Raw genomic sequence first — 50,585 nt, 5'->3', positions numbered from 1 at the left:
CCTTACTAATCAGTACTACTTACTTATCTCTCTCTAAGTGAAGGCTTCCGAGACCCATGAATGAGTTTTTTTTCCTAAGATCCCTCAGAACATAAACTATTTTCAATTATTCTGTTTGACTTTATATGTAATATCTGTAGCTGAACTATCGGCAAATGTTACACATTCTTCACATTATTTAAAATAATATAACTCTTCATGTAAACATGTAATTGATATCTGAATGAATGAATGATTGAACAAATGATTGGTTGGCCAGAAACATATATTTATTTAACAAGCCTCTTTGATGTCTGTTTCCTTGATGTCTGTTTGATAGAGACAAATGACTCCATTTCTTCTAAACAGTATGGGACCAGGAATCCAGCAAAATATGTAGACTAAATATGGGTCCTCAAACATTGCCATGTTCTGCATCTATGGAGAAAAGAGAAACATAGGAAGGTGGGGGCGGGGAGATTCCTCAGGAACACTCCCTCAGTCGAGCCTGGGCCAGACCAGGGGTTGGCACACTTTTGCTGTGAAAGGCCACATGGTAAATATTTTGGGTGTTGCAGGCCTTGTGCTTATGTCCTAACTATTCAACAGATGAAAACAGCTGTAGAAAATAATGTAATGAGCATGGCTCTGTTCCAATAAGAACTTCATTTACTAAAATAGATGTTGGGCTAGATTTGGCAGGAGAATTAAGTAGCTGTCCCATGGGCTGAAGGAAACAAATTAGCTGTGATGTAAAATGTTGCTATCAGTGATAGCTATCCTACAAACGAACAAGCAAACAAAACTTTTTGACTTTACTGATAATGGTGTGAATATCTGAACTTGGAGAGCCCACTGTTTTTTCTTTGTGTGAGAATGCCACAGGCACTGTCTTGCGTCTAGGAAAAGACTTGTAGAGAATTTTAAATTTAGAAGAACGTTTAGGGAGCCTAGTTCATGCGGGATAAGGGTGGCCTTGGCATGCGACCTCTTACCTGTGCTGCAGGGGGCGAGGTACTCGGCAATGGCAGACTCATCTGAAAGAATCGTTGGATGAAAAGAGACAAAAAAAAATCCATAAGTGGGAGCCCATATTAAGTCTGTTCACTTTACTTCTGGAGAAAAGCACATATCAGGATTGTCAAAACTCTATGTAAATATACAGGTGTTGAACAGGATAGTTAAAATATTTATATTTGAACACCCATTTGTCATAAACTGCCTTTCCTTGTTACATTATCTTTTTATGTGGATTATGTTCTCTATGTCTCTAAAATATTTGAGAGCAGTGTCCAGATATTATCTTTCTTTTTAGATTTCTAAGTTTCTGACTCAGTAGACAGTGATAAATTTGTTCCATTAATAGTTGTTACAATATGTATCTTAGAGCAAAGAGACAAATAGATGTAGTACTGACTGAATGGACTCAAAAGTAGGATCTGTTGTAACAATGGATTCTATTTCTTGGTGCTGGGTTGAGATTATCTAGTTGTTTCAGTTTCTTCTCACTTACCTGTCTCATAGTAATCATAGACTTTGACAATCGCTGGCTTGAGTTCCCTTACTGGGATATCCTGCAGAACCGTGAAGGAAAAGCTGAGTGTCTGATTTGTTACCTAAAAGGACAAGTGGGAGTAATGAAGAGTCTGGAAGCGAGCGTCCTTCCCTCTTCTTTGAGCAAATTATATTCTTTCTTGCTCTCTGGCTTTCAGGCACTTGTGTCTTTTAGGCAAACATTTATGGATGACAAGATGGATTTTAATGCAACTTTGGAAACACTTTACCATGAACAAAATTGCCCAGAGTTTCTTCTAAACAGTTGAGACAATCCATATTCTTTTGTAGGCTTCCCTATAAGATTAACTCTCTGGGCCTATGTGAATGTTTTCTAAGATGCAGAAACTTGGCTTTGTAACATTTGTAATTATCAAGCTATTTTTTTTGGTGTGACTGGATAAGGCATTCCGTTTGCTTTATAGTCAGATTTGAAGATATTCATAAAGTCTACATTTTATTTTATCTTATAGAGTGATGTATTAGAATGTTTACACTATCATTAATCAACTACCATCATATATTTATTCTTTTGGGAGAGCTCTTCAGAATAACAGACACAATAGACTTTTTGTTCTATTGATTTTCTACTTGAAATTTCATAGAAATACTCATATTCCAGTTTTAACATAATTAAAGGGACCAGAACACTCCATGGGCCTAAAAGGAGATTTTTATTCTTTTAGAATAAAGGGACTTTCTAGAAGGGTGCTACTAATTACTGCTTTCCTCATATTACTTATTTTCTAATGAAGAGATTCAATTAAAAGACCACCATTATGTATAGTCTCAGCCAAAATGTCAGAGCTCTTACCTGTTCCACATAAATGAGGACATGGTTATTGCTGACTTCTGTCCTGCTCACATGACTAGATCTTTCGAGCTGAAGAAAATTAGAAAAATCAGAAAGTTAGAAAGACAGCAGATCATGGTAAGGGACAAATGTCCAAATGATGTCAGGGCTAGGATTCCTATAAATCATTTTCATGATTCAATAGCCAGGGTACATTAAAGATATAAAAGATGGGTGAGGAGAAGGAATCACACTTGAACACAGCCTTCAGTGTTCTCATGTCTTGACCATGAAAAAACCATCTGGCTTTCTATGAATAGAAAGAAGCCAGTATTTTCAGATCAGGATTTCCACCATGTTTCAATATCCAAGTAACATATTAGACTCTCTGGCATCATTGATGATTCTAGTTCACATCGATTCTATCATTGCCAAATGTTTGAGAGCATATCAGCCAATTTGATACTTAATCATTGTCTTTCTTGCATTGATAAAATAAAGTTTTGTGCCCATATGCTTTAATTCCCTAACTAGACTGTGAATAGCTTAAGGACTGGGACTCCTCTTGGGTTTCTCTGGTATCACACAAGTCCCTCGGCTTAGAGACAAATAAACAGTTATTGGATTTAATTTCCTGGGTTTGAGAAAAATATCTTGGGGGAGGGGCAGGATGATAATGATAAGGCTTTGCTATCGGTATGCTCCAAGTTTGAAGACACACAGCGTCCTTTGTATGAAATTCACTATGCTTAAAATTCACCTACCATTTTTATTGTTGGTTTCAAGGGGATAAAACCAGATACCATCTTCACATCCACGATCACCATATTGGAGACAGGACGGCTTCCAGTGTAACTATAGTGTCAAAGGGGAAAGGAGTAAGGGCTTTGTATGTGAAAGAAAGTCAGAGTCCCTCCTTCAAGACCTACCATAAACCTGCCTGTCTTCATGAAGTTTTCTGTGACTTCTCCTAGAAATCTGTGTTCCTCGGACATGTATGACACTGATGTTTGGAACCCTGAATACACATGGGATCTACAGCTTACTAAAATCATAGATGTTCAAGCCCCAGTCCCAAACTATCAAGTCAGAATCTTTGGGAATGGAGTTTGGCAATCTGCACTTGTTAACACATGATAGTTTTTGAACACTTTCATCTATGCGTTTGTTATTTTGTAGGTATTACTTTTATATTTTTAGTTAACTTGAATGTAGAATGTCTCCCAGAGAGGTTTCAAAGTGTTACAAGACCAGATAGACTTATATTTTATATTTTGAATAAATTGGTGTTTTAATCAGGTTGGTTGTCTGAAATAAGATTTGTTTTACAATACCAGTACCATTAGTATTAGTTACATAGTATTATATTGCTGCGTTTTCTTAGGATTCTTATAAGTTTTTGATGGGTTATTATAGAGCAATTTCCATATCTTATATTTAATTTATACTTCTATTTAATATTAGCATTTGCTATTTATCTGATTAGAAAATAATAAAATAGAATGCAACTATTCATAAGAGGTAAAGAAGACTTACTTCAATCTAAAGTACAAATGTTTGTGGAAAATAATTTACTCTTCAGTGAAGAGTTGAACAAAAATTAGTGTAAATGTAAGAAATTTTTAGAACATTTGAATAGTCATTTTTTCTTTGACATTTTAAGGCCAGACTTTGCTTTTAAATGCTTTTGAAGTATTACTAAAGTTTTAAGACAAAAAATATTACTAAATAAAAGAATCACTTCATGATGATACAAGGTTAACTTCATTAGTAGATATAACAATTTTCAATTATACTCACCNATTTATTTATTATTTTTTAAATAGTTTAGTTTTCCAGGTAGCTTTTAGACTCGGAATTGGGTGATTCAGTCAGAAGAAGTCTTACCTGACATTCAGTGAGATCTGGAAGCTGGTGTGAGCTTTGGGCCCCTCACAAGTATGGGGTACAGTCTGCACCTTCAGAGCAAATGGGAAGTCCTCCTTCTCTGGAAGAATATTGTACTTCATGGATGTCTGTGGAACAGCAATGCACCATCAGTTTCTCTCTTTGCCTAGGACTCCTCACTTTTTCATCGTTTAACTTCTCCAGATTTGCTCTTTACTTGTTCAGGAACAAAAGACCAGAGCCCCCCTTTCTTTTTTTTTTTTTTTTTTTTTTAAAAAGACACTCCCTCCTNGACACTTCCCCCTTTCATTCTCTAAGGTTAAAATTTCCAACATAACTTGAGTCTCACCTGAAGATACACACATCTTTCTCCAGTCACTGTTATGGCATATTCCCCAGGTAGCTCTGGCAATGAGACCCGATGCAGTAAAAGGAAGTTGTTTTCATCCACTTGGAAATTCATGGAAAATGTCTGTGAATTCTGAATGGCCACCTGTGCAGCTTTCTCAGTCCTGGTGAAAGTGGTGGCTTCATATCTGGACAAGGCTTGGAGAGCCACCACCGTGTCCTGGAAGAGACGAATGGAGAACCCACCCCCAATGAGTAAGTTTTTGGTAGCAGGGACTTGCCCCAAAGTCTGTGCTGGTTACCACAAGGGGATAATGGCTTTTTCCCTATGAAGTTCACATCTGCTAATTGTTTTTCCTTTTTCTCTGCCTTTCAGGCCCCATCAAAGTGATGCTACAATTTCTGCAAGTGAAATAAAAGTTTCTGATGCCAATTACCCTTGCAATTTATTTTCACTTATATTGGCTTTGTCCTAAGGAATTATTCCCTATATCCAGAAACTATGGCCTACTCTTTCTCATCAATGGTGCTCTTGGCTATAGCTTTCAAAGATTGGGTCTAAAATTAATGAGTTAGGAAAAAGAGTGAATGGTGTTAATTTAGATAGAAGAGTGACCAAAATTGGCTGCGAGTAGTATTACGGGACCATTGCACTTTCCCAAGTTTCTTTCCCACTTTTATATAGCTTATTTTCATTTCCCACACCTAATTCCTCTTAATAGCAAAAGTCCCACTATGTACATCCTAAATATTGAAAGAGTTTTGTAGAAGGGAAAACCCAGATTCTCTGGATATTTAACACAGTCACTCATATCCTCAGTAAAGTATTTCCAGAATTGTGGTAGGAAAAAAAATTCCAAGAACCTCAGCTTTGAAAACAAAAATCAGTTTAAAGGAGAAGTAAGAAGAAATTTTGCAGGGTAGGCAGGAAAGAGTGGAGAGGCTGAACAGAACTTCTCAATCATTTCATGAAGATCGAAGTGAATTCTGCTTGGTCACTTTCCTTTTATTATTTTTTTTAATTTTTAATGTTTATTTATTTTTGAGAGAGAGAGGGAGAAAGAGAGAGACAGACAGAGAACAAGCAGGGGAGAGGCAGAGAGAAAAGGGGACAGAGGATTCAATGCAGGCTCTGTGCTAACTGACAGCAGAGAGCCCAATGTGGGGCTTGAACTCACAAACTGCGAGATCATGATCTGACCTAAAGTCAGACACTCAATCTACTGAGACACCCAGGTGCTCCGGTCACTTTCCTTTTAATCCTACAATTCTCTGGTTCACCTTAGAGGATTTCTTGGAAGAATCCTACAGATGTAGTCTGGAGCCAAGAACACTGTTTCTTACCCAGTGACGATTTTACCTTATCTCAACTGGAAGTAGGTAGGATGCTACTGGCCATCTAGGGGGGAGAGGACAGGGGTGCCACTAAGCATCTTCGGTGTCCAGGATAGCCCCTCACAACAGTAATTATCTGGCCCGAGATGTCAAGAGCACTGATTTTCAAATACCCTAGTCTAGAGTGTGGCCAATGACCACTATGTGTAAGCTCTTGAGAAGGCTGATGTTTATGGTAAGTAGCCACATTTGTAGGGTGTTTACATAGCACCCGAGGAAAGCATTTTCAGGGAATGTCTTAAGTCTGTTTACTTCAAATTCCCACTGTCCTCAAATATCCCTGAATAACGCTCCCCAAGATTTAATGGTCACTTTTCTTTTCCTTGTAACTCTTCTATTTTCAAGCTTCCCATCTGCCAAGTGAATCTGGAGGAGAGACTGTTTGGGAGCCACAGACCTGGGTGGAGGAGAAGCCCCCGTGGGCATTCTGTTGCTTTATGAGCCACCTCACGATGTGTGTGGCAGAAGTCAGCTCCTCGGAGGTCGGGGCAGACTGCGCTGTGAGGTAAGCAAGGAGCACATAGGACGTCATCTCCACCTCAGCTGAGGGAGCCTGGGGTTGGTAAAAATGCTCCACCGGTGCCCTGGGTTTCTGAGGTCGCTCCCAGTGGACTGAGTTGTCTTCAGGGTAAGAAAAAGGAGAGAATCCTAATTATCAGTGGATGATACATGAAAACACATTTGTATCACATAAAGCTGAAACTACTATAGAGATGGAGTAAGGTCCTCTCTGTCATGAGCCCCACAAATTCCCTAAGTCACATTTCCATATTGAACTTGGTTTAGTCCTGTGGGATTAAGTTGAAGAATGTTGTTGGAGGAAGAAGAACGGAACATCCTTATCAGTGTCTTAAATGTTATTTTCTTAATTAATTTTTTAATGTTTATTTTTGAGAGAGAGAGTGAGTGTGTGTGTGTGAGAAGGGGAGGGGCAGAGACTGAGGGAGACACAGAATCTGAAACAGACTCCAGGCTCTGAGCTGTCAGCATGGAGTCTGATGTGGGGCTTGAATTCACAAACTGTGAGATCATTTCTGAGCTGAAGTCGGATGCTTAACCGACTGACCCTCCCAGGCACCCAAGAGTATTCTTTTATTGCTTGGGATATTTCATGGAAACTGGAGGATAAATTGGAATATAAAACCTACCTATTTGCTCCCAGAGGACTTTTGTGATCATCCCTTTTGCCAATAGAGATAAAAACACTTTGAAAATGTCATTGCACTTCTTTGAGTATTGTTTTTTGTTGTGCCTCTTTTCATTCAAGTATAATTTCATTCAAGCAGGTAATTGTGTAAAATATATAAAAATTAAAAATATAAATATATGTAGCAGTTAGTAATAAACTTCCCTAATTTACCTGCAGCATTGTCTACTATGTGACACACTGTATAACATAAAAAATGACAGAGAAGTCATTTTCATAAGAGGTGCTCTGGTATCATAATACATTATTTGGATAAGGAATTCCAGATGAAGCCTTTATTGCTTTCAGCAGGAACATAGTTCCTATCTTTTTGTAGTATTAGTGGAAGCAGAAGGGGAAATTTTTTTTACCATTCCCTCTCACCTTCATTCACAGCGTCCTCATTAAGAGAGTTCAGTATTTCTCTCTTCTTTTCTTGGTTCCCCACTAGGGCAAAAGCGTAGGCCAACAGCGCCTTGGTATAGCTATGGCTCCTAGGGGTTCCCTCCCGTGCTGTGCTCCAGGCAGACTCCAGGCAGAACAGGGCATTGCGAATAACAGGGTGCTGCAAAGACAGAAATGTAATGATGTCAGCCTGGGGAAAGCAGTGGATGGAGCAAGCCCTGGGCATGGTTGGTAGCCAGCCAGATAGCCATGACAGTGAAATTGAAAAAAATATTTAAAATCTCTTAATAGTTAAGTCTTTAAAGAAGACTTATTTCAGCTCTGTAGTTTTCACAGTAGGAAATGGGATTGGGGTGAACCTTACAGTGGCAGGGAGAGGAATTTCCAGAAGAGCGATAGTAACATAGGCAGAGAGGGTCACTTCATCTTCTACTCCTCCCTGTGAAAAGAGGGAGAGAGAGCGAGAATTTTTATCAATCCTAATTTAAAATTTTAGTATATTCTTCTCTTCTGTTTCATGAAGACTCTCCTCAGTATGTCTCTATCCAGCAAAATTACATCCTCATGCAAAGTATCATTTCTTTCTTCTCAGGTCTAATGTTTTCAGGTTTAATATTCCTTCCCTGATGCCCTCTCACAAAACACGACTTCATCTTTGCAACTTCTCTGTGCGTGTCTTCTCCCATCAGCTTTGGAGGAATATTAGCATTTGTGTATCATGAAGTTCAGGATAAATACTCAGAACACTTCACCTTAATGGCATTGTTGAACAGTGACCCAGAGCTCCTGAAACAGCCATCATCCTTCTGTCTTTCGGAGAGCCAGGTGAGGGCTTGGGTGATGTGTGCTTCATCAATAAAGATGTAAGTTCGGGCCTGGGAAAAAGTCTTCAGTACAAAGGCTGTGAGCCTGAAGAGTCAATGAACCGTTACTGAGAGTTTGGAGACTTTTTCTCTTAACCTGGCAGCTTCCATATTCTTTTTTGTTTAGTTGCAGCCTGTTGTTAAATGCATTACCAACTGGTCCTTGTTTCCTAAAGCATTTCTGTGTTGCTTTAGAGATTCAGGTGTCTCCAAGACACCTTGGGTAGTTACGATATTTGTTCTCACATTCTGGACTTTCTGTATTTATTTCTTTTCACAGATTTCCATTTTTAAAGTTATTTATTTATTTTGAGAGTCAGGGAGAGTGTGAGCAGGGGAGGGGCAGAGAGAGAGGGAGAGAGAGAATTCTAAGCAGACTCTGCGCTGTCAGCACAGAGCCTGATGTGGGGCTTGAACGCACAAACCATGAGATCTTGATCTGAGCTGAAATCAAGAGTCGGATGGTTAACTGACTGAGCTACCCAGGAGCCCCTTTTTTCACAGACATCTTACCTCCTCATCTGCAGCTAATAGTCTAATGAACTATTTTTAATGTCCTGCTTCAGTAAATATTTCTGTCCACCTCACCCACCACTCTTCCACCACTTTCTGGGTCATTGATTTCCTCTCATTTTCTTGTGTGGTCAGACTTATTCAAGATAGATAGATAGATAGATAGATAGATAGATAGATAGATAGACAGACAGGTAGATAGATGGATGAACACACAGAAGATAGATGGATAGACTGACCATGATGGATGGAGAAACACAGAGAGACAGACAGACAGACAGACAGACAGACAGAGTCATCTAGTAGAAGGTAGTAAAGTACACTCAGTGAGTAATGGCTGCTGTTTTCTTGCCTGTCACCAGCATCTCTCAGTGCTGAGCAACAACTTATGAGGGAAAACCACAAACTTAACAATTGTCTCTTAGCAACATGAAAAAGAAAAGATACTTGGTGTATTAGATATAAAAAGAATCAATCTCCAAGTGTTCTCAATTCTGCCACTTATTGGTTGTTTATACCAGAGCCATTTATTTATCCATGTTGTATGCCATTTCCTCCTCTGTAAAATGAAGTGGCTCTCACTTCACAGGATAGTTGTAAGACATAAATGGGCTAATATATATGTACATGCTGTGAATTCATTGTTGAAAGTCAGAATAGATTTTCTTTTCTTACCAAGTGTTGCCCTGACTCCTGCCATATTGCTGTCCAAAGGGGCTATAAGAGCCATCTTGGTGTTTGTAGTTCAGCTGTCTCTGGTAGCCTGGAATGAAAGGTTCAATTAGTTCAAGAAGTATTACAGAAGGCCAGACACCCATAGGTGCAGGTTGATGCATCCAGAAGTCACAGACATTGTATGATCTCTTGTGATAGGACCTGTCATAATTTTATGGATATGTCACAACACAACATCCTATTAAATGGTGGGGAAATTGTCATTTCCACAAAAATCACTGTCTTTAGCTTAATATCTGGTAATATAATTCAAGCTTAATTGGGAAAAATCTCATTAGAGCAACAAAATAAACATTTCTTTGTCTCACCACTGATAAGATAGCCAAGGGCCTTGGACTTGAGCTCTGCAGTCAACTGTTGGGTTTCATTCAGATAGTTCAAGACATAGATGTTTGGAGCAAAGAGGGCCATGTTTTGTTCTCCACAGCCATAGGGCATCTGGAGGAGATTGTGTATATTTTGCATAGCAGAACTTAATATGTCACCTGGGGAATGTGAAAGATTAGATGTCAGAGTAATTTCGGCTCATAAGTAGCTAACACTATTAAAGACAAATGATTTTCATATTTAGAATTATAGATACTGTCATTTAGGCAAGGGAAAAGTTCTATTTAGAAAGTGAGACTTCCAGAATCCCAATAGAAATAGATGCTATCAATAAGTTGAGATTTCAGACTCAAACATAGATAGATAGATAGATAGATAGATAGATAGATGATAGATAGATAGATAGATAGATAGATAGATAGATAGATAGATAAATACAAATGTATTATGGCTGCTCTTTTGTCCCAAGTTTCCTGGGTGCAAGATGACTCACCCAAAACTGAAAAAGAGGCTCTGGCAGATTCTTTGACCACATTAGGTGGGAGCTTCAGGGATAACAGCTCAGATATTTCCGTGCCTTTGGAAACAGAAAACCCATATCAAAGATGGCATATCTTATAGCAACACAATGTGGTGGTTAGGGAGGGGGGCTTCAGAGCCACCCTGCTCATATACAGTACTGGCCCTGCCACTTACTAGTGATAAACCTGGACAAATTACTTAACCTTTTCATCGTCTAACTTGGTCATATGATGATTCCATGAAGAATGCATGTAAAACATGTGCATTAGAGCAGCCTCTGCAACATGTTAAATCTCAAGACATGTGAGCAGTTGTTATTGTTGTTATTATTATATTCAGCAGTAATGTTATTAGGTCTCCTTCACGGACCCAGGGTCCCAGGAATAAGGACTATTATCTTTAATAATCCAGCTCTTCTTGGCACTAGATAGTTACCAGACTCCTTTCCCCTCTCACTTTACTATGTTTTGTGTTGTTGTGCATAGCGGTTCTTGAAAAAGAGCCTGGGAACTGGTGAGGGTGTATAGTTTTTGATTTAATTGTGTAATTCTCTGATTTCATTGTTCTCTGATTTTATGTTTTCAACTGGTCCTTCTCAAGTGACAAGAAAAGTGTCATATACACTATGAACGTAGCACTAATACTAATGTGGCAACATAATTTACGAGGTACAGGTGTATCTTAATGATATGATAAATTCTCAATGTAAAGTGTTGTGGGTTTTTTTTTTTGCCATGAAACTCATTTTTTTTTTAGTAAGATGAGTACAAAGTACTCATTTCATCATCAACTATTTTAGAGAATATAATTGTTGTTCAAACTTACCACAGCTTAGCTCTCCTTCTGCCTAGACTATGACACTTAGCTACTATATCTTGACTGGTTCATGATCAGCCACTGGGCTATGGAGGTAAAGGCTAAATGTAAACTGAGCAAGCCCCAGCCATAGTCTTGTCTATTCCCTAACCCATGTTGATGCTCTCTCTTGGGCTGAGTGTCATCTTCTACAAAATGTTATAAAGAAATATTTATTGCTATGTCAATTTAAGGAAACATTCTATAAAATTTTTTTTATTTCTCAAAATATGAGAGACAAAGACAGAGATCGAGCAGGGGAGGGGCGGAGAGAGAGGGGGACACAGGATCTGAAGCAGGCTCCAAGCTCTGAGTTGTCAGCACAGAGCTCAACACGGGGCTCAAACCCACAGACTGTGAGGTCATGACCTGAGCCGAAGTTGGACACTTAACCGACTGAGCCACCCAGGCACCCCAAGGGAACCTTCTAATAATAATAGGAGATAATATGTATGGACATGCATTGTAACTTGACATACATATCCCTGTGAAGCATTATTCTCACTATGATTATGAAGATGGACTCTTACCTGAAACACAGATCATAGAGTTGAAAGTCTTCTCTTGCTCAATACCTTCAGGCTGGAGTGGGAAACAAAAGGAGAAAAGGGATAAAGATCCAGTCTTTTGGGGAATAACCATAGATTCATTGCACTGAAGGGTGGAGTTTATAATAAACAATCTTAATATCCTACTTATTATCAAATTACTATAGATCCATACAATTTGAAAGACCAGGGAGAACAGCAGAGGAGAAAAGGAGGGATAATAAGGAAAGAGAATCAAAGGTAAAAGGTGTGAGAAATAAATGAATCTTAGAAGAGAGGTAGAGATCAAGAAAAGAAAGTAGCTCTAAAATAATCTAAGAAAAAGTATTTACAATAAGCTAACAAGGTTAGTTAGAAAAGTTTACTATAATACTTTTATTTTTTTATATTCTATTTTATTTTAGAGAATGAGCAGGGATGAGGGGCAGAGGGAGAGAGAGAGAGTCTTAAGCAGTCTCCATGTTAGGTGTGGAGACTGACAGAGGGCTTGATCCCACGTCCATAAGACCACGACCTGAACCAAAATCAAGAGTTGGATGCTTAGGGGCGCCTGAGTGAGTNTAAAAAAAAAAAGAGTTGGATGCTTAACCGACTCCTACAATACTTTTAGGACGGGAAATTCCATTGGTTTTACCAGGTGGATTGTGTAAGTATGGTGTTAATTACCTTTTATTATTTCAAGAATATTGCCATATTTTTCATTGTTATTATTGTTACTTAGAAAAATATGTCAAAGTGGGGCCAGACCGACTTACCTCCACCAACAGGGTTTTGATGACCATGTCTTTTCTCCCAATCTCAGGGACCTCAGCAACCTCATTTCCACACAGCTCTAGGGAATGCACTGCCTCTGCACTCACCGAGAAGTTCACATTTCCTGAAACAATGAATGTAGAAAAAAAGAGCATTCCTCTTGACATCAGTCCAAGCCATTCCTAAGACCTGAAAATGACTCTGCTCCGTACTTTAACCTTACTATTGGCTGGAATAGGAAATAAAGCTGAAAAAAAAAAACCCCAAGGCTAATGTCCACTGTGCCCAGGTACAATGATCGTGGGGCCCAGGTGCAACGGGAGTAGTAGGAGGCCATTGTGGGTAGAAATCAAAAGAAGTACAAAACTAACCTTATGGAATTATATTTGTGGGAAAGAAAAAGGAGAAGATGATGTAAATAGGGTTCAGATATCTACCATACTTGTTAATTGGGGGAATATCACTCACCCAGAGTTTTAGGAGTTATTGTCCAAGACAGGGTTTGCCTCTCATTTACACAGATGCAGTAGGATTCCTTTCCCTTTTCATTCTGGGATTGTAAGAAGGCCGGAGAAGCTTTCAGCTGCACACTGACCTATCATTTGCAAGTGAGGCATAGAAACAAAAGATCGGAATATGGAGAGACAATAAATGCACAGAACTGGGACTGTGTATGAGATGCTGCACTAAATTGAGATTTGGAAAAACCAATTATGTCATGTAAATTCATGCATGCTTTGAGGAGTATAAGGATGGCAGTGATACAAAGCAAGAATGATTACTTACTGGGAGGATCTGGCCTTTGCATTAGGGTAGATTTGAGAAATCCGCAGGTATAGCAATGGTGAAGGGAAAAACAGCAATGGAATATTGCCTATGGGAGCACTACCTACTGGTTCTACTTGTTGGTTCCTACCGCTCATGTAGATTTTCTTCCTGACTTCTTTCTTCCCTCCTTCCCTCAAGAAATATCACCTGTCTACTATACACAAGGCAGAGCAAATTAAGAGGTTCATGACCTTGAGGATATTATGTTACAAAGGGGATAAGCTATATACAAAACTGTGACACAATTTACAAAGAAATACATGCTGTAGAAGTTGCAAGCATATTGTTGGCGTTTAGAGATAAGAACTTGAAGAATGACACTTACGGAATTAAGAAAGAGGAGTTTTCTGTCAGCATCAAGGCTTTTCCTGACAAAAAGCCTATCTCGTGGTAAAGGATACTGCCAGATTCAGGAAATTTTCTTTTTAAAAGTATATGGTTTGGAGATCTTGTACCTGTAGCTCAAATGTCATTGTGTTATCTTCCTGATCATGCCCCGCCTTGCTTAGCACTACTTTATTTGCAGTTCTAGTGCAGAATCCCCAGGAGTCTCCACAGTCTTGGGAACAGAATCAGGAGCTGACTGACCGAGGACGTCTTTGATTCTCTCCACCCTTTCGGTTCACCCTCATTTTTCTTACCTGGATGCACTTGGGAAGGTAGTTTAGGACAGTGGCCTTGAGTGTGAAAGTCTCTCCGCGGATCACAGAGTAGGGCATGGTGAGCTCCACAAAGAAGGGCTGAAAGGTGTGGAGGGAGGCGGGAAGAGAGAGACCAAGTCCAGTGTCATTGGACAGACAGAGGGCGCCTGCCTTCCACTCAGTGATGGTGTCAGGGACTGTCACACCCACTTCAGCCACACCTGATGAGCTGAGGAGGATAGAAATGTGAAGAAGAGAAAGAAAGCAGGTGAAACATCTTTTCTCAAGTGAGAATCAGTATGTGCACATGAGTACACCAGATTACATACTGGGAAATCAAGTCAGGAAAATAGTAGGTACTAGCTGGTGCTTCTTTCCCTTATCAACATAACTGTACCTCAAAGAAAAATAGTTGAATGTGATTCAGTTTGGTCCATAGATGTTCCTCACTGTTGTACAATCCCATAAACAAGCATATTTAAGAATCATGATGTAACAAGCAGACCATTACATTTACGTAGCCCGGTTGTTTATATGTGTGTTCCAATCTGGTTTATGGAAGGTTCCCTCCATAGCTAGGCAGTCCTGCATTTGGATATTTGTAGCACCCATGTCTATTTTCTGGAAGGCTCAGGAATACTTATTTTCAAATCGCTTATCTCTGAGACAATTTTACCTACATAATGAAATATAATATACCTTTATATTATATTTAAAACCTATATAATAAAAGCATTTTCTTAGACCTATCTGGAAAGGATGAGAGGTTAAGATGATTATTTAGAATTTCTCAGAAAGTCTATCTTAGAGTTGAAAATGCTGGAGGATCCACATACACTCACCCACAGCAAATGGAGGAGAGTGAAATTACTTACTCCACCACCACCAACTCCCAGATCCAGGTCTCAGGGAAATAAGTCCTTACTATTTCAGTGACTGGCTCTGGATTTTGCATATTATTTATAGATATTATATTAGACGAGTCAAATTGAGGACTATACGGACTTGCCGCCATTCCTGCTAATAAAATAAAGGAAAATTACAATCTAGTTAAACAAAAAACATCCATTCATGGCATATGCGTGAGACTTAGAGAGGAGATTTTCAGTTAACCTGCTCAGACGGTCTCCTAAGAGTTGTAGAACTTTGGAAGTAACTTGTTGAGCCCTCATTCTTTGAAGACAGGAGTCTTTGTTAAAGGTAGAAATTCCATGTATCCTAGAGATACCATAATTTTATGTGAGTGGAGGCTCATAGAGCAAGGTAACTTGGAGATGCATTTACAGTTTGCGGCAGACGTAATGGGTTTTCAAGGTCACAGAGTATTGTTTCCTTGATAAGAAGGACTGAACAGAGAATTCAAAACTCTCTTCAGGCTACAAGTGTTCAATTGTTTGAATTACCAATGGGTGAACAGAATTTAATAATAGCAATTCTTTGTGCGCTATAACGAAGCTCATAAACTCATTGTTCTCTTGATACCAAGGTTAGAGCATTCGATTTTCTTCTCTTTATTTCTTGGAGAGGAGAAATGAAAAATTCAAGATGCCATAGAAAGCTGTTTCCATTTTGCTAGGATGAAGACAGAGAAATTATTTATAAAAGTGACGGGATAGAGAACTAAACATGAAAGCTTTCTGGTCTTTGTGCCTCGGGTTGTGCTTGTAACTGAGTTTGGATTGGGCTCTCCATCACGTACCCCATGTGATATTTCAGAATTGCCTTGTGAAAGAATATTTATTAAAAATTTTTCCAGACATTTTTTTCTTTGATATCTCTCTCAATTGTAAAAAGCATCAACAGGAATTTCTTTAATTAATGTCACACAACTTCTTTCCCTTATGTCCTTCCTTATTGGTAGCCATCGCTTTTTTTTTTAAGGTTTTTTTTTATTTATTTATTTCTAGAGAGAGAGAGAGCGTGAGCAGGGGAGGGTCAGAGAGAGAGGGAGTCACAGACTGAAACAGGCTCCAGGCTCTGAGCTGGCAGTCAGCACAGAGCCCGACGCGGGTCTCGAACCCACGAACCGTGAGATCATGACCTAAGCGAAAGTCGGACGCTTAACCGACTAAGCCACCCAGGCGCCCCGGTAGCCATCGCTTTTTATAACTTTAATTTCTCCCTGATGTTGCTCTATTGTCTCTGTTTTCTTTTTTACTCCTTATGTTGAATATGTTATTGGTACTTAAATTTTAGTATCTAAATGGATGATGCATCTAAATAAGCTGTTTTCTCTTTCCTGCTACAGATGCCAAAGGTCCTTTAACCTCTCCAGCTATTACAGTTAACAAATAATGTGTTATTTTAGCTCCATTTATTGGATGGTGATTGTATCCTCTTTATTGTCTCATTCTCAAGGTCAACTTCAGATCCTTTCACAGTGTTTCTGTTAAAATTCCATTCTCCTTGTGTCACGACTCATAAACTCTACTGTAAATGCCTTTACACTCATTTCCTAAGACAAGCTGTTGTTGTTATCGTTATTTTGCTTCTTTTCTCCATCTGACTTCATCAAACTGTGTTGATCCCTGGACACATTCACTCACATTCCATTTCACTGCTGATCACAAAATACTTTCAACTGGATATTCTGTTCATGGCTGCAAAAGGGCCACTCAATTTAGATTTGTATTCATTTTTGACCTTTACTACTTTCAAGCAAAAAAGCATAAAAATTCAAAACTGAATTTTCTTCTAAATTCAGTATCTAGTGTGATCCTTATAAGAAACATATTAGATCACATCACTCCCTCCTTCTGAAAATCTTTCCATCTCATGCAGAGTAAAAAGTCAAATTCTTACAATGATCTACAAGGCCCTACACAATTCGGCCTCAATTATTCTGCTGATCTCTCTCTCCAGCTGCTCTTACTTTATTCATTCTGATCCAACCGTGCTGGTTTCCTTACTCTTAGAACATTCCAGGCAAGCTCTCGCCTTACAGCCCTTGAGAGACAGAATCGTGTTGAGGTTAAGAAACATGGATCTGGAGTCAAACAGCCAGATATGAAGCCCCATCTCATATCTTACTCGCTGTGGCATCCTAATGGTTTGAGTTACTTAGTCTTTCTGGGTTCCATTTTTCCATTTGAAAAGTGGTGAGAAACATACAAAAGAAATGGACTGACTTATCTTGCTTAGCATCATACTCTCTAGCTCCACCCATGTTATTGCAAATGGCAAGATTTTTTTTTTGATGGATAAATAGTATTCCTAACACAGTCAGAAACAGACAAATATCATATGATTTCTCTAATGTGTGGAACTTAAGAAACAAAACAAACAAACAAAGGGAAAAAATAAGGGAGAGAGAGAGGAAAACAAACAGACTCTTAATTATAGAGAACAAACTGATGGTCACCAGATGGGAGGTGGGGGAGGGGATGGGTTAAATAGGCAATGGGAAATGAGGGGTGCACTTGTCATGATGAGCACAAGGTAACATACGGAAGTGTTGAATCACTAAATTCTATACCTGAAACTAGTATAACACTGTATGTTAGCTAGCTGGAATGAAAATAAAAATTTTAAATAAAAAAAGAAGAAATGGAGATTATGAGGTGAAAGAGATTTTAGTTAATGCTATAGTGATAATCATTTTGCAATATGTAAGTGCATCAGATAAAAACACTGTATTCCTTAAAATTATTTAATGTTCTGTATCAGTTATATCTCAATAAAGCCATCTATCCTGCTTACTTGGTACATAAAACCTCCGATACATAAACACAAAACTCAAAAGATGTTAATCTTCATTATATCAAGAATATTTTGGAAGAAAAGACGGGATCATGAGAGAGAGAGGAAAAAGGATTTGTTAATGGGCTGCAAGTATAAATAGATCTGGGGAGTGGAACATGTATTTTAATGGGAAATTGAAGGCTGTAGAAAGAGGCTACTTCTTTTGATGTTTTATTTTGTCTTTTGGCCTTGGATTAGGAGATATTTCTGCCATCTTCATATTGTTTCTTTTCACCAATGAGACCCTTTCTCTTCTTTTCCATTCTTTAAGATATAGCATCTCTAAAAGTGTCTCCTGATTCCATAATTAGAATTATTCTCTCCTTACATTGGAAACATTTTATTTTCTTATAGTATAGTAGAATCATGTGTTTCATCTGATTTTGTGCCCTGAAATATCGATTCATGTAGGGCGCCTTGATGGCTCAGTTGGTTAAGTGTCTGACTCTTGATTTCAGCTCAGATCGTGATCTCATAGTCATGACTTTGAGCCCTGCACCAGGATCCATGATAAGCATGGAGCTTCCTTTTTTTTTTTTTTTCAAGCATGGAGCTTCCTTAAGATTCTCTCTCTCTCCCTGTGCCCCTCCGCTGCTTGTGTGCTCTCGCTCTCTCTCTCTGTCTTAATAAAATAATAAAATAAAATAAGATAAAATAAAATAATCTGACTGACCTTTAAGAAACTCTAGTCAGTTCTGGCTATGCCATTTACCAGCTAAATTATCTCAGCAAGAAATATCTTATCTGAATCTTGGTTTCTCTATGGATAAAATGGAGATAGGGCTACACTATCTATCTCATTTTACATTGTTTTGGCAAAGAAATATTGTTGGATGTTATACAAAATTGAAAGTAACTTTTTATTTTACCTCCATATATTGTTTGCCTTTTTGCTTCTGCAGGTGGGCGGATCATTGGACATGACGGTGGTTTTCGGATTTTAGAATTGGTGAACACTTTTAATCCCATACCCTGTAAAAACGGTGACTCAATAGGCTTGTAAACTTGATTAGAAAGATATTTTGGTTAGAAATTTCCCTGTGTAACCCCAACAGCCTTAAATTTATATTAATTCCATGGGGATACACAGACTCAATAAAAGAGTGGCAAAATGATAACACTTTATGGCTTATTAAGATTTTATAATTTATGGCCTTTTGCAAAAAACGAAATATAACTAAAATATTTCAATGAAATGGCAGAGGTTGGGTCTAGCCCTGTCTCTGACTTATCAACTTAGGCTAAACATGTTCTAATAAAACTATATATTTCTATATAGCAAAATGTCCATAAGCCAGTAAATTAATAGGTAATAAGGATTTTACCTTTAGGAAGTCATACATATCTTCTTCATCATAACTGGCTAAGGGAATGTATATGGCTCCTTTATGGATGATATAAGCATGGCTACAACTTGCATGTTCTTCCTCCTTCTGGTCCAAATTTTCAGGAAAACCAGTAAGATCCTTCATCCTTAGCAGATTATATACCTGTTACACAGGGGAGATCAAAGACAGAGCTCTTACCTGTTTTTCTTTTGAAATACCCAGTGAACTAAGAGAAGTGTGATAATAATCATCATTAATTCTTTCTTGAGTACCTTCAAGTAGTTGGTACCTTAGAGAGAAGTTAAAATTTTGTTTGTTTATTTTTAGTAGTGCTTTTGTTGTAGTGGTTCTATTGACATAAAACCTACCTGGGAAAATGTTTCTAAGGAATAATAAAACTTAAATTACCAAGGATTAATAAAAAATTAATGAAAAAATGTTTAGCGGTAAAACATGATCAAATAGAGAAAGATCTAAATTGTCTCTGTGTTTGATGAATAGTTAATAATCTGACAAACTTAGGTGTATCTGGATGACTCAGTCAGTTAAGTGGCTGATTCTTTTTTTAATGTTTATTTTTGAAGGAAAGAGAGACAGCAAGAGCTGGGAAGGGGCAGAGAGAGAGGGAGACACAGAATCCAAAATGGGCTCCAGGCTCTGAGCTGTCAGAGCAGAGCCCGACGGTGGGTTCAAACTCATGAACCACGAGATCATGACCTGAGCTGAAGTTGGTTGCTTAACTGACTAAGCCACCCAGGAGCCCCCCAATTCTTGATTTCAGTTCAGATCATGGTCTTCTGGTTCATGAGTTTGAATCCTGCACTGGTGGGTGCTGTGCTGACAACATGGAGCCTGCTTCGGATTTTCTCTCTCTCTCTCTCTCCCCCTATGCCCCTCCCTCTCTCTTTCTCAAAACTAAATAAACTTTAAAAAAAAAGAAAAGAAAAAATATTCTAATTTAGGTAGGAATTATTGCAATCTGTTAAACTTCTATTTCTATATAACTTTATTCTTGGATAGAAAAACCACATAGGTACATAAATGAATATATATCATTGATATTCAATAGAACAATGTCTACACAGTTGCAAACACAGGACACCTTTTTTTTTTTTTTTAACAAGAAGGATGACAAAATGAAAGAACAAAGAATCCATAGAGAGGAGCCAAGGGGCTTGGATATTTATATTCTAGGCTGGAGTAAGAGCGAGTCCTAATCAAAGGACTTCCAGCCTTTGGCTGGATCTCAGAATTGCCATGCACCAATACCTCCTATGGGCCTTTGTTTCCCATTTTGAACAGGAACATCAGTATGTCAGTTCCACCATTGTATGCTGGATGTATGGAGGTAAATACTTTATGTACATTCTAAGTTAAGGTCTTTATAGCTAAAGGAATTGTACTTGAGGAACTACACCCAAGGAACATCAACTATACCTGGGCCTAAATTGAATGATGAAGTTCATTCAACCTTTGGGCTGCTGCTATTTGGGAAGGAGACTTCTAAGGTTTGGGTTTGGGAGGAAAGTGAATGTATTTTACATCTGGGAAGGTTATAAGTCATTGGGAGTCAGAGGGAAAACTGTGAACACAGCTTCCAAAGTCGCCCCCAGTAACCTCTACTTCCGGGTATTAGTGCTCTCCTATAGCTCCTCCCATAATGAATGGAAGTGATAGTGTGTAAATTCCAAGGCCAGGTTATAAAACACATCACAGCTTTAACTTCTCTCTCTTGGATCACTTGCTTTGGAGGTAATCACCTGCCATGTATTGAGGACACTCGGGCAGCCCCATGGACACTCAGTCAGTGTGTTGAGGAACTGAGGCCTCCTGACAACTGTATGAGCAGTATATCTTGGAAGTAGACTTCCAACCTCAGTCAAGCCTTCAGATGATTGAAGCCCTAGTAACATGTGGCCATGTTGACGAACAGGTGAGATCACAAGCCAGTCACTTAGCGCAGATAAGTTACTTCTGGATTCTTAATCCACAAAAAGTGCCTATAACAATAAATGTTTATTGTTTTCAACCAATACGTTTGGGGAGCATTGTTATGAAGCAGTTGATAACTAACCTCATACACTCTTTAAACTTCTTTATCTATTTACTTTGTTCTTGAGTAGGAGAACCAAATGGTCGCACAAATGAGCATTCTCCATCTCTACTGGATGAACGAATATTTTCCAGGTTATTGTCAAAGTAAGTGAGGTGAAGAGTTTTACAACTTTAAAAGCCCAAGTCTCCAAGTATGTTCATAATCTTTTTTTATCTCTATAATGTTCAAAGCTGTTTATGCACCTGAATCAACTGTTAAATTTATATAACTAAACAAAATAGGATAAACATAAAAAGTATTGGAAAGTAGACTACAGTTCTTCAATATAAGCTGAAAAATAGCTCAGAATAGACTACATAAATACAGAGTGTAAAAAAAAAAAAAAAGGCATTCTTCCAAGGAAAGTGTCCAGACAGAATAAGTCCCCTTTTTTCAGGTAACTTCACCATGCCACCTTCTAATTCAAATAGAAAACTATGGTAAGAAGAATCTGTCTTTTCTATAATAATTATTATGCTATGAGGAGATATTTTGACCTGTTAATAAAATGCTTAGGTTGAAAACAATTTTTATTATACCCTTCCTTCCGAAGAATGTTAATTTTGATGATTAGAAACAAGATAGTGATTCTTAATATGGTTATCTCACAGCTTAAAAATGTAGTACCCATTAATGAATTTTGGGAAGTAGAAACTAGAACAAAACCAAAAGAAACTTAAATATTACTGATTTATCCTCCAGTATTGCCAAATAATAATAAATCCCAGATAGGCAAGTTAATGAACTGATCTGTTTAAATATTCATCCATAAGGCAATTAAAGCTATAAAATTCACCAGTGACAGCTTTTTGACAATGATTAAATTCCAGTAACATATCATTTTTCTCACATCATACTGAGCACTTTTGAAAGATGACTAGTTTTTTAAAAAAATTTTTAAAATGTTCATTTATTTTGAGAGAGAGACAGAGTGTGAGCTGGGGAAGAGCAGAGAGAGAGGGAGACACAGAATCTGAAGCAGGGCCCGACATGGGACTCGAATTCAGGAATCATGAGATCATGACCTGAGCTGAAGTCATGCTCAACTTCCTGAGCCACCCAGGTGCCCCCAGTTATCTAGTTTTAAATAGGTTAGAAAAGTAGTTTCTGAAGTTTCTTCTCCTTCTGATAGTTTTCAAAAACTGCATGTTTGGAAGTATTTTCTCCTAATGCTAATTATTAACCAATTTTTTATTTTCGGAGCCACAAGCAATTTCTTATTATAGTCCCTCTAAAAGGACAGCTCTATAAGGGACAAAGACTCTGATTGTTTGCTGCTATTTCCCCAGCTCCTAAAATAGACCTAGCACATAGTGGGCCTGCAAGGTGGTGATGATGATGATGATGATAAAAATAACCAATGATGAAAAAAATCAATGTGACACACCTAATATTACCACTATGAATTAATACAATTCTAAAAAAAAAAGAAGGGACTTAAAATTTTAGTCTGTGACTCATCATTGCTGACAAAAGTGTAGTCGATCATTTTTTTAATTGAAAATAACTTGTAAATCACTTATGACCATTTTCACAGATCTCAAGAACTCTAGAGATATAAATAGATCTGCTGGAAGGTACATGACTTAGGCTTGTAATACCAGTTTTTCTAAAAAGCCTACTTACTACAATGATCAAAAATGATTTTCTTAGGTAGGATCCATATTATCAAATATTTTGTCAACTTATTAATTCTCTTTTGTAAACATAACCATCACATAAGTGGTGAATCTTAACAAAATTTAGCTTTCATTAACATCATTGTAAAGCATGAGACTTAGATTTGATTCCCTAGAGGAAAAGAAGTTATGTCGTGGAAGAGATCAAAGCTAGTGGGCAGTTTCAGAATCTCAGCTATGTCATTTACTTCTGGGTAATCTTGCACAAATCTCTCAAACATTCTGAATCTTGGTTTTCACATCTTCAAATGTGTCCATTATTCCCTGATGTGTTGGGAGGCTCACATGAAGGCTTTATGTGAGAAAGTTTGAGAAATTATAAAATTTTGACAAGTGGTGACTATTTTTATTACATTTCACTCTTAATAAGGGCTTCTCTTCTCCCCTCTCCACCCTCCCCTGGTCCCTCATGTGGCCCTTCCTGACCCACGAGGCTGCTGGGAACTCACCGAGGCTGGGGACAGCTCATCCTCGGGCCTCATGAGCAGCACACTTTGGTCCACAGCACGTAGGGCGCAGAGGGACTGAGGAGAAGCTGAGACTCGCAGGCGGGCGTGTGAGGCCGGGAGACTTTGTGCTGGACAGAAGCTCAAGTTCACCTATGAGAATAGAAGGAAAAGTCAGTCAGCACTTCCTCGACTTTTGGGATCCTGCCGTCACCCACATTTCCCGAGCCAACTTTACATTAAGTCAGGAACCTATTTTCCTGTCTTCCCTTTGCTGTTGAAAAGGTTTATTCAATAGCTCAGTCTTGTCCTAAAGGAACAACGGATAGCTCATAAGGGGTAAATAGCTTGTTTGATATAGAAAGGCCCGTCTTTACCTCTGACCCATTATAAGGTGATTCTAGGTATTTGTCCTTAAGGTTTGGGGAACGTTTGAGTCTTAGCACCTTACATACCTCATGTAATTGAGTTAGTGGATAGGGCATCATGGACACAAGGTTGAACTATGTTTTAGTTATGTGGTAGCAATTTGGCAGCAAATTTGGTAGCAATGTGGCATAACCGGAAAAGTATTGTGCTAGGTGCCTGGAGATTTGGTGGTGCCATTAACTTGCAGGGAATCTGTGTGCAACTTACTTAATTTTCTGGACTCAGTTTTCCCTGAGGTAAATGGATGATACCTATATCATCCTATAGTTCCAACACCTATAGTTCCATGTGTTGTAATTTTATGCTGAAGACACTCACTTTGTTGGCTAGACAATTTTCAATCTTAAAACTCTGTGAATCTCCGATGGCCTCTCCATCCGGTAAAATAGTAAAGATGAACAATCGAGCAATGGGTGCAATGTCCAACTCCACAAGGAAGGATAAGGAAAAACTGCCTTTCCCTGGAACATGGAGAAATTGAGACAAGATGGTCATGAGCCAGAGCACTACTGCTAGATCTTACCCAGTTTAGAACTGTGCCTACTCATTCAATGGCATAGTCTCCTTAATGCCCTTCTAATTATTTGGTGAAATTAAGAGGTCAATTTTCCCCTTTTTAGCTTCAATTGTAGGATTAGTAAAACTTCCTTACACTCATGTCTGTGTCTGATTTTCCACTTAACTAAGGCTGAGAGCAACTTAATTCAGAATAGCTCTAAGGTTTTCTACATATATATGTATACACAAAATAACTTATAAAGTCTGCTGGGCTCTGTTAAAAATTATAGAATAAAGGAGGCACCTGGGTGGCTCAGTCAGTTAAGTGTCTGACTCTTCATTTCAGCTCAGGTCATGATCTCACAGTTGGTGAGATCGAGCCCCATGTCTGTAGGCTCTGTGGTGATAGCATGGAGCTTGCTTGGGATTCTGTCTCCCTCTATCTCTGCTCCCCCCCCCCCCACCGCTTGCACTCTCTCTCTCTCTCTCCCTAAATAAGTAAATAAACATTAAAAGAATTTTTTAAAATTATATAGTAAGGAATTTATTATAATGTCATATATATAATGAGTATATATATCACCTATCTATATGATGAGTGGAAACCATTTCATTTAAAGACCATTTCAGGCCAGAGGTGATTCTCAGTTTAAATACAGAGCTATATGGGGCGCCTGGGTGGCTTAGTCGGTTAAGCGTCTGACTTTTGCTTAGGTCATGATCTCGCGGTTCGTGGGTTCGAGCCCCGCGTCGGGCTCTGTGCTGACTGCCAGCTTAGAACCTGGACCCTGTTTCATTCTGAGACTCCCTCTCTCTCTGACCCACCCCTGCTCATGCTGTCTCTCTCTCTCTCTCCTAGAAATAAATAAAACATTAAAAAAAATAAATAAGTAAATACAGAGCTATAATTTGTAAGCTATAATCATAGAGCTTACTTTTTTTTCAAATATATGTCTTTGTTGTGGTAAAAACACACATAACATAAAATTCACCATGTTAACCTTTTTACAGCGTACAGTTCAGTAGCATTAAGTATATTCACATTGTTGTGAAACAAATCTCCAGAACTTTCTCATGTTGGAAATCTGAAATGCTATGCCCATTGAACAACTCACTCCTCCCACCTCCCACCCCACCTCAGTCCTTTGGAATAACCAAGGCAGTGTCGTGACATTTGTATTGTTGTTTCATTGTAGGGATCAAGTTTTAACTTAGACCCTAAAAAGGAAATAAGTTTTTCTGCATAAGGAGGGTAATTTAAACCCTTGTACTGCTGTGTCTTGAGTGAACCATAATAGGTAAGAGTAGGTTGAGGTATCACAAAAAAGAAAAAGAACTTATGGTAATTTTTTTCCCAGAGAGTATTGGAAGGAAAGTAACCTTTAGGTAATAAACTTCATGAAGGCTTTGTCACTTAACATCTGAATTCTGCACTTAAAAGAGACTCAGAAATTGTTCTGAAATTAATAATTTGCATCCTGATATTAAAACTGCAGAAAAGGATAAGAAAAGAATGACATGAGTAAGCCAAACATAAGCAATGTAAAAGGTTGAATTTAGACAAATTATGAACAGAGTTGGTTCTTTTATCTAATAGAGTCAAGGATCTTCAGTATGTCTTTATGAAGAACAAACTGATAATTAATAATGTAAAAATGTATGATTAAAATAGTGTTATTATAAATACTTGTGAGTTTACTTGATTCTATAAAGAAATTCCTTTCAATTATTGACTGAATTACTTTCATTACATTTTGTGATGTCTTCATGGAGTAAATAATTAATAAACTTTTCCTTGTATTACTATGTAGATATTCTTCCTTTTCTGAATGATGCACAAATTAAAATGTCAAGAAAGAAAGAATCATATGAGCACATAATGTTTTAAGACACTCAGCTATTTCTATAAATGGTTATACATTGCAGTATTATGGGAAAATAGAAAAACAGGCAACAAGATGCATAGAAGGGAAATAATGCACACAGTGGGAGCTGTTCTATATATCAAAGTATCTCTAAATATTGGGATAAATGATATTCAAAGCTGGCAGCACTCTTTAATGTTTAATTCAAACATTTTTTAAAAAATGTTTATTTATTGACAGATCAGATAAAGGGTTAATATCCAGAATCTATAAGGAACTCATCAAACTACACGCCCGAAAAACAAACAACCCAGTGAAGAAATGGGCAGAAGATATGAACAGACACTTCTCCAAAGAGGACATCCAGATGGCCAACAGACACATGAAACGATGCTCAGTATCCCTTCTCATCAGGGAAATACAAATCAAAATCACACTGAGATACAACCTCACACCAGTCAGAGTGGCNACTTAACGGAGGACCATGGGGGAGAAGAAGGGAGGAAATGGTGGGGGAAAGGGAGAGAGGCAAACCATGAGAGACTCTTGAATACTGAGAAACAAACTGAGGACTGATGGATGTGGGGGGGAAGGGGGAGATAGGCATGTAGGGGGACACTTGTGGGGATGAGCACTGGGTGTCATATGGAAACCAACTTGACAATAAACTATTTGTAAAAAAAAAAAGTGTTTATTTATTTATTTTGAGAGGGAGTGTGATCAAGGGAGGAGCAGAGAGAGAGGGAGAGAGAGAATCCCAAGTAGCCTCTGTTAATTCAGAGCCCGATAAGGGTTGGGGGGTTGATCTCACAAACCGTGAGATAACTACCTGAGCTGAAATCAAGAGTGGGATGCTTAAATGACTGAGTCACCTGGGTCCCCTCCCAAATAATTTTTAATTAGTGAGAGTACTAATAACTAACTTCTTTTAAGTTGAACCTTCTCCAATGTTTCAATATGGAAACAGAAATATAATTGGCATCTTATTTTTCCAGCCTGATAGGGAAGGAAACTATTTAAAACCTCATAATTTCAAGCCTTGTTAAGTTTTGCTGTGGGGTGAAGTGGAGTTTGGTGAAATATTTGCCTTACTTTCAGTTCATTACAAGCATGTTCATGGACTCTTTTTTCAGTGACTTAAATCTTGACATGATTTAATTAGAATGGAAAATAATCCTGGCTTCCTTTCCCACACTTAATGAAGTGCACTCAAATTCATGGATGAGGTTCCCAGTTTCATGCTGGTAGCACTGTATGCATCCTGATTAAGTGCTGAAGGGAGTGACCTTCCCAGAGAGAAGAGAGCCTAGCCCAGAGTCCCGCCCAGGAGAAAAAAAAATCTATCACCATTTTCCTCCCCATTCTCCAGGATGCTTAACTCTCTCCTCTGCAATACTAAGATTAAAGACAGCCAATATACGTTTATTGTTGGGGTAAAAAAAAAAAAACAGAAGAAAACTTAGGTTTTGAGAAGTTTGTAATTTAAATGTCAGATGGAAGAGACAAACTGGAGGGGAAAAAATTGTAACTCAGCAGAGTGCCTGACGCATAGTAGGTAATCAGATTTATCTGTTGACTGAGGAAAACATTGCTAGAATCATAAGGAGAATCTTTAGTTTCTTTTGTATCCTATTACAAAGGGATAATGGGAATAATATTCCCATTTGTGAACTATTGCTGAAGTGTAAAGCTGGCTGTGTTGGGAAGGAGATGGGGAGGGAGGAGGAATTGGAGGATACTCACTCTCTCCTGGCTCTATAGGCACAGCATATGTTCCTGATCTGACGATGTTTCCCTTAGCCATGAACTGAAATGAAAAACCAACACAAAAACAACCTTTTGAGCCTAACACACTTCTCGACATCTTACTCCCCACATGACTTGCTTTTGATTCTTGAATCTGCTTGAGAGCATCAACTGCCTGAAAATCAAAGAATCAGGGGGAACTTCGACAAGAAAGCACGATGGTAGTGCACAAACAATTTTTGCGTTCGTGGCTTTTCCACCACTGTTTTCTTTGGATGAACTCCGAATATATTTTGTAGGCTTATTCTTACCAGGTAATAGAAAATGAACTCTTTTGGTTCCCCAGTGGCCTGCCCATTGAGTATATAGTATGTCTTGATAATCTGAGTTTGGCCACAGGGCAGGGTACCGGCCACGGGCTCCAGGTGAACGTAATTCCCACTTAAGGAGAAAGCGTGTCTCGCAATGTGCTGAGTACCCTCGTGTTCTTCTCTTACCCACACGTAGTTAAAACAAAAGTTATTTTGTTCGTGGAAGGCCTGATAAAACAGAAAAACAAAGAAAACTGTTTTGATATTCTTCGCTTTAGCTTCCCACCAAAATGAATAGTTAAAAGTTTGTGTCATCTCATCCCACATATACTATGCATTGTCCTCAACCCTGTCGACCACCAAATACACAAATTATAAGCGTCTCAAATTGCAGAGATGAAAGGAAACTATTTACAAACGAATCCCCTTTGTCCTGATTTTGCCAAATCATCACTGATTTATCCTTTCTTCTGCAGCTTATAGAATCTTAAGGAGCAAAAAAGGGAATCTTTGGATTATAGAAGTCCTTTGTAAGTTGGTTTAATTGAAATTATGTTGTATATATTCACGTAATATTTTATAACTGTAAGGGCTTCAAAAGTGTTTGTAAATAACCCCAGCAAATTATCATCTATACGTCTTATCATTATTATGACTGGAATTTTAAGGCCTTGTGGTTTTTGGACCTTTAAACCTTGCAAATGTTGTTTAGCAGATAATTCCATTTCTTTCCCTTGCTCCTTAGCTATTTTATGTGTACACATACTTTTTTTTTTTTTTTTACTGAATTTACTATGTGTATTTTGTGGACCTTTCTATTTGCTATCATAATAAAGTTCCTTTTTAAAAAAAATATTTTTATTTATTTCTAGNTTTTTTTTTTTTTAAATGATTGCTCTGAAATATATCATGCCAATAATTTGTAGCTCTGTTAACTCTATGATTATAGAATTTCTTTTTTAAGATAGTTGCAAATGACATATCAGATAAAGGGTTAATATCCAAAATCTATAAGGAACTCACCAAACTACACGCCCGAAAAACAAACAACCCAGTGAAGAAATGGGCAGAAGACATGAACAGACACTTCTCCAAAGAGGACATCCAGATGGCCAACAGACACATGAAACGATGCTCAGCATCCCTCCTCATCAGGGAAATACAAATCAAAACCACACTGAGATACCACCTCACGCCAGTCAGAGTGGCTAAAATGAGCAAATCAGAGAACTCTAGATGCTGGCGAGGATGTGGAGAAACGGGCACCCTCCTACACTGTTGGTGGGAATGTAAACTGGTGCAGCCCCTCTGGAAAACAGTGTGGAGGTTCCTCAGGAAACTAACAATAGAACTCCCCTATGACCCAGCAATAGCACTGCTAGGAATTTACCCAAGGGATACAGAAATGCTGATGCATAGGAGCACATGTACCCCAATGTTCATAGCAGCACTCTCCACAATAGCTAAAACATGGAAAGAGCCTAAGTGTCCATCAACAGATGAATGGATCAAGAAGATGTGGTTTATCTATACCATGGAATACTACATGGCAATGAGAAACAATGAAATCTGGCCATGTGTAGCAACATGGATGGACCTTGAGGGTGTTATGCTGAGCGAAATAAGTCAGGCAGAGAAGGACAAATATCATATGTTTGCACGTATAGGAGGATTAGGAGGAACTTGACGGAGGAACAAGGGGGAGAAGAAGGGCGGAAATGGTGGGGGAAAGGGAGAGAGGCAAACCATGAGAGACTCTTGAATGCTGACAAAAACTGAGGACTGATGGATGTGGGGGGGAGGGGGGATGGGCATGGAGGAGGACACTTGTGGGGATGAGCACTGAGTGTTATGTGGAAACTAATTTGACAAAAAACTATTTGTAAAAAAAAAATTCTTTTTTAAATTTGTTAATGTTTTATTTATTTTTTGAGAGAGAGAGAGAGAGAGAGAGAGAGAGAGACAGCGTGAGCAGGGGAGGGTCAGAGAGAGAGGGAGACACAGAATCTGAAGCAGGCTCCAGGCTCTGAGCTGTCAATGCAGAGCCTGACACGGGACTCAAACCCATGAACCGTGAGCTGAAGTTGGACGCTTAACTGACTGAGACACCCAGGAGCCCTATAGAATTTCAAATATAGGGACACTGTTCATCTTTTCAATCCTAAGGAAGAGCAGGTCTCTATCACATAGAAAACCTTAAGTATCATTCCATATTTTAAATTGAATTAATATGTGAACATTGGGAAATGGAAATAATTTAAGTGCTATTTATCTAAGCTGGAATCCATGAATCATTATCTTTTTACCATTTCTTTGCTTGAGATTACAAGAGTCAATCTTTTAGTTATAGAAATCTTTTGATCATCATCATTAGACAATATATACTAAGAATGTGGGGGGGGGGTTCCAATCACTTTCAAAGTTATTTGAGTAGACATAGAAAAAAAACCAACATAAAACAAATTACATAAATTACTTACCTATTGAAGAACTGATATTGTTCAGGGCCAAATCTTACATGAATTTTTTTACATAGTACATAATATTTTAAAGATAATGCTAATGAAATGATCGAACATTTCTACAGTATCTCTGCTAATGTCTTTGTTATTTTGAATGAAATTTTAAATTCCCAAGTTTATCCCTAAGTCGGACAGCTTCTTATTTCTATCTCTTGAATACAATATGTATGCTTCTTCATTTCTGAAAAAAATAATGGTTACTGAGGTTTCTTTTTGTCCTCCGGGTTTTTTTTCCCTTCATACTTACCACAACAGAAATTTTGGTGGCCAAGATATTAGTAGTATTGATTGAAAACTGTACAAGACCCTGTTCATTGGTAGTTGCATTGTAACGATAATTGGCTTCACTTGCAGAGATAAAGATAAGTTTGTTGGGGATGGGTACATCTTTCCCATCCACCAGAAGCACCTAAAGAAGAAAAGTACTTGATAAATTACGTGGATTAATACTCAGAGAAGACAGAACTCAAGGGGACAAATTCATTGGCTTCCATAACTGAAAGAAAAAGCAAAAGCAAACCTCGAAAACGATCCTTCCATATTTACTATAAAATCAATTTTTTTCCATTTGTATCCTCATTTCTTTCACCTTTTTACTCTTTTTTTTTTTTTGGATCTTCATGTCTTTTTCATTTCCTGAGACAAACCACATAAACAGCCCCACAAAAAGTGTTGCTTTTTTGAGAAGAAATATAAGTAGTTTTAAACAAATTATTATAAAATGGGTAAAAAATTGTAATTATAAAAAGGGTAAAATTATTTCTTAAAATTAAAATCTATACCTTAAGCGTGAGAATAATTTAATAATAATGGCCATTAAATGTACACTATTATAGGTCTTATGTCTAACAATAAAACTGCTTATCCACTTGTTTCTAAATAGAACCACATATATAAAGGAGGATATCGGAAGGCATAAATTGAGAATGATTTGTGAGAAATTCTCTTAAAATTCTGAAGCTGGCTGGATAATTGCAGAAATATATTTATTGTAAGACAGTTGGTAGAGAAGGTTTGACATAATAACTAATTCATTTCACATTCTTCATTATCTACATGTTCTAAAAAGAAATAATATCTCTGATTCTGAAAATGCTATCGTATGAGATTGTACATTTTATCAGTGATGTTTACAAAGGAAGGTCTTTTTTCTTGGTTTCATGTTTTGGGTCTAGCTGATATCGCTAGGTAGATGTAGGCTACATCATCATGCCCTGAAGGTAGATGCAACTAGATACGTCATTATTTGTGAATTGCGATATACTCTACCTGTCCAAAGAAGGGGATTCCTCGTCTAAAGTGTGATTTGATTTTCACGAACTTGAGTCTGGTTACAGTATTTGTGATTTCGCTGGTCCCATTTCCAGTAAATACTACACCTAAAAATATATAGAGAAGAGTAAGTATTCTTGGAAGTTACTTTAGTCCTAAAATTCATGTCCCTCCACCTTCTTTATGACCCTTATTTGGTTATGGAAAACAAACGCATGTTTATGCGTTTCACTCCTTATATTAATTTAGAGTTCAAACCTGTTCCCTCTTCTCTAATCTTGGCTTCCACTCTAAGTTTCATTTCAAAACCCATGTTTTTAATCTGGAGCGCGTTTGTGTTTACTTGTTGGGTGATGCAGCCATTTTTGTTGAGCTGAGAGAAATTAAAAAAAAAACCAACAAATCGATCAATACCATATTGATTAAGACCACACTGATTAAAACTAAATCTATTATTTTCTTTCTGATACTGAGACAACTTCTTTGGGTTAAACCTATTCAATGACATTTCATGTTCACATCTGCTCTCTAAAGGTTAGTCATCAAAATGAGAATTTTATTGACAAAGAATAGAAATTCTTTCGGTTTTTTGGTGGGGAATATATGAGGATAAGCTTCCTCCGATGTCCTCTTTCTAGTTAGTAAAATAGGGTAGCTCCATGGTTGTCAACAATGATAGTGCCTAGAGAGAACATTGTAGACTAACCTGTTGACTGAGTTTCTCACAGAACTCTTTCTTTTGACAACTAGAATGATGAAGTAATTTTCTGCACATGCTCACAGTTGCAAGTCCTGGGACAGGTTTCCCGTAGGTGTATCTGTCATGTAAGAAATAAATCAGGAACGGAGGAAGGGTATCTACAATTTCCACTACATCAACCCACCGCAGATTAAATATACACTTTTGCAGGTCCTTGTACTTCTTTATCATTTGGGGCTCATATCAAGTTGAAATATGTCTGGAAAATATCTTTATCAAGAGATACTACACATTAAGTCATTTGAAACTTTGCTGCAATGTATAATCAAGTTTCCTTTGGGATTAAAAAAATTTCTTCCTTTGGGATACCTGGGTGTCTCATTTGGTTAAGTGTTCAACTCTTGATATCAGCTCAGGTAGTGATCTCCCAGTGGTGAGACAGAGCCATGTTCCAGAGAGATTCTCCCTCTCCCTCTCTCTCTGCCCCTCTCCTCACACACACTCTCTCTCAAAATAAATACATAAACATTTAAAAAAATTTCTTCCTTTTAGCCTGTTTATAAAATCAAAACTTGTTTATACCAAGTAAGAAAACCTAGATAATAAATAGAATCAAAATAAATAAATAATAGAAATAATAAACCTAACACCATAATGTACACGCATATTCACAGAAGGAGAGAGAGGAGAGAGAGCTGTGATAAAGTCAACAATCATGGGGGTATGTAAAATAGAATTGTGTGTGTGTGTGTGTGTGTGTGTGTGCACTCTATTTTTCTATTAGTGTTTTCCTCTCCCTTAATAAAAATGGAATAATTAATAATCTGCTTGGGGCATTAGTTTTCTTTCCTTTTTGTAAATACTTCCAATATCACTTCAAATAAAAATCAGGACAACTTGTTCTGAAACCCTTTCCTAAGATACAGACATCAGTGCTAAGATGCCATTAAGTTAGACAGCTCATTCCTTGAGGCAAAGGTCCAGATGCTTGATGCTTCCAGTATCTAATATTTAGATGAGCATATTTTTATACTCTGCATGCTCCCATTGCTACTGATGATTTATAGAAAATGAGTTTTAATTCTCAAGGTTGAAATGAACTGTAGGAGTTATTTGTAACTGCAAAAAATTAAAGATGAAGGGAACCCTTAAAGACAGAAAAAAATTTCAAAAATGGCATAGTAAGTCCTTCACTATCAATAATTATTTTAAATGTAAACAGATAAAATAAAAAACATAGAGGGGATGAATGGATAAAAAATACAAAATCCAACTGTATGCTGTATACAAGAGACTCACTTTAGACTTAGGGACACATATAGGCTGAAAGTGAGGGGATAGAAAAAGATATTTCATAAAGATCATAGCCAAAAATGATCAGGGGTGGCTATACTAACATCACACCAAATAGACTTTAAGTCAAGCAAAGAAGAAATTATATAATGATCAAAGGGTCAATTCACTGAGAAGATACAGCACTTATAAAAATATACGCACTCAGCATCAAGACATGTAAATATAAAACACAAACACTGATGGAACAGAGAAGAGAAACAGACAATGAGACAATAGCAGGAGACTTCAATACCCCACTGTCAATAAGAGATAGAATATCCAGACAGAAATTTAAAAAGAAACAGTGACACTGAACAATCTTAGACCACATGGACTTAAGAGATATATTTGGAATATTATGCCCCAGTGTTGGCAAGGATGTGGAGAAAAAGGAACCCTTGTGCACTATTGGTGGGAATGTAAATTGGCACAGCCACCAAGGAAAACTATGGAGGATTTTCAAAAAACTATAAATGAAATTACCATATGACCCAATAATTCCACTACTAGATACTTATACAAATTAAATGAAAACACTAATTTGAAAAGATATATGCACCACCATGTTTATTGCAGCATTTTTTACAATAACAAAGGTATGGAAACAACCCAAGTGTCTGTCAATAGATGGATGGATAAAGAAGATGTATTAAAAAAACCATATATATGTATATATATATGTAATACATATTAGTGGAAAAAATATATATTAATGGAATATTACTCAAACATAAAAAAGATGAGATCCTGCCATTTGCAACAACATGGGTGAACCTGGAGGGTATTATGCTAAATGAAATAAGTCAGACAAAGAAAGACAGATAGTGTCTAATTTCACTTATAAGTGGAATCTAAAAAAAATACAAATGAATAAACAAACAAAAGGCAGAATCAGACCTATAAATGCAGAGAACAAACTGGTGATTGCCAGAAGGGATGGACTAAATAGGTGAAGGGAAATGGGAGACACAGGCTTCCAGTTATGGAATGAATAAGTCATGGGAATAGAAGGTATAGCATAAGGAAAACAGTCAACGGCATTGCAACACCGTTGTATGGTGACAGATGACAGCTACACTTGGAGTGAGCACAGCATAACGTATAAACTTGTTGAATTTCTAAGTTGTACGTCTGAAACTAATGTCACTTTATATGTCAACTGTACTCAAATTAAAAAAAAAGAAAGCGTATAAAAAAATAAGGCATCCAAATCACAAAAGAAGTAAAATATCACTATTTGTAGAGGACATAATATTATTTATATAGAAATACTCCTAACAAGTTAAAAAATAAAGCCTGTTAGAACTAATAAACAAATCCCATAAAATTTCAGGATACAAAAATCAACATACAAACCTAGCTGTGTTTCTGTACACTAACAATGAACTATGAAAAAGAAATGGAAAAAAAAATCCTATTTACAATAGCCACAAAAAGAGTAAAAGACTTAATAATATACTTAACCAAGGAGGTGAAAGACTTGTACACTGAAAACTACAAAACATCAATGAAAGAAATTAAAGAAGTCACAAATAAATGGAAAGGCATCCTATATTCATGGATTGGAAGGCAATATTGTTAAGATATCTGTACTACCCAAAGCAATCCTCAAACTGAATGCAATCCCTATCAAAATCCCAATAGCATTCTTTACAGGAATAGAAAAACAGCCCTAAAATTCATATGGAATAAGGAAAGACCCCAAATAGTAAACATAATCTTGTGGGGATGAGCACTGGGTGTTATGTGGAAACCAATTTGACAATTAACTATTTGTAAAAAAAAAAAAAATATTGAGAAAAAGAAAAGGCTGGAGGCATCATACTTCCTGATTTAAAACCATATGGTCCTGGCATGCAGACAGGTATGTAGACCAATGGAACAAAGCCCAGAAAGAAATTCATTTATATATATTCAATTGATCTTTGACAAGGTTGCCAAGAATACACAGTAAGGGAAAGATAATATCTTTAAAAAGGTGTTGGGAAAACTGGATATCCAATGCAAAAGAATGAAATTAAACCCTTATGTTCACCATACAAAAAAATTAACAGAAAACAGATTAAAGACTTAAATGTAAGACCTGAAATTATAAAGTTTCTATCAAAAATATAAGAGGAAAGCTTTGTTGCACTGGTAATAATAAGAAATTGGAACCCTTACACATTGTTGATGGAAATGTAAAATGGTGCAGACAGCATGGAAGTTTCTTTAAAAAGTACAATTAGAAAGTATTTAAGGTTTTAAAATTTTTTTCTTACACTACACCAAGAAGACCTATGAAAAATACTTCAGGGGAGGAGCCAACATGGCGGAACAGCATGCAAGTGTTTTTGTGTTTTTTATCCCTGAAAGGCAGCCAGATCAGCACTAAACCATCTTGGAACACATAGAAAACTGATTTGAGGATTAACACAACAATCTGCACAAGCTGAACCACAGAACTTGGGAGTATGCAGCGTGGACAGGTGAAGTGGGGGAGAGAGAAGCCACAGAGAGCAGGGAGCTGTTTTTGCTTGTGGAGAGAAGGATGGAGTTGGGGTAGAGTACNGGAGAAAGCCCCCCCCCCCCCCCCCAAAAAAAAAGTAGCTGGAGAGAGAGTGGAAACAGCCAGCCTCAGGGACAGAACAAAAAAGGGAGAAAGGAGAAAAAAGAGGGTTTAAATTCCATTGAGACTCTACAAACAGAGGGAGTGTGTGGAGTCTGAAACTCTGCAGCTTCCTCTGGTGGGAAGGGCGAATCTCTAGGAGCGGAGAGCAAGGTCCAAGGGGTCCTCGGGCCACATGGGGAGAGGTAGTTCCCCCGCTGGAAGGACATTTGGTAGAGGCTGTGCAGCCACCCCACAGACAATGGTCCCAGCTGACCTCAGAGAACAACCGCTGGTGCTGGAACAAGGACCTTGAGGGGGAAGTCTGGCGCCAGATGTGTGTTGTGATTTTCCATAATCCTTTAAAAGCTGCTGCTGCAAGGTCGTGTGAACTTTTTCTGGGGCAGGCTGACACCCAGCTGCAGGGTCTGGGCATCGGCAGCAGCACAGCCCTGTGAACGTTCCTGGGGGTGGGTGGGCACCCAGCCATTACTCAGAGAGACCCTCCCCCAGAAGATCAGAATGGGTCAAAGCCACAGTCCCTCAGAAGTGAGGGCTTGGGAAACACAGCCACATCTGAGATAAAGCTCACGACGGAGGTGCTGCCTGGCAGCCTGATGGCTTGTAAGAGTGGAGAGTCAGTGGATGGAAGGCAGAGACAAAGGAGGGTGCTTGATTCCCAGTGGTCGAGAGCACAGACTTACGATAGTAATGACTACGTAGTAGGCTGATGCCATTTTCACCCCTCTAGCGAATGCGCATACACACCTACACGTGCCACAGCGATCCACCCCAATAAGCTAAACAGCGCCATCTAGTGGAGAATGGAGCTATAACACTAAGCTCCACCCAACAGGGCCAACAGCACTCTTTAACAAACACAAGTCTCTCCGCCTGCTTAGTTTACGGACTTTAAAGTATTTCATAGTTTGACTTCTACAGGAAACCAGATGTAATTTCAGTCGTGCTTCATTCTGTTCGCTAGTTCTTTTATTCAATTTTTTTCTTTTTCTTTTTTTTACTTTCTTATTCTTGAATACAGAAAGAGAATCTATTTTTATTTTCCATTTTTATTAAAAAGATTTTTCTTCAAATTTTACCAGGGCTCCTGGGTGGCTCAGTTGGTTGAGCGCTGACTTCGGCTCAGGTCATGATCTCACAGTCTGTGGGTTCGAGCCCCGTGTCAGGCTCTTAGCTGACAGCTCAGAGCCTGGAGCCTGCTTCAGATTCTTTGTCTGCCTCTCTCTCTGCCCCTCCCCTGCTTGCTCTCTGTCTCTGTCTCTCAAAATAAAATAAAGACATAAAAAATTAAAAAAAATTTACCTACTATATTTTTTAATTTTTGTAAATTTTTAAAATTCTTTTTTACTTTCATTTCCTTTTATTCGATTTTATTCTATTCATTTTTTCAAATTTTCAAACATTTTCCTTCTTTTCTAATATTTCTCTTTTTTCTCAATCTATCAAGCTTCTTTCAAACACCAGACAAAAACACACCTAAGATCTAGCATCCTTTATTTGATATCTTTGTGTTGTTTTTAATTTTTTAACTTAATTTTTTTAACTTTATTAATTCCTTTTCTTCCTCCAAAATGACAAAACAAAGGAAATCACCCCAAAAGAAGGAACAGGAAGAGAAGACAGCCAGGTACTTAATAACACAGATACAAGCAAGATGTCTGAACCAGAATTTAGAATCACAATAATAAGAAAATAGATTAAAATCTCTTTCTGCAGAGATAAAAGAAATAAAAGGCAATCTGGATGAAATAAAAAATGATATAACTGAGCTGCAATCTCGAGTGGATGTCACGGTGGCAAGGATGGATGAGGCAGAGCAGTGAATCAGTGATATAAAGGACAAACTTATAGACAATAATGAAGCAGAAAAAAAGCGGAGACTAAGGCTAAAGAGTCCAAAATAAAAATTAGAGACTCAGTGACTCATTAAAAAGGAATGATATCAGAATCATAGAGGCCCCATAAGATGAAGAGAGAGAAAAAGGGGTAGAAAATTTATGTGGGCAAATCGAAGCAGAAAACTTTCCTAACCTGGGGAAAGACACAGACATCAAAATCCAGGAAGCGTGGAGGACTCCCATTAGATTCAACAAAAACCAACCATCAGCAAGGCATATTATAGTTAAATTCACAAAATACTCAGGCAAGGAAAGAATCATGAAAGCATCAAGGGAAAAGAAGTCCTTAACCTACAAGGGAAGACAAATTAGGTTTGCAGCAGACCTAGCCATTGAAACTTGGCAGGTCAGAAAGGAGTGGCAGAATATATTCAATGTGTTGAATCGGAAAAATATGTGGCCAAGAATTCTGTATCCAGTAAGGCTGTCATTCAAAATAGGAAGAGAGACAAAGAGTTTCCAAAAACAAAAACCAAAGGGTTCATGATCAATAAACCAGCCCTGGAAGAAATTTTAAGGGGGACTCTCTGAATGGAGAAAAGATGAAAAAAAATCCAAAAAGACTAAAACCAAAAGACTAGAAAGGACCAGAGAACCCTACCAGAAACTCAAATCTACAGGCAACATAAAGGCAATAAATTCATATCTTTCAGTACTCATTCTAAACGTCAATGGTCTAAATGCTCCAATCAAAAGACATAGGGTAACAGAATGGATAAGAAAACAAGATCCATCTATATTTTGTTTGCAACAGACTCATTTTAGACCTAAAGACAACTTCAAACTGAAAATAAGGGGATGCAGAACCATCTATCATGCTAATGGTTGCCAAAAGAAAGCCAGAGTAGTCATACTATATCAGATAATCTGGATTTTAAAATAAAGACTGTAACCAGAGATGAAGAAGGGCATTATATCATAATTAAGGGGACTATTCACAAGAAGACCTAATAATTGTAAACATTTATGCTCCAAACATGAGAACACTTAAATATATAAACCAGTTAATCACAAACATAAAGAAACTCATTGATAATACCATAATAGTGGGAGACTTCAACACCCCACTTACAGCAATGGACATATCATCTGAACAGAAAATCAACAAGGAAACAATGACTTGAATGGCATACTGGACTGGAGGGACTTAACAGATATATTCAGAACATTTCATCCAAAATCAGCAGAATACACATCCTTCTCGAGTGCACATGGAACATTCTCCAGAATAGACCACATACTGGGACACAAATCAACCCTCAACAAGTACAAAAAGATTGAGATCATATCGTGCATATTTTCAGACCACAACACTATAAAACTCAAAATCAACTGCAAGAAAAAATTTGGGAAGATAACAAATAGTTGGAAACTAAAGAACATCCTACTAAAAAAATGAATGGGCTAACCAAGAAATTAAAGAGGAAATTAAAACGTACATGGAAGCCAATGAAAATGATAACATGACAGCCCAAAACCTCTGGGATGCAGCAAAGGTAGCAATAAGAGGGAAGTATATAGCAATCCAGGCCTTCCTAAAGAAGGAAGAAAGGTCTCAGATACATAACCTAAGCTTACACCTCAAAGAGCTGGAACAAGAACAGCAAATAAAACCCAAGACCAGCAGAAGACAGGAAATAATATTAGAGCAGAAAGCAATGCTATCAAAACAAAAAGAAACAAACAAACAACAACAACAACAAACCCCAGTAGAGCAGATCAATAAAACCAGGAGCTGGTTCTTTGAAAGAATGAACAAAGTTGATAAATCCCTAGCCAGTTTGACCAAAAAGAAAAAGGAAAGGACCCAAATAAATAAAATAAAGAATGAAAGAGGAGAGATCACAACCAACACTGTAGAAATATAAATAATAATAAGAGGATATTACGAACAATTATATGCCAATAAATTGGGCAATCTGGAAGAAATGGACAAATTTCTAGAAACATATGAACTACCAAAACTGAAACAGGAAGAAATAGAAAATTTGAACAGACCCATAACCAGTAAAGAAATCAAACTAGTAATCAAAAATCCCCCCCCCCAAAAAAAAAACAAGGGTCCAGGGCTGGATGGCTTTACAGGAGAATTCCACCAAACATTTAAAGAAGAGTTAACACTTATTCTCTTGAAGCTGTTCCAAAAAATAGAAACGGAAGGAAAACTTCCAAATTCTTTCTATGAAGCCAGCATTACCTTGATTCCAAAACCAGACAAAGACCCCACTAAAAAGGAGAACTGTAGGCAATTTCCCTGATGAACACAGATGGAAAAATCCTCAAAAAGATACTAGCCAACTGGATACAATAATACATTTAAAAAATTATTCACCACGACCAAGTGGGATTTATACCTGGGATGCAGGGCTGGTTCAATATCCACAAAACAATCAATGTGATACATCACATCAATAAAAGAAAGGACAAGAACCACATGATCCTCTCAATAGATGCATAGAAAGCATTTGACAAAATACAGCATCCTTTCTTGACAAAAACCCTGAAGAAAGTAGGAATAGAAGGATCAAAGCTCAAGATCATGCTAATATCACCCTCAATGGGGAAAAACAGAGCTTTTCCCCTAAGGTCAGGAACACGACAGGGATGTCCACTCTAGCCACTGTTACTCCACATAGTATTGGAAGTCTTAGCCTCAGCAATCAGACCGCAAAAGGGAATAAAAGGCATCCAACTTGGCCAGGAGGCAATCAAATTTTCACTGTTCGCAGATGACATGATACTCTAAATGGAAATTCCAAAAGATTCCACCAAAAAACTGCTAGAGCTGATCCATGAATTCGGCAAAGTTGCAGGATATAAAATAAATGCACAGAAATGGGTTGCATTCCTATACACCAAAAATGAGGCAACAGAAAGAGAAATCAAGGAATCAATCCTATTTACAATTGTACCAAAACTCATAAAATACCTAGGAATAAACATAACCCAGGAGGTGAAAAATCTATACACTGAAATGAATAGAAAGCTTATGAATGAAATTGAAGAAGACACACACAAAAAAGGAAAAATATTTCATGCTCCTGGATTGGAAGAACAAGCATTGTTCAAATGTCAATACTACCAAAAACAATCTACATATTCATGCAATCCCTATCAAAAGAATGCCAGCATTCTTCACAGAGCTAGAACAAACAATCCTAAAATTTGTATGGAACCAGAAAAGACCCTGAATAGCCAAAGCAATCTTGAAAAAGAAAACTGAAGCTGGAAGCATCATAATCCCAGACTTTAAGATGTATTACAAAGCTTTAATCATCAAGACAGTAAGGTACTGGAACAAAACCAGCCACTCAGGTCAATGGAACAGAATAGAGAACCGAGAAATGGATCCACAAACATATGGCCAACTAATCTTTGACAAAGCAGGAAAGAATATGCAGTGGAATAAAGACAGTCTCTTCGGCAAATGGTGCTGGGAGAACTGGACAGCGACATGAAGAAAAATGAACCTGGACCACTCTCTTACACCCTACACAAAAATGTACTCAAATGGATGAAAGAGCTAAACGTTAGACAAGAAGCCATCAAAATCCTAGCGGAGAAAGCAGGCAAGAACCTCTTTGATCTTGGCCACAGCAACTTCTTACTCAATACGTCTCTGGAGGCAAGGAAACCAAAGCAAAAATGAACTATTGGGACCTCACCAAAATAAAAACTTCTGCTCAGTGAAGAAAACAATCAGCAAAACTAAAAGGCAACTGATGGAATGGGAGAAGATATTCTCAAATGACATATCAGATAAAGTGTTAGTTTCCAAAATCTATAAAGAACTTATCAAACTCCACACACCCCAAAAAAACAATATAATCCACTAAAGAAATGGGTAAAAGACATGAATAGACACTTCTCCAAAGAAGAACAGACACATGAAAAAATGTTCAACATCACTCATCATTGGTGAGATAGCCATCACCTATCAGAATGGCTAACATTAACATCTCAGGAAACAGCAGATGGCGAGAATGCAGAGAAAGAGGGTCTCTTTTGCACTGCTGGTGGGAATGCAAAAAGATGCAGCCACTCTGGGAAACAGTATAGATGTTCCTCAAAAATTTAAAAATAGTATTCCTCTATGACCCAGCAATTACACTACTAGGTATTTATCAAAGGGATATAGGTGTGCTGTTTTGAAGAGGCACACGCACCCTAATGTTTATAGCAGCACTATCAACAATAGCCAAAGTATAGAAAGAGTCCTAAATGTCCATCAATGGATGAATGGATAAAGAAGACGTGGTATATATATATATCTTGACAATCAAAAAGAATGAAATCTTGCCATTTGCAGCTATGTAAATGGAACTGGAGGGTATTATGCTAAGTGAAATTAGTCAGTTGGAGAAGGATAAATATCATATGGCTTCACTCATATTTAAGATACAACAGAATTTAAGATACAAAACAAATGAACATAAGGGAAGGGAAGCAAAAGTAATATAAAAACAGGGAGGGGAACAAAACATAAGGGACTCTTAAATATAGAGAACAGAGGGGTTGCTGAAGGGGCTGTGGGAGGGAGGATGATCTAAATGGGTAAGGGGCATTAAGAAAGCTACTCCTGAAGTCATTGTTGCACTATAGCTAACTAACTTGGATGTAAATTAAACAATAAATGAATTTTTTAAAAAGGAAAGAAAAATACTCCAAAAATCCTCTTAAAATTGGTCAGAGGAGAAATTAAAATTAATCAATTCAATGTCCCATTAAGAAACAATCAGGCAAATCCAGCAAGAGGGACATTTACAGGCCAATTGACCATTCTCCAATAAGTTTAATTTTTTTCATGTTTTATTTATTTTTGAGAGAGAGAGAGAGAGACAGCGTGAGCAGGGGAGGGTCAGAGAGAGGGAGAGACAGAATCTGAAGACAGGTTCCAGGCTCTGAGCTAGCCATCAGCACAGAGCCCAATGTGGGACTCGAACCCATGAACCGTGAGATCATGACCTGAGCCAAAGTCGGACGCTTAACCTACTGAGCCACCCAAGCGCCACATCCAATAAGTTAACATCCTAGAGAGAAAAGGAAGTTCCACACTTTTAAAACTTTAATATATTTATAGATGCCCATCGCTTGCTTAAAAATATTATGGAAAAAAAATGGAAGGAGGAATATAAATGGGACAAAATAAAAAAATTTCATAATTCTTGTAATGGTTGATGGGTACATGATTTTCCACTTTACTATTTTCTTAACCTTTGCATTCAATTGAAAATTTTCATTGTGGAGAGTCGAAAAAAGGGGTACATATGAGTCACAGTAATCAAGAGTAATGAGTAATCACCATTTTTAGAAAGATTGAGGGAACCTGAGTATAAAATAAGAATTAGTATTAGAAATTACTTTTTATTTTGTTAACTATGATATGGCATCATGACTATACAGGAAAATGTCAGTAATTTTTAGAGCTACACAGCACTGCATCAAGGGGACAGTATAATGATCTTTGTAATTTATCCTGAAATGTTAAAGCAAAAAAAAATGATGTAGCAAATATAGAAAGATGTTAGTTGTTAAATCATGATTACGGGTGTCCTCTATTCCTCTGCATAATTGAAAATTTTAGTAATAGGCAGCTGGAATAAGTCATTAAAATGTTTTTTTAATTCAGTGAAAAATTAATTTGTAATTAAGTACCTAGCTAAATAATGACTCAAATTGAGGCAAAATATGAAATTTCAGGCAAGAGCAATTTAACTTACATCCCGCATACTGTTATGTTCACTTTTTCATCCAGGATACTGATTATCTTTGGTACATGAACTTTGACCTCAAACTTGGGAAGCACTGTTTGTAGAGATAATGGAAATAGGAGGTTGGTAAATATTTAATGGAAATACAAATATTTTGATGTCTATAATTTTCCCCCAAATAATATCCTGAAGGCCTAGATGCACTTTTCAATGACTAACTTTAAGATGATAAGGTTTAACAATTCATGCAAAACTTAACTGACTTTGTGATGACAGCAGATCTCAATGACACTAACAAATGATGGTGGTTCCACTGAAATAAGAATTTTGATACTTGGCAAGGTGTAACTTCCTACTGGGAATCAGCCTCTTGTGAACTTCTGGTGCACAGAATTATGATGACTTTACAAGCTGCTAAAGCTTATTCTAATCTGAGTTCAACATACCTATGAGGAATTCAAAAAATCTAAGTGAATGCATGGTATGAACCAAAACATTACGTCCTTTTCATCTTTCATAATCCATACCAACTTCTTCTACAGTGAAGGAGTGCTCTATCCTTTCGCCTGATTCCTTCTGCACCACCACCTTGTAAGAGCCCTGAACGGGCTCGGATGAGAGGGGAAAGGCCAGCTGTTGCAGGCCACTCTCCAACTGGAGGCTCTGCCATTGTCCAACACGATGTCTCTTTGGGTCCTAGAGGGAAACAAGGAGCATGGGGAATAATCATGTAGCCATGATAGTCCTTGAACAAAACAAAAGACTTTGGGGTTGGTAACTGGCATTGCCTTCAGAAGAGATAAACATAGAAGAAAGATAAAACAGAATAAGCCTGACATCTGTGAGCAGGGAATTTTAGATATGAAAGGGTTTTTTTTTTAATAGTAATTCATCTGTAAGGAATATCAGAACTTCCATTCTTAAATGTACTGCTTTCTTTATACAAGATTCTGATGCTTACCTCAAGATATACCAGTGGAATCTACATGAAAAGAGGAAAGAAGAGATGCGATTAGAATTTCATCAAAGGCTATGATTTCAGAGTTGTGATCAAATAGCTTAACTCAGGGAAAATGGATTCTGTAGTAAGTTATAACAAAATTTAACTTGAAACATTAAATAAAACAACTAAAATTGCTCAGGGAAACTTGTAAATGGTTCTAAGTGAAGAACATAAATAATATATTTTCACAACAATCATTGTGTTACCATTTCCTGGAAATATATTATTGGTGAATAAGTTTTATTAATATTTATTAATTATTCATACTTTTGTCAGTAATATTTAGGTACTTACATCCTCTGAGTAAAGAATATGACTATCTTGTTTACTTACATAACTTAGGAAATGGATATTAATAGAGTGATAGGTCATTATGATTTAGACCAGTTAGGAATTTGGGTTAACAGTTAACCAAGAAATACTTATTCTAATTTAAAAATTGCATTTTTAGAGTAGTTTTGTTTCTTTGGCTGTTGAAAGCTAGTTGGAGGAAGGGACACCCAATTAACAAAAGTGAAATCTTTATATAAGATATATATCATATATGTTAATATCTATTATAAATATTTGTGTTTAGAGTATGTATGTGTATTTGTTACCATATTATAATATTGTCTACTATGTATATATTCAGAAACAGTGACACTCCCGTGCTTTTAGTAATCATAAACTCCTTGAGAGTATGGATATGAATAACATCTAACTTTTTTACTCTTCATTATGTTTAATGTATTATGTTCACAGCAATAAATGTAGCTGACTTTTGTCAAGCTGGTTAATTACTGTTAAAAAAGAATAGCATCCTCATCTTTTACCCCTCAATATTCCCTTACATAAAACTCTAGATCTGTAGCAAGCCTGGAGCCCAGATTCCAAAAGGAATGTCTGCCATCTTCTTACTTTTCCTGGCCCTTCTGCTCCTGTTTGGGTGACTACTCCCATCCCCTCCCTCACCTCTGCCACCAACCCAAACCATAAGTATTGAGATCCTTACCAGTTCACTTAAGGGGTGAAAGTTTTCATCCACAGAGACAATACGGAATTTTACTAAAAAATAAATGTTCTGATAAGACTCAGACATGATACGATAAGGCAGGTTATGTGAGTGATAGAGCAGGGGGCTAAGAGATGGGGACAAGAGTGACTGGCTAGAAAACCAGCTTTGGGGTGGCCTCTCCTTCTCAGTACTGCCCCTCATAGTGGAATTTCCCTACATACCTGTCTGTCCTGGTTTATAGATGGGTTTGTCTGTCTGGACAAAGACCAAACTTTGAGCATTCTTTACCAGCACTGTGTTCCTCTTCCTGAAGTCTTGTGTTGGTCCCTTTATCTGGACACTGAGAAATGCCACCTCCGAAGAGGATGAGCTCCTTGGGAGCTAAACAACAAAGAATACCACTGAAGAGTTGCACAGTCTTCTTTCTCTGAGTTCTTCACTCGTGACTATTTTCTACCTCCCTTTCAGCTTAACCAAGGGCTAAGTAAGTATAAATATTTCTCCAGACACGAATGAAGATAATAACATAAGATATAGGGGAGATATGTCAGTGATAATAGCCATCAGTGGGACCCAAATCTCCAGATAGCTAACCTGGAACTTTAGTTATTAAATCACACTCCTTTTAAAGGAGTAAAATATTTGCGGAAAGAATAGAAAGGATCATCTTTGTAAAAATATGGGAGAACGTGGGAGCTGAGTATCCCAAGCACAAAGAGGGTGACCTCAAAGAGGTACTGGATGTTTGCTTTGAGTGTCTGGTACTATTTGTACGTTCAGAAGACAAAGCCATTTAACATTTCACCACAGGAGAAAAATTCTGCTACATGCTGTCCTACCATGAAATTTTTGTATAATCTCTTTCTAGGCATTGTCTTGCTCTGACTTTAATGAGATGGTTACATATGAAAATTAGAAAACCTCTTTGACTAAGTTAGGGCACATGAGTAGTTCCAGCATCCAGCTCTTGATTTCGGCTCAGGTCATGATCCCATAGTTCATGAGATCGAGCCCCACATTGGGCTCTGTGCTGACAAAATGGAGCCTGCTTGGGATTGGCGTTCTCTCTCTCTCTCTCTCAAAATAAATAAACTTTACTTAAAAAAGAAAAGAAAAGAAAAGAAAACTTCTTTGGCTAATAGAATTCTTTTTTAATTTAAATTGACCTTTGGCATGCAGAGAAATACGTCTCTCTTATGCTGATGGAAAATCCATGCTTTGTTCCTTAGTAGCTGGAAACTCACTCTCTTTAGTATTTACCGTGAGATCATGACCTGAGCCGAAGTAGGATGCTTAGCCAACTGAGTCACCCAGGAGCCCCTATTTTTTTTTTAAAGGCTCCATACCCAAACGTAGGCTCGTGACCCCAAGATCAAGAGTCACATGGTCTACCAACTGAGTCAGCTAGGTGTCCCAGCTCACTAACATTCTTAAAGTCATTCTTTGGGATTCAACACCACCTATCCATCACCAGGATTCAATATAAAGTATCAAACAAGGACAGGCAGATAGTACTCACAGTGAAGGAGACACAGTGGAATAAGTCCTTCTCCACCACCAGGTCAGTGAAGAGGCTCTGGTTTCCCCTGAGGGTCTCCAAGGAAGCACTTACAGTCACTGTCTCATTCAGGTAGCTCAGAAGGAAGCAGCCCTTCTCAGGGGTCTCCGTGTGGAGCAGGGAGGGGACCAGTGCCAGGTACTGCCTGAGAAGAGAAGGGAAGTCAGAAAAAAATATGTAGAGTAACAAGCATTTTCAACTGTAAATGTGTTTTCCATAACAATATGTATTTCTTGCTACAGTTGATTCTATACCAAGTGTCAATGGACAAAGAATAGTAAGATGGAAGGTTTGTCACTGCCTGGGATAATAATTATATCTTTTACTCCTGAGTAGTCCCTCACCCACACAGTCTACCAGAAGTTGGCCTCAAGGGTGTTAGAGGTTTATATGCATTCTTTATATTAAAGAGCATTAACATCTGAGTTCTTGAATATATATCCATAAGAGTGCACATATATAATAAATTGCTGATGATTACATTAAATTAAATCTGTCTACATAAACATCCCTTATGCATGAACACCGCAACTGAATTCTTATAAATTCATCTGGAAAATCTCAGTGACATTGTTTTCTTTATAACAGCAACACTGAACATTAACGATTGACATTCTCCTTCATTCTCACCCTTTTGAGGTAATCAGTATTAATATGTTAATATTAATACTTCTATGTCCATAAATAATGCTTCTGTTAAACCTATATGGGTCAATAAATTATCTTATGAAAAAAACAAGTTCATATAAAATGCATTATTTTACAGTCTTTTTTATTCTAATTATTATGTATTTAATTATTCAGAAGTATGGGCAATCTTTTATGTGAGTTTACTTTTTTAAGAATTTTTTTCAAGAGGGAGAGAGAGAGCACATACAAGTTGGGGAGAGGACAGAGGGCAAGAGAAAGAATCTCGGGCACCTGGGTGGCTCAGTCGGTTAAGTGTCTGACTTTGGCTCAGGTCATGATCTCATGGTTCGTGAGTTCGAGACCCGCATAGGGCTCTGTGCTGACAGCTCAGAGCCTGGAGCCTGCTTTGGATTCTGTGTCTCCCCTTCTCTCTGCCCCTCCCCTGCTCATGCTCTGTCTCTCTCAGTCTCTCAAAAATAAATAAACGTTAAAAAATAATTAAAAAAAAAAAAAGAAAAGAGAATCTCAAGTAGGCTCCAAGCTCAGGGCAGAGCGTGATTTCAGGGTTCGATTCCATTACCCTGGGATCATGACCCGAGCTGGAATCAAGAGATGGATGCTTAAATGACTGAGCCACCTAGGTACCCGTTAACGACTGTATTTTTAAGTAATCTCTAGCCCCCAATGTGGGGCTTGAATTTACAACCCCGTGATCAAGAATCACATTCTCTATTAACTGAGTCAGCCTGGAGCCCTTGTGAGTTTACCTTCTTGATTTCACTGATACGTTTCCTTTATCTATTATATTCTTACATTCCCTCCCCCTCCCTCCCACACACACATATTTCCAGTCACAATTCTAGCTATTTTTCAGGAACCATCCCAAGTAACACCTTTGACAAAAACCTTTAGTGGAACACTCGACTCTGTATGATCTTCCCATAACCTGAACCCCTATGGGCTGAAATGTGTTTCTTAAGTGCCTGGTACTTGCAAGGAATTGTGTTAAGCAGTGTCTGTATTAATCGTTCTAGTAATCCTATATGGTGCATACATCATATTCTTTATGTGCGTGACAGCTAAAACATGGGATCCTCGCCAATCCCCAAATTTGAATATACAACAGTAAGATAAAATCTCTGCTTACTCACTAAATCAGTAAACTATACATAAAATGTGACTCTGCAAAACCTTAGTGATTCAATAGCTGCAGATTTAAGCCATTTATTTATAGAGTTAATTTACAATAAAAAAAAGAGCTATTCTTTTCTTATATTGTTTTACTCCGCTTTCCCTTCTACCCCCAACATGGACACTTATGCTTAAAAAAAAAAAAAAAGCAGGCAGTTTGACACATGAAACACTATTTTATTACTTTTCAAAATTAATAGGTATGAGACTTTGAGAAGAGAATAACAGAGATAGTATAGTTGTGGAATCTGGAAGTCAAATTTGGTTCTATCATTCTCCAAGTGGTCTCCAATATACTCGTCAAGCTATGTTTTAAGTTGTTTCTGGGCAAAACTATATGTCATGAATCTTTAGATCCACTCTTCAATAGTTAAAATCCCATACACAAATTCAATGCAATCCTTATCAAAACTCCAATGACATTTTTGGAGAAATAGAGAAATCTGTACATATTCTCTTTTAATAAACTTTAAGGGCAAATCACTCCAAGTTACCAACAAACACTCATAATTAAACTATGAGGTAATATATCAAACGTTGCACATTGGGAGCTACCATTTGGTTACACAGAGGATCCGATCCAATAGAGTGATTTTCACCAGCCAGAGTGGCTAAAATGAGCAAATCAGAGGACTCGAGATGCTGGGGAGGATGTGGAGAAACGGGCACCATCTTACACTGTTGGTGGGAATGTAAACTGGTGCAGCCCCTCTGGAAAACAGTGTGGAGGTTCCTCAAAAAATTAACCATAGAACTCCCCTAGGACCCAGCAATAGCACTGCTAGGAATTTACCCAAGGGATATAGGAGTGCTGATGCATAGGAGCACATGTACCCCAATGTTCATAGCAGCACTCTCAACAATAGCCAAAACATGGAAAGAGCCTAAGT

At 37.7% G+C, this 50,585-nt stretch overlaps 1 protein-coding gene across 1 annotated transcript; it reads right to left on the bottom strand.

The window, feature by feature from the left end:
* Window positions 1-247: 247 nt before the first annotated feature.
* LOC144227441 (pregnancy zone protein-like) lies at window positions 248-46,678 on the bottom strand. Its single transcript, XM_077759037.1, has 33 exons — window positions 46,538-46,678; window positions 45,278-45,298; window positions 44,844-45,012; window positions 44,326-44,410; window positions 32,771-32,882; window positions 32,323-32,437; window positions 32,062-32,171; window positions 31,040-31,201; window positions 28,271-28,498; window positions 27,957-28,020; window positions 24,169-24,311; window positions 23,425-23,574; window positions 19,199-19,363; window positions 18,743-18,845; window positions 15,008-15,152; window positions 14,133-14,361; window positions 13,132-13,258; window positions 12,666-12,787; window positions 11,893-11,944; window positions 10,479-10,562; window positions 9,967-10,143; window positions 9,599-9,686; window positions 8,300-8,456; window positions 7,912-7,986; window positions 7,527-7,707; window positions 6,354-6,577; window positions 4,563-4,781; window positions 4,214-4,341; window positions 3,091-3,181; window positions 2,348-2,416; window positions 1,493-1,595; window positions 975-1,016; window positions 248-417 (listed from the first exon to the last, which is right to left on the bottom strand). Exons 1-33 carry the CDS (start codon window positions 46,595-46,597, stop codon window positions 395-397), a joined length of 4,023 nt encoding a protein of 1,340 aa, XP_077615163.1. The 5' UTR covers window positions 46,598-46,678; the 3' UTR covers window positions 248-394.
* Between the last annotated feature and the right edge of the window lie 3,907 nt (window positions 46,679-50,585).

The sequence above is a fragment of the Crocuta crocuta genome, unplaced genomic scaffold (assembly GCF_008692635.1).
Source record: "Crocuta crocuta isolate KB4526 unplaced genomic scaffold, BGI_CrCroc_1.0 scaffold72, whole genome shotgun sequence".
In the NCBI taxonomy this organism is placed as follows: domain Eukaryota; kingdom Metazoa; phylum Chordata; class Mammalia; order Carnivora; family Hyaenidae; genus Crocuta; species Crocuta crocuta.
The sequence above is the reverse complement of the archived record's forward strand: the minus strand, read 5'-3'. Positions and strand labels throughout refer to the sequence as shown.

Excerpts from the sequence above, each read along its gene's own strand:
- LOC144227441 (XM_077759037.1), bottom strand. The coding sequence starts at position 46,597 with ATGCTCAAAGTTTGGTCTTTGTCCAGACAGACAAACCCATCTATAAAC. Across the intron at positions 7,987-8,299 it reads TGTTCAACAATGCCATTAAG|GGAGGAGTAGAAGATGAAGT; the intron begins GTGAAGTGTTCT and ends CTCTTTTCACAG. Across the intron at positions 2,417-3,090 it reads TGAAACCAACAATAAAAATG|CTCGAAAGATCTAGTCATGT; the intron begins GTAGGTGAATTT and ends AATTTTCTTCAG.